Source organism: Ambystoma mexicanum, chromosome 9, assembly GCF_040938575.1.
Source record: "Ambystoma mexicanum isolate Mex_15411 chromosome 9, UKY_AmexF1_1, whole genome shotgun sequence".
NCBI classification, from domain to species: Eukaryota; Metazoa; Chordata; class Amphibia; order Caudata; family Ambystomatidae; genus Ambystoma; species Ambystoma mexicanum.
In genome coordinates this window covers 315679520-315751240 of record NC_090931.1, presented here as the reverse complement: position 1 = coordinate 315751240, position 71721 = coordinate 315679520, and positions in this window count along the sequence as shown.

Below are 71721 nucleotides of genomic sequence, written 5' to 3'. Positions count from 1 at the left end.
TTCTGAGCTTTCAGGGCTATAGGGTGCATTTTTCGTGCACAAAATATTTTTGGGAATTTCAGAGGTCTAGGATGCCTGTAAATCCCTTTTTTGGGCCTCCAAAGTTTTCAACATTTTTGAAGACCTAAAATGCTTTTTAAGGCCTTTTTTAGAGTTGCCACCATTTTCTGAACTTTCAGGGGTGTAGGATGCATTTTTCATGGCAAACATATTTTTGGGAATTTCAGTGGTCTAGAATGCGGGTTAATGCCCCTTTCAGGCTGCAAATGTTTTTGGGACATTCAGAGCTCTCTGACACAGATTTTGGTCCAACAACATTTTCTGGACTTTAGGGGGTCTAGGATGCCTGTAAACCCCTTTTTTGGGCCTCTAAAGTTTTTAACATTTTTGAAGGCCTAACATGCATTTTAAGGCCTTTTCTTGAGCTGCCAACATTTTCTGAACTTTCAGGGGTGTAGGATGCATTTTTTCGTGCCAAAAATATTTTTGGGTATTTCAGTGGTCTAGGATGTGGGTTAATGCCCCTTTCAGAGCTCTCTGACACCGATTTTGGTCCAACAACATTTTCTGGACTTTAGGGGGTCTAGGATGCCTGTAAACCCCTTTTTTGGGTCTCCAAAGTTTTCAACATTTTTGCAGGCCTAAGATGCATTTTAAGGCCTTTTTTGAGCTGCCAACATTTCTGTGGTGTTTTCTGAACTTTCAGGGGTGTAACATGCATTTTTCATTGCAAAACTATTTTGGGAAATTTCAGTGGTCTCGGATGCGGGTTAATGCCCCTTTCAGGCTGCAAATGTTTTTGGGACATTCAGAGCTCTCTGGCACCATTTTTGGTCCCACAAAATTTTCTGGACTTTAGGGGGTCTGGGATGCCTGTAAATCCCTTTTTTGGGCCTCCAAAGTTTTCTAAATTTTTGTAGGCCTAAAATGCATTTTAAGGCCTTCTTTGGGCTGCTAACATATTCTGAGTTTCGGGGGTATAGGATGCATTTTTCGTGCACAAAATATTTTTGGGAATTTCAGAGGTCTAGGATGTGGGTTAATGCCCCTTTCAGGCTGCAGATGTTTTGGGGACAGTCACAGCTCTCTGACACCGTTTTTGGTCCAACAACATTTTCTGGACCTTAAGGGGTCTAGGATGCCTGTAAACCCCTTTTTTGGGCCTCCAAAGTTTTCAACATTTTTGAAGGCCTAGCATGCATTTTAAGGCCTTTTCTTGGGCTGCCAACATTTTCTCAACTTTCAGGGGTGTAGGATGCATTTTTCGTGCCAAAAATTTTTTGGGGAATTTCAGTGGCTGCAAATGTTTTTGGGACATTCAGAGCTCTCTGACACCATTTTTGGTCCCACAACATTTTCTGGACTTTAGGGGGTCTCGGATGCCTGTAAACCCCTCTTTTGGGCCTCCAAAGTTTTCTAAATTTTTGCAGGCCTAAAATGCATTGTAATGCCTTTTTTGGGGCTGCTAACATATTCTGAGCTTTCAGGGGTATAGGATGTATTTTTCGTGCACAAAATATTTTTGGGAATTTCAGAGGTCTAGGATGCGGGTTAATGCCCCTTTCAGGCGGCAAATGTTTTTGGGACATTCAGAGCTCTCTGACACCATTTTTGGTCCAACAACATTTTCTGGACTTTAGGGGGTCTAGGATGCCTGTAAACCCCTTTTTTGGGCCTCCAAAGTTTTCAACATTTTTGAAGGCCTAACATGCATTTTAAGGCCTTTCTTGAGCTGCCAACATTTCTGGGGTGTTTTCTGAACTTTCAGGGGTATAGCATGCATTTTTCATGCCAAAAATATTTTGGGAAATTTCAGTGGTCTAGGATGCGGGTTAATGCCCCTTTCAGGCTGCAAATGTTTTTGGGACATTCGGAGCTCTCTGACACCGTTTTTGATCCACCAACATTTGCTGGACTTTAGGGGGTCTAGGATGCCTGTAAACCCCTTTTTTGGGCCTCCAAAGTTTTCTAAATTTTTGCAGGTATAAAATGCATTTTAATGCATTTTTTGGGCTGCTAACATATTCTGAACTTCAGGGGTGTAGTATGCATTTTTCGTGCACAAAATATTTTGAGAATTTCAGAGGTCTAGGATGCGGGTTAATGCCCCTTTCAGGCTGCAAATGTTTTTGGGACATTCAGAGCTCTCTGACACCGTTTTTGGTCCAACAACATTTTCTGGACTTCAGGTGGTCTAGGAAGCCTGTAAACCCCTTTCTGGGGCCTCCAAAGTTTTCAACATTTTTGAAGGCCTAACATGCATTTTAAGGCCTTTTTTAGAGTTGCCACCATTTTCTGAACTTGCAGGGGTGTAGGATGCATTTTTCATGGCAAAAATATTTTTGGGAATTTCAGTGGTCTAGGATGCGGGTTAATGCCCCTTTCAGGCTGCAAATGTTTTTGGGACATTCAGAGCTCTCTGACACCGATTTTGGTCCAACAACATTTTCTGGACTTTAGGGGGTCTAGGATTCCTCTAAACCCCTTTTTTGGGCCTCCAAAGTTTTCAACATTTTTGAAGGCCTAACATGCATTTTAAGGCCTTTTCTTGAGCTGCCAACATTTTCTTAACTTTCAGGGGTGTAGGATGCATTTTTCGTGCTAAAAATATTTTTGGGAATTTCAGTGGTCTAGGATGTGGGTTAATGCCCCTTTCAGAGCTCTCTGACACCGATTTTGGTCGAACAACATTTTCTGGACTTTAGGGGGTCTAGGATGCCTGTAAACCCCTTTTTTGGGTCTCCAAAGTTTTCAACATTATTGCAGGCCTAAGATGCATTTTAAGGCCTTTTTGAGCTGCCAACATTTCTGGGGTGTTTTCTGAACTTTCAGGGGTGTAGCATGCATTTTTCATGCCAAAAATATTTTGGGAAATTTCAGTGGTCTAGGATGCGGGTTAATGCCCCTTTCAGGCTGCAAATGTTTTTGGGACATTCAGAGCTCTCTGACACCGTTTTTGATCCAACAACATTTTCTGGACCTTAGGGGATCTAGGATGCCTGTAAACCCCTTTTTTGGGCCTCCAAAGTTTTCAACATTTTTGAAGGCCTAACATGCATTTTAAGGCCTTTTCTTGAGCTGCCAACATTTTCTGAACTTTCAGGGGTGTAGGATGCATTTTTTCGTGCCAAAAATATTTTTGGGTATTTCAGTGGTCTAGGATGTGGGTTAATGCCCCTTTCAGAGCTCTCTGACACCGATTTTGGTCCAACAACATTTTCTGGACTTTAGGGGGTCTAGGATGCCTGTAAACCCCTTTTTTGGGTCTCCAAAGTTTTCAACATTTTTGCAGGCCTAAGATGCATTTTAAGGCCTTTTTTGAGCTGCCAACATTTCTGTGGTGTTTTCTGAACTTTCAGGGGTGTAACATGCATTTTTCATTGCAAAACTATTTTGGGAAATTTCAGTGGTCTAGGATGCGGGTTAATGCCCCTTTCAGGCTGCAAATGTTTTTGGGACATTCAGAGCTCTCTGACACCATTTTTGGTCCCACAAAATTTTCTGGACTTTAGGGGGTCTAGGATGCCTGTAAATCCCTTTTTTGGGCCTCCAAAGTTTTCTAAATTTTTGTAGGCCTAAAATGCATTTTAAGGCCTTCTTTGGGCTGCTAACATATTCTGAGTTTCAGGGGTATAGGATGCATTTTTCGTGCACAAAATATTTTTGGGAATTTCAGAGGTCTAGGATGTGGGTTAATGCCCCTTTCAGGCTGCAGATGTTTTGGGGACATTCACAGCTCTCTGACACCGTTTTTGGTCCAACAACATTTTCTGGACCTTAAGGGGTCTAGGCTGCCTGTAAACCCCTTTTTTGGGCCTCCAAAGTTTTCAACATTTTTGAAGGCCTAACATGCATTTTAAGGCCTTTTCTTGGGCTGCCAACATTTTCTCAACTTTCAGGGGTGTAGGATGCATTTTTCGTGCCAAAAATTCTTTTGGGAATTTCAGTGGCTGCAAATGTTTTTGGGACATTCAGAGCTCTCTGACACCATTTTTGGTCCCACAACATTTTCTGGACTTTAGGGGGTCTCGGATGCCTGTAAACCCCTCTTTTGGGCCTCCAAAGTTTTCTAAATTTTTGCAGGCCTAAAATGCATTTTAATGCCTTTTTTGGGGCTGCTAACATATTCTGAGCTTTCAGGGGTATAGGATGTATTTTTCGTGCACAAAATATTTTTGGGAATTTCAGAGGTCTAGGATGCGGGTTAATGCCCCTTTCAGGCGGCAAATGTTTTTGGGACATTCAGAGCTCTCTGACACCATTTTTGGTCCAACAACATTTTCTGGACTTTAGGGGGTCTAGGATGCCTGTAAACCCCTTTTTTGGGCCTCCAAAGTTTTCAACATTTTTGAAGGCCTAACATGCATTTTAAGGCCTTTCTTGAGCTGCCAACATTTCTGGGGTGTTTTCTGAACTTTCAGGGGTATAGCATGCATTTTTCATGCCAAAAATATTTTGGGAAATTTCAGTGGTCTAGGATGCGGGTTAATGCCCCTTTCAGGCTGCAAATGTTTTTGGGACATTCAGAGCTCTCTGACACAGTTCTTGGTCCAACAACATTTTCTGGACTTTAGGGTGTCGAGGATGCCTGTAAACCCCTTTCTTGGGCCTCCAAAGTTTTCAACATTTCTGTATGCCTAAAATGCATTTTAAGGCCTTCTTTGGGCTGCTAACATATTCTGAGCTTTCAGGGGTATAGGATGCATTTTTGTGACAAAAATATTTTGGGAAATTTCAGTGGTCTAGGATGCGGGTTAATGCCCCTTTCAGGTTGCAAATGTTTTTGGGACATTCGGAGCTCTCTGACACCGTTTTTGATCCACCAACATTTGCTGGACTTTAGGGGGTCTAGGATGCCTGTAAACCCCTTTTTTGGGCCTCCAAAGTTTTCTAAATTTTTGCAGGTATAAAATGCATTTTAATGCATTTTTTGGGCTGCTAACATATTCTGAACTTCAGGGGTGTAGTATGCATTTTTCATGCCAAAAATATTTTGGGAAATTTCAGTGGTCTAGGATGCGGGTTAATGCCCCTTTCAGGCTGCAAATGTTTTTGGGACATTCAGAGCTCTCTGACACCGTTTTTGATCCAACAACATTTTCTGGACCTTAGGGGATCTAGGATGCCTGTAAACCCCTTTTTTGGGCCTCCAAAGTTTTCAACATTTTTGAAGGCCTAACATGCATTTTAAGGCCTTTTCTTGAGCTGCCAACATTTTCTCAACTTTCAGGGGTGTAGGATGCATTTTTCGTGCCAAAAATATTTTTGGGAATTTCAGTGGCTGCAAATGTTTTTGGGACATTCAGAACTCTCTGACACCATTTTTGGTCCCACAACATTTTCTGGACTTTAGGGGGTCTAGGATGCCTGTAAACCCCTTTTTTGGGCCTCCAAAGTTTTCTAAATTTTTGTAGGCCTAAAATGCATTTTAAGGCCTTCTTTGGGCTGCTAACATATTCTGAGTTTCAGGGGTATAGGATGCATTTTTCGTGCACAAAATATTTTTGGCAATTTCAGAGGTCTAGGATGCAGGTTAATGCCCCTTTCAGGCTGCATATGTTTTTGGGACATTCAGAGCTCTCTGACACCATTTTTGGTCCAACAACATTTTCTGGAATTTAGGGGGTCTAGGATGCCTGTAAACCCCTTTTTTGGGCCTCCAACGTTTTCTAAATTTTTGCAGGCCTAAAATGCATTTTAATGCCTTTTTTGGGCTGCTAACATATTCTGAGCTTTCAGGGGTATAGGGTGCATTTTTCGTGCACAAAATATTTTTGGGAATTTCAGAGGTCTAGGATGCCTGTAAATCCCTTTTTTGGACCTCCAAAGTTTTCAACATTTTGAAGGCCTAAAATGCTTTTTAAGGCCTTTTTTAGAGTTGCCACCATTTTCTGAACTTGCAGGGGTGTAGGATGTATTTTTCATGGCAAACATATTTTTGGGAATTTTAGTGGTGTAGGATGCGGGTTAATGCCCCTTTCAGGCTGCAAACGTTTTTGGGACATTCAGAGCTCTCTGACACCGATTTTGGTCCAACAACATTTTCTGGACTTTAGGGGGTCTAGGATGCCTGTAAACCCCTTTTTTGGGCCTCTAAAGTTTTCAACATTTTTGAAGGCCTAACATGCATTTTAAGGCCTTTTCTTGAGCTGCCAACATTTCTGTGGTGTTTTCTGAACTTTCAGGGGTGTAACATGCATTTTTCATGGCAAAACTATTTTGGGAAATTTCAGTGGTCTAGGATGCGGGTTAATGCCCCTTTCAGGCTGCAAATGTTTTTGGGACATTCAGAGCTCTCTGACACCATTTTTGGTCCCACAAAATGTTCTGGACCTTAGGGGGTCTAGGATGCCTGTAAACCCCTTTTTTGGGCCTCCAAAGTTTTCTAAATTTTTGTAGGCCTAAAATGCATTTTAAGGCCATTTTGGGCTGCTAACATATTCTGAGTTTCAGGGATATAGGATGCATTTTTCGTGCACAAAATATTTTTGGGAATTTCAGAGGTCTAGGATGTGGGTTAATGCCCCTTTCAGGCTGCAGATGTTTTTGGGACATTCACAGCTCTCTGACACCGTTTTTGGTCCAACAACATTTTCTGGACCTTAAGGGGTCTAGGATGCCTGTAAACCCCTTTTTTGGGCCTCCAAAGTTTTCAACATTTTTGAAGGCCTAACATGCATTTTAAGGCCTTTTCTTGGGCTGCCAACATTTTCTCAACTTTCAGGGGTGTAGGATGCATTTTTCGTGCCAAAAATATTTTTGGGAATTTCAGTGGCTGCAAATGTTTTTGGGACATTCAGAGCTCTCTGACACCATTTTTGGTCCCACAACATTTTCTGGACTTTAGGGGGTCTAGGATGCCTGTAAACCCCTCTTTTGGGCCTCCAAAGTTTTCTAAATTTTTGCAGGCCTAAAATGCATTTTAAGGCCTTCTTTGGGCTGCTAACTAACATATTCTGAGCTTTCAGGGGTGCAGGATGCATTTTTCGTGCCAAAAATATTTTGGGAAATTTCAGTGGTCTAGGATGCGGGTTAATGCCCCTTTCAGGCTGCAAATGTTTTTGGGACATTCAGAGCTCTCTGACACCGTTTTTGGTCCAACAACATTTTCTGGACTTTAGGGGGTCTAGGATGCCTGTAAACCCCTTTTTTGGGCCTCCAAAGTTTTCAACATTTTTGTATGCCTAAAATGCATTTTATGGCCTTTTTTGGGCTGCTAACATATTCTGAGCTTTCAGGGGTATAGGATGCATTTTTGTGCCAAAAATATTTTGGGAAATTTCAGTGGTCTAGGATGCGGGTTAATGCCCCTTTCAGGCTGCAAATGTTTTTGGGATATTCAGTGCTCTCTGACACAGTTTTCTGTCCACCAACATTGTCTGGACTTTAGGGGGTCTAGGTTGCCTGTAAAGCCCTTTTTGTGGGCCTCCAAACTATTTTTTACATTTTTGCAGGCCTATATTGCATTTTAAGGCCTTTTTTGGGCTGATAACCTATTCTGAACTTTCAGGGGTATAGGATGCATTTTTCGTGCACAAAATATTTTTGGGAATTTCAGAAGTGTAGGATGCAGGTCAATGCCCCCTTCAGACTGCAAATGTTGTTGGGACATTCAGAGCTCCCTGACACCATTTTTGGGCCACAACCATTTTACAACCATTTTCTGGACTTTAGGGGGTCTAGGATGCCTGTAAACCCCTTTTTTTGGCCTCCAAAGTTTTCAACATTTTTGAAGGCCTAACATGCATTTTAAGGCCTTTTCTTGGGCTGCCAACATTTTCTCAACTTTCAGGGGTGTAGGATGCATTTTTCGTGCCAAAAATATTTTTGGGAATTTCAGTGGTCTAGGATGCAGGTTAATGCCCCTTTCAGGATGCAAATGTTTTTGGGACATTCAGAGCTCTCTGACACAGTTTTCTGTCCACCAACATTGTCTGGACTTTAGGGGGTCTAGGATGCCTGTAAACCCGTATTTTTGGGCCTCCAAAGTATTTATTTACATTTTTGCAGGCCTATATTGCATTTTAAGGCCTTCTCTGAGCTGCTAACATATTCTGAGCTTTCAGGGGTATAGGATGCATTTTTGTGCCAAAAATATTTTGGGAAATTTCAGTGGTCTAGGGTGCGGGTTAATGCCCCTTTCTAGCTGCAAATTGTTTTGGGACATTCAGAGCTCTCTGACACCGTTTTTGGTCCAACAACATTTTCTGGACTTTAACGTGTCTAGGATGCCTGTAAACCCCTTTTTTGGGCCTCCAAAGTTTTCAACATTTTTGTATGCCTAAAATGCATTTTAAGGGCTTCTTTGGGCTGCTAACATATTCTGAGCTTTCAGGGGTATAGGATGCATTTTTCGTGCCAAAAATATTTTTGTGAATTCCAGTGGTCTAGGATGCGGGTTAATTCCCCTTTCAGGTTGCAAATGTTGTTAGGACATTCAGAGCTCTCTGACACAGTTTTTGGTCCAACAACATTTTCGGGACTTTAAGGGTTCTAGGATGTCTGTAAACCCCTTTGTTGGGCCTCCAAAGTTTTCAACATTTTTGTAGGCCTAAAATGCATTTTAAGGCCTTCTTTGGGCTGCTAACATATTCTGAGCTTTCATGGGTATAGGATGCATTTTTGTGCCAAAAATATTTTGGGAAATTTCAGTGGTCTAGGATGCGGGTTAATGCTCCTTTCTGGCTGCAAATTGTTTGGGTACATTCAGAGCTCTCTGACACCGTTTTTGGTCCAACAACATTTTCTGGACTTTAGGGTGTCTAGGATGCCTGTAAACCCCTTTTTTGGGCCTCCAAGGTTTTCAACATTTTTGTATGCCTAAAATGCATTTTAAGGCCTTCTTTGGGCTGCTAACTAACATATTCTGAGCTTTCAGGGGTGCAGGATGCATTTTTCGTGCCAAAAATATTTTGGGAAATTTCAGTGGTCTAGGATGCGGGTTAATGCCCCTTTCAGGCTGCAAATGTTTTTGGGACATTCAGAGCTCTCTGACACCGTTTTTGGTCCAACAACATTTTCTGGACTTTAGGGGCTCTAGGATGCCTGTAAACCCCTTTTTTGGGCCTCCAAAGTTTTCAGCATTTTTGTATGCCTAAAATGCATTTTAAGGCCTTTTTTGGGCTGCTAACATATTCTGAGCTTTCAGGGGTGCAGGATGCATTTTTTGTGCCAAACATATTTCTGGGAATTTCAGAGGTCTAGGATGCAGGTCAATGCACCCTTCAGACTGCAAATGTTGTTGGGACATTCAGAGCTCGCTGACACCATTTTTGGGCCACAACCATTTTCTGGACTTTAGGGGGCTAGGATGCCTGTAAACCCCTTTTTTTGGCCTCCAAAGTTTTCAAAATTTTTGCAAGCCTAAAATGCATTTTAACGCCTTTTCTGAGCTGCCAACATTTCAGAGGTGTTTTCTGAACTTTCAGGGGTGTAGGATGAATTTTTCGTGGCAAAAATATTTTGGGAATTTCAGTGGTCTAGGATGCGGGTTAATGCCACTTTCTGGCTGCAAATTGTTTTGGGACATTCAGAGCTCTCGGACACCGTTTTTGGTCCAACAACATTTTCTGGACTAGGGTGTCTAGGATGCCTGTAAACCCCTTTTTTGGGCCTCCAAAGTTTTCAACATTTTTGTATGCCTAAAATGCATTTTAAGGGCTTCTTTGGGCTGCTAACATATTCTGAGCTTTCAGGGGTACAGGATGCATTTTTCATGGCAAAAATATTTTTGGGAATTTCAGTGGTCTAGGATGCGGGTTAATGCCCCTTTCAGGTTGCAAATGTTTTTGGGACATTCAGAGCTCTCTGACACAGTTTTTGGTCCACCAACATTTTCTGGACTTTAGGGGTTCTAGGATGCCTGTAAACCCCTTTTTTGGGCATCCAAAGTTTTCAACATTTTTGTATGCCTAAAATGCATTTTAAAGCCTTCTTTGGGCTGCTAACATATTCTGAGCTTTCAGGGGTATAGGATGCATTTTTGTGCCAAAAATATTTTGGGAAATTTCAGTGGTCTAGGATGCGGGTTAATGCCCCTTTCAGGCTGCAAATGTTTTTGGGATATTCAGAGCTCTCTGACACAGTTTTCGGTCCATCAACATTGTCTGGACTTTAGGGGGTCTAGGTTGCGTGTAAACCCCCTTTTTGTGCTTCCAAACTATGTTTTACATTTTTGCAGGCCTATGTTGCATTTTAAGGCCATTTTTGGGCTGATAACCTATTCTGAACTTTCAGGGGTATAGGATGCATTTTTCGTGCACAAAATATTTTTGGGAATTTCAGAAGTCTAGGATGTAGGTCAATGCCCCCTTCAGACTGCAAATGTTGTTGGGACATTCAGAGCGCTCTGACACCATTTTTGGGCCACAACCATTTTCTGGACTTTAGGGGGTCTAGGATGCCTGTAAACCCCTTTTTTGGGCCTCCAAAGTTTTCAACATTTTTGTATGCCTAAAATGCATTTTAAGGGCTGCTTTGGGCTGCTAACATATTCTGAGCTTTCAGGGGTATAGGTTGCATTTTTCGTGCCAAAAATATTTTGGGAAATTTCAGTGGTCTAGGATGCGGGTTAATGCCCCTTTTCAGGGTGCAAATGTTTTGGGATATTCAGAGCTCTCTGACACAGTTTTCGGTCCACCAACATTTTCTGGACTTTAGGGGGTCTAGGATGCCTGTAAACCCCTTTTTTGGGCCTCCAAAGTTTTCAACATTTTTGTATGCCCAAAATGCATTTTAAGGCCTTTTTTGGGCTGCTAACATATTCTGAGCTTTCAGGGGTATAGGATGCATTTTTCGTGCCAAAAATATTTTGGGAAATTTCAGTGGTCTAGGATGCGAGTCAATGCCCCTTTCAGGCTGCAAATGTTTTTGGGACATTCAGAGCTCTCTGACACCGTTTTTGGTCCAACAACATTTTCTGGACTTTTGGGGGTCTAGGATGCCTGTAAACCCCTTTTTTTTGGCCTCCGAAGTTTTGAACATTTTTGCAAGCCTAAGATGCATTTTAAGGCCTTTTCTGAGTTGCCAACATTTCAGGGGTGTTTTCTGAACTTTCAGGGGTGTAGGATGAATTTTTCATGCCAAAAATATTTTTGGGAATTTCAGTGGTCTAGGATGCGGGTTAATGCCCCTTTCAGGCTGCAAATGTTGTTGGGACATTCAGAGCTCTCTGACACCGTTTCTGGTCCAAAAACATTTTCTGGACTTTAGGGTGTCTAGGATGCCTGTAACCCCCTTTTTTGGGCCTCCAACGTTTTCAACATTTTTGTATGCCTAAAATGCAGTTTAAGGGCTTCTTTGGGCTGCTAACATATTCTGAGCTTTCAGGGGTATAGGATGCATTTTTCGTGCACAAAATATTTTTGGGAATTTCAGAAGTCTAGGATGCAGGTCAATGCCCCCTTCAGACTGCAAATGTTGTTGGGACATTCAGAGCTCTCTGACAACATTTTTGGGCCACAACCATTTTCTGGACTTTAGGGGGTCTAGGATGCCTGTAAATCCCTTTTTTTGGCCTCCAAAGTTTTCAACATTTTTGCAAGCCTAAGATGCATTTTAAGGCCTTTTCTAAGTTGCCAACATTTCAGGGGTGTTTTCTGAACCTTCAGGGGTGTAGGATCAATTTTTCATGCTAAAAATATTTTTGGGAATTTCAGTGGTCTAGGATGCGGGTTAATGCCCCTTTCAGGCTGCAAATGTTGTTGGGACATTCAGAGCTCTCTGACACCGTTTTTGGTCCAACAACATTTTCTGGACTTTAGGGTGTCTAGGATGCCTGTAACCCCCTTTTTTGGGCCTCCAACGTTTTCAACATTTTTGTATGCCTAAAATGCAGTTTAAGGGCTTCTTTGGGCTGCTAACATATTCTGAGCTTTCAGGGGTATAGGATGCATTTTTCGTGCACAAAATATTTTTGGGAATTTCAGAAGTCTAGGATGCAGGTCAATGCCCCCTTCAGACTGCAAATGTTGTTGGGACATTCAGAGCTCTCTGACAACATTTTTGGGCCACAACCATTTTCTGGACTTTAGGGGGTCTAGGATGCCTGTAAATCCCTTTTTTTGGCCTCCAAAGTTTTCAACATTTTTGCAAGCCTAAGATGCATTTTAAGGCCTTTTCTAAGTTGCCAACATTTCAGGGGTGTTTTCTGAACCTTCAGGGGTGTAGGATCAATTTTTCATGCTAAAAATATTTTTGGGAATTTCAGTGGTCTAGGATGCGGGTTAATGCCCCTTTCAGGCTGCAAATGTTGTTGGGACATTCAGAGCTCTCTGACACCGTTTTTGGTCCAACAACATTTTCTGGACTTTAGGGGATCTAGGATGCCTGTAAACCTGTATTTTTGGGCCTCCAAAGTATTTATTTACATTTTTGCAGGCCTATATTGCATTTTAAGGCCTTCTCTGAGCTGCTAACATATTCTGAGCTTTCAGGGGTATAGGATGCATTTTTGTGCCAAAAATATTTTGGGAAATTTCAGTGGTCTAGGATGCGGGTTAATGCCCCTTTCTGGCTGCAAATTGTTTTGGGACATTCAGAGCTCTCTGACACCGTTTTTGGTCCAACAACATTTTCTGGACTTTAACGTGTCTAGGATGCCTGTAAACCCCTTTTTTGGGCCTCCAAAGTTTTCAACATTTTTGTAGGCCTAAAATGCATTTTAAGGCCTTCTTTGGGCTGCTAACATATTCTGAGCTTTCAGGGGTATAGGATGCATTTTTGTGCCAAAAATATTTTGGGAAATTTCAGTGGTCTAGGATGCGGGTTAATGCTCCTTTCTGGCTGCAAATTTTTTGGGTACATTCAGAGCTCTCTGACACCATTTTTGGTCCAACAACATTTTCTGGACTTTAGGGTGTCTAGGATGCCTGTAAACCCCTTTTTTGGGCCTCCAAGGTTTTCAACATTTTTGTATGCCTAAAATGCATTTTAAGGCCTTCTTTGGGCTGCTAACATATTCTGAGCTTTCAGGGGTATAGGATGCATTTTTGTGCCAACCTTTTTTTGGGAGATTTCAGTGGTCTAGGATGCGGGTTAATGCCCCTTTCTGGCTGCAAATGTTTTTGGGATATTCAGAGCTCTCTGACACAGTTTTCGGTCCACCAACATTTTCTGGACTTTAGCGGTTCTAGGATGTCTGTGAACCCCTTTTTTGGGCCTCGAAAGTTTTCAACATTTTTGTAGGCCCAAAAAGCATTTTAAGGCCTTCTTTGGGCTGTTAACATATTCTGAGCTTTCAGGGGTATAGGATGCATTTTTGTGCCAAAAATATTTTGGGAAATTTCAGTGGTCTAGGATGCGGGTTAATGCCCCTTTCTGGCTGCAAATTGTTTTGGGACATTCAGAGCTCTCTGACACCGTTTGTGGTCCAACATCATTTTCTGGACTTTAGGGTGTCTAGGATGTCTGTAAACCCCTTTTTTGGGCCTCCAAAGTTTTCAACATTTTTGTATGCCTAAAATGAATTTAAAGGGCTTCTTTGGGCTGCTAACATATTCTGAGCTTTCAGGGGTATAGGATGCATTTTTCGTGCCAAAAATATTTTTGGGAATTTCAGTGGTCTAGGATGCGGGTTAATGCCCCTTTCAGGTTGCAAATGTTTTTGGGACATTCAGAGCTCTCTGACACAGTTTTTGGTCCACCAATATTTTCTTGACTTTAGGTTGTCTAGGATGCCTGTAAACCCCTTTCTTGGGCCTCCAAAGTTTTCAACATTTTTGTATGCCTAAAATGCATTTTAAGGGCTTCTTTGGGCTGCTAACATATTCTGAGCTTTCAGGGTTATAGAATGCATTTTACGTGCCAAAAATATTTTTGGGAATTTCAGTGGTCTAGGATGTGGGTTAATGCCCCTTTCAGGTTGCAAATGTTTTTGGGACATTCAGCGCTCTCTGACACGGTTTTTGGTCCACCAACATTTTCTGGACTTTAGGGTGTCTGGGATGCCTGTAAACCCCTTTTTTGGGCATCCAAAGTTTTCAACATTTTTGAAGGCCTAAGATGCATTTTAAGGCCTTTTTTTGAGTTGCCAACATTTTCTGAGCTTTCAGGGGTATAGGATGCATTTTTGTGCCAAAAATATTTTGGGAAATTTCAGTGGTCTAGGATGCGGGTTAATGCCCCTTTGGGGCTGCAAATCTTTTTGGGACATTCAGAGCTCTCTGACAGCGTTTTTGGTCCAACAACATTTTCTGCACTTTAGGGTGTCTAGGATGCCTGTAAACCCCTTTTTTGGGCCTCCAAAGTTTTCAACATTTTTGTATGCCTAAAATGCATTTTAAGGGCTGCTTTGGGCTGCTAACATATTCTGAGCTTTCAGGGGTATAGGTTGCATTTTTCGTGCCAAAAATATTTTGGGAAATTTCAGTGGTCTAGGATGCGGGTTAATGCCCCTTTTCAGGGTGCAAATGTTTTGGGATATTCAGAGCTCTCTGACACAGTTTTCGGTCCACCAACATTTTCTGGACTTTTGGGGGTCTAGGATGCCTGTAAACCCCTTTTTTTGGCCTCCAAAGTTTTCAACATTTTTGCAAGCCTAAGATGCATTTTAAGTCCTTTTCTGAGTTGCCAACATTTCAGGGGTGTTTTCTGAACTTTCAGGGGTGTAGGATGAATTTTTCATGCCAAAAATATTTTTGGGAATTTCAGTGGTCTAGGATGCGGGTTAATGCCCCTTTCAGGCTGCAAATGTTGTTGGGACATTCAGAGCTCTCTGACACCGTTTCTGGTCCAAAAACATTTTCTGGAATTTAGGGGGTCTAGGATGCCTGTAAACCCCTATTTTTGGGCCTCCAAAGTATTTATTTACATTTTTGCAGGCATATATTGCATTTTAAGGACTTCTCTGAGCTGCTAACATATTCTGAGCTTTCAGGGGTATAGGATGCATTTTTGTGCCAAAAATATTTTGGGAAATTTCAGTGGTCTAAGATGCGGGTTAATGCCCCTTTCTGGCCGCAAATTGTTTTGGGACATTCAGAGCTCTTTGACACCGTTTTTGGTCCAACAACATTTTCTGGACTTTAGGGTGTCTAGGATGCCTGTAAACCCCTTTTTTGGGCCTCCAAAGTTTTCAACATTTTTGTATGCCTAAAATGCATTTTAAGGGCTTCTTTGGGCTGCTAACATATTCTGAGCTTTCAGGGGTATAGTATGCATTTTTCGTGCCAAAAATACTTTGGGAAATTTCAGTGGTCTAGGATGCAGGTCAATGCCCCTTTCAGACTGCAAATGTTGTTGGGACATTCAGAGCTCTCTGACAACAATTTTGGGCCACAACCATTTTCTGGACTTTAGGGGGTCTAGGATGCCTGTAAACCCCTTTTTTTGGCCTCCAAAGTTTTCAACATTTTTGCAAGCCTAAGATGCATTTTAAGGCCTTTTCTGAGTTGCCAACATTTCAGGGGTGTTTTCTGAACTTTCAGGGGTGTAGGATGAATTTTTCATGCCAAAAATATTTTTGGGAATTTCAGTGGTCTAGGATGCGGGTTAATGCCCCTTTCAGGCTGCAAATGTTGTTGGGACATTCAGAGCTCTCTGACACCGTTTCTGGTCCAAAAACATTTTCTGGACTTTAGGGGGTCTAGGATGCCTGTAAACCCCTATTTTTGGGCCTCCAAAGTATTTATTTACATTTTTGCAGGCCTATATTGCATTTTAAGGCCTTCTCTGAGCTGCTAACATATTCTGAGCTTTCAGGGGTATAGGATGCATTTTTGTGCCAAAAATATTTTGGGAAATTTCAGTGGTCTAGGATGCGGGTTAATGCTCCTTTCTGGCTGCAAATTTTTTGGGTACATTCAGAGCTCTCTGACACCGTTTTTGGTCCAACAACATTTTCTGGACTTTAGGGTGTCTAGGAGGCCTGTAAACCCCTTTTTTGGGCCTCCAAAGTTTTCAACATTTTTGTAGGCCTAAAATGGATTTTAAGGCCTTCTTTGGGCTGCTAACATATTCTGAGCTTTCAGGGGTATAGGATGCATTTTTGTGCCAAAAATATTTTGGGAAATTTCAGTGGTCTAGGATGCGGGTTAATGCTCCTTTCTGGCTGCAAATTTTTTGGGTACATTCAGAGCTCTCTGACACCGTTTTTGGTCCAACAACATTTTCTGGACTTTAGGGTGTCTAGGATGCCTGTAAACGCCTTTTTTGGGCCTCCAAGGTTTTCAACATTTTTGTATGCCTAAAATGCATTTTAAAGCCTTCTTTGGGCTGCTAACATATTCTGAGCTTTCAGGGGTATAGGATGCATTTTTGTGCCAACCTTTTTTTGGGAGATTTCAGTGGTCTAGGATGCGGGTTAATGCCCCTTTCTGGCTGCAAATGTTTTTGGGATATTCAGAGCTCTCTGACACAGTTTTCGGTCCACCAACATTTTCTGGACTTTAGGGGTTCTAGGATGTCTGTGAACCCCTTTTTTGGGCCTCGAAAGTTTTCAACATTTTTGTAGGCCTAAAATGCATTTTAAGGCCTTCTTTGGGCTGTTAACATATTCTGAGCTTTCAGGGGTATAGGATGCATTTTTGTGCCAAAAATATTTTGGGAAATTTCAGTGGTCTAGGATGCGCGTTAATGCCCCTTTCTGGCTGCAAATGTTTTTGGGACATTCAGAGCTCTCTGACACAGTTTTTGGTCCACCAATATTTTCTGGACTTTAGGGGGTCTAGGATGCCTGTAAACCCCTTTTTTGGGCCTCCAAAGTTTTCAACATTTTTGTATGCCTAAAATGCATTTTAAGGGCTTCTTTGGGCTGCTAACATATTCTGAGCTTTCAGGGGTATAGGTTGCATTTTTCGTGCCAAAAATATTTTGGGAAATTTCTGTGGTCTAGGATGCGGGTTAATGCCCCTTTTCAGGGTGCAAATGTTTTGGGATATTCAGAGCTCTCTGACACAGTTTTCTGTCCACCAACATTTTCTGGACTTTAGGGGGTCTAGGATGCCTGTAAACCCCTTTTTTGGGCCTCCAAAGTTTTCAACATTTTTGTATGCCCAAAATGCATTTTAAGGCCTTTTTTGGGCTGCTAACATATTCTGAGCTTTCAGGGGTATAGGATGCATTTTTGTGCCAAAAATATTTTTGGGAATTTCAGTGGTCTAGGATGCGGGTTAATGCCCCTTTCAGGCTGCAAATGTTGTTAGGACATTCAGAGCTCTCTGACACCGTTTCTGGTCCAAAAACATTTTCTTGACTTTAGGGGGTCTAGGATGCCTGTAAACCCCTATTTTTGGGCCTCCAAAGTATTTATTTACATTTTTGCAGGCCTATATTGCATTTTAAGGCCTTCTCTGAGCTGCTAACATATTCTGAGCTTTCAGGGGTATAGGATGCATTTTTGTGCCAAAAATATTTTGGGAAATTTCAGTGGTCTAAGATGCGGGTTAATGCCCCTTTCTGGCTGCAAATTGTTTTGGGACATTCAGAGCTCTCTGACACCGTTTTTGGTCCAACAACATTTTCTGGACTTTAGGGTGTCTAGGATGCCTGTAAACCCCTTTTTTGGGCCTCCAACGTTTTCAACATTTTTGTATGCCTAAAATGCAGTTTAAGGGCTTCTTTGGGCTGCTAACATATTCTGAGCTTTCAGGGGTACAGGATGCATTTTTCGTGCACAAAATATTTTTGGGAATTTCAGAAGTCTAGGATGCAGGTCAATGCCCCCTTCAGACTGCAAATGTTGTTGGGACATTCAGAGCTCTCTGACAACATTTTTGGGCCACAACCATTTTCTGGACTTTAGGGGGTCTAGGATGCCTGTAAACCCCTTTTTTTGGCCTCCAAAGTTTTCAACATTTTTGCAAGCCTAAGATGCATTTTAAGGCCTTTTCTGAGTTGCCAACATTTCAGGGGTGTTTTCTGAACTTTCAGGAGTGTAGGATGAATTTTTCATGCCAAAAATATTTTTGGGAATTTCAGTGGTCTAGGATTCGGGTTAATGCCCCTTTCAGGCTGCAAATGTTGTTGGGACATTCAGAGCTCTCTGACACCGTTTTTGGTCCAACAACATTTTCTGGACTTTAGGGGGTCTAGGATGCCTGTAAACCTGTATTTTTGGGCCTCCAACGTATTTATTTACATTTTTGCAGGCCTATATTGCATTTTAAGGCCTTCTCTGAGCTGCTAACATATTCTGAGCTTTCTGGGGTATAGGATGCATTTTTGTGCCAAAAATATTTTGGGAAATTTCAGTGGTCTAGGATGCGGGTTAATGCTCCTTTCTGGCTGCAAATTGTTTTGGGACATTCAGAGCTCTCTGACACCGTTTTTGGTCCAACAACATTTTCTGGACTTTAACGTGTCTAGGATGCCTGTAAACCCCTTTTTTGGGCCTCCAAAGTTTTCAACATTTTTGTAGGCCTAAAATGCATTTTAAGGCCTTCTTTGGGCTGCTAACATATTCTGAGCTTTCAGTGGTATAGGATGCATTTTTGTGCCAAAAATATTTTGGGAAATTTCAGTGGTCTAGGATGCGGGTTAATGCTCCTTTCTGGCTGCAAATTGTTTTGGGACATTCAGAGCTCTCTGACACCGTTTTTGGTCCAACAACATTTTCTGGACTTTAACGTGTCTAGGATGCCTGTAAACCCCTTTTTTGGGCCTCCAAAGTTTTCAACATTTTTGTAGGCCTAAAATGCATTTTAAGGCCTTCTTTGGGCTGCTAACATATTCTGAGCTTTCAGTGGTATAGGATGCATTTTTGTGCCAAAAATATTTTGGGAAATTTCAGTGGTCTAGGATGCGGGTTAATGCTCCTTTCTGGCTGCAAATTTTTTGGGTACATTCAGAGCTCTCTGACACCGTTTTTGGTCCAACAACATTTTCTGGACTTTAGGGTGTCTAGGATGCCTGTAAACCCCTTTTTTGGGCCTCCAAAGTTTTCAACATTTTTGTATGCCTAAAATGCATTTTAGGGCCTTCTTTGGGCTGCTAACATATTCTGAGCTTTCAGGGGTATATGATGCATTTTTGTGCCAACCTTTTTTTGGGAGATTTCAGTGGTCTAGGATGCGGGTTAATGCCCCTTTCTGGCTGCAAATGTTTTTGGGATATTCAGAGCTCTCTGACACAGTTTTCGGTCCACCAACATTTTCTGGACTTTAGGGGTTCTAGGATGTCTGTGAACCCCTTTTTTGGGCCTCGAAAGTTTTCAACATTTTTGTAGGCCTAAAATGCATTTTAAGGCCTTCTTTGGGCTGTTAACATATTCTGAGCTTTCAGGGGTATAGTATGCATTTTTCGTGCCAAAAATACTTTGGGAAATTTCAGTGGTCTAGGATGCGGGTTAATGCCCCTTTCAGGCTGCAAATGTTGTTGGGACATTCAGAGCTCTCTGACACCGTTTCTGGTCCAAAAACATTTTCTGGACTTTAGGGGGTCTAGGATGCCTGTAAACCCCTATTTTTGGGCCTCCAAAGTATTTATTTACATTTTTGCAGGCCTATATTGCATTTTAAGGCCTTCTCTGAGCTGCTAACATATTCTGAGCTTTCAGGGGTATAGGATGCATTTTTGTGCCAAAAATATTTTGGGAAATTTCAGTGGTCTAAGATGCGGGTTAATGCCCCTTTCTGGCTGCAAATTGTTTTGGGACATTCAGAGATCAATGACACCGTTTTTGGTCCAACAACATTTTCTGGACTTTAGGGTGTCTAGGATGCCTGTAAACCCCTTTTTTTGGCCTCCAACGTTTTCAACATTTTTGTATGCCTAAAATGCAGTTTAAGGGCTTCTTTGGGCTGCTAACATATTCTGAGCTTTCAGGGGTATAGGATGCATTTTTCGTGCACAAAATATTTTTGGGAATTTCAGAAGTCTAGGATGCAGGTCAATGCCCCCTTCAGACTGCAAATGTTGTTGGGACATTCAGAGCTCTCTGACAACATTTTTGGGCCACAACCATTTTCTGGACTTTAGGGGGTCTAGGATGCCTGTAAACCCCTTTTTTTGGCCTCCAAAGTTTTCAACATTTTTGCAAGCCTAAGATGCATTTTAAGGCCTTTTCTGAGTTGCCAACATTTCAGGGGTGTTTTCTGAACTTTCAGGGGTGTAGGATCAATTTTTCATGCCAAAAATATTTTTGGGAATTTCAGTGGTCTAGGATGCGGGTTAATGCCCCTTTCAGGCTGCAAATGTTGTTGGGACATTCAGAGCTCTCTGACACCGTTTTTGGTCCAACAACATTTTCTGGACTTTAGGGGGTCTAGGATGCCTGTAAACCTTTATTTTTGGGCCTCCAAAGTATTTATTTACATTTTTGCAGGCCTATATTGCATTTTAAGGCCTTCTCTGAGCTGCTAACATATTCTGAGCTTTCAGGGGTATAGGATGCATTTTTGTGCCAAAAATATTTTGGGAAATTTCAGTGGTCTAGGATGCGGGTTAATGCCCCTTTCTGGCTGCAAATCGTTTTGGGACATTCAGAGCTCTCTGACACCGTTTTTGGTCCAACAACATTTTCTGGACTTTAACGTGTCTAGGATGCCTGTAAACCCCTTTTTTGGGCCTCCAAAGTTTTCAACAATTTTGTAGGCCTAAAATGCATTTTAAGGCCTTCTTTGGGCTGCTAACATATTCTGAGCTTTCAGGGGTATAGGATGCATTTTTGTGCCAAAAATATTTTGGGAAATTTCAGTGGTCTAGGATGTGGGTTAATGCTCCTTTCTGGCTGCAAATTTTTTGGGTACATTCAGAGCTCTCTGACACCGTTTTTGGTCCAACAACATTATCTGGACTTTAGGGTGTCTAGGATGCCTGTAAACCCCTTTTTTGGGCCTCCAAGGTTTTCAACATTTTTGTATGCCTAAAATGCATTTTAAGGCCTTCTTTGGGCTGCTAACATATTCTGAGCTTTCAGGGGTATAGGATGCATTTTTGTGCCAACCTTTTTTTGGGAGATTTCAGTGGTCTAGGATGCGGGTTAATGCCCCTTTCTGGCTGCAAATGTTTTTGGGATATTCAGAGCTCTCTGACACCGTTTTTGGTCCAACAACATTTTCTGGACTTTAGGGTGTCTAGGATGCCTGTAAACCCCTTTTTTGGGCCTCGAAAGTTTTCAACATTTTTGTAGGCCTAAAATGCATTTTAAGGCCTTCTTTGGGCTGTTAACATATTCTGAGCTTTCAGGGGTATAGGATGCATTTTTGTGCCAAAAATATTTTGGGAAATTTCAGTGGTCTAGGATGCGGGTTAATGCCCCTTTCTGGCTGCAAATGTTTTTGGGACATTCAGAGCTCTCTGACACAGTTTTTGGTCCACCAATATTTTCTGGACTTTAGGGGGTCTAGGATGCCTGTAAACCCCTTTTTTGGGCCTCCAAAGTTTTCAACATTTTTGTATGCCTAAAATGCATTTTAAGGGCTTCTTTGGGCTGCTAACATATTCTGAGCTTTCAGGGTTATAGGATGCATTTTACGTGCCAAAAATATTTTTGGGAATTTCAGTGGTCTAGGATGTGGGTTAATGCCCCTTTCAGGTTGCAAATGTTTTTCGGACATTCAGAGCTCTCTGACACGGTTTTTGGTCCACCAACATTTTCTGGACTTTAGGGTGTCTGGGATGCCTGTAAACCCCTTTTTTGGGCCTCCAAAGTTTTCAACATTTTTGAAGGCCTAAGATGCATTTTAAGGCCTTTTTTGAGTTGCCAACATTTTCTGAGCTTTCAGGGGTATAGGATGCATTTTTGTGCCAAAAATATTTTGGGAAATTTCAGTGGTCTAGGATGCGGGTTAATGCCCCTTTCGGGCTGCAAATCTTTTTGGGACATTCAGAGCTCTCTGACAGCGTTTTTGGTCCAACAACATTTTCTGGACTTTAGGGTGTCTAGGATGCCTGTAAACCCCTTTTTTGGGCCTCCAAAGTTTTCAACATTTTTGTATGCCTAAAATGCATTTTAAGGGCTGCTTTGGGCTGCTAACATATTCTGAGCTTTCAGGGGTATAGGTTGCATTTTTCGTGCCAAAAATATTTTGGGAAATTTCAGTGGTCTAGGATGCGGGTTAATGCCCCTTTTCAGGGTGCAAATGTTTTGGGATATTCAGAGCTCTCTGACACAGTTTTCGGTCCACCAACATTTTCTGGACTTTAGGGGGTCTAGGATGCTTGTAAACCCCTTTTTTGGGCCTCCAAAGTTTTCAACATTTTTGTATGCCCAAAATGCATGTTAAGGCCTTTTTTGGGCTGCTAACATATTCTGAGCTTTCAGGGGTATAGGATGCATTTTTGTGCCAAAAATATTTTGGGAAATTTCAGTGGTCTAGGATGCGGGTTAATGCTCCTTTCTGGCTGCAAATTTGTTGGGTACATTCAGAGCTCTCTGACACCGTTTTTGGTCCAACAACATTTTCTGGACTTTAGGGTGTCTAGGATGCCTGTAAACCCCTTTTTTGGGCCTCCAAAGTTTTCAACATTTTTGTATGCCTAAAATGCATTTTAGGGCCTTCTTTGGGCTGCTAACATATTCTGAGCTTTCAGGGGTATATGATGCATTTTTGTGCCAACCTTTTTTTGGGAGATTTCAGTGGTCTAGGATGCGGGTTAATGCCCCTTTCTGGCTGCAAATGTTTTTGGGATATTCAGAGCTCTCTGACACAGTTTTCGGTCCACCAACATTTTCTGGACTTTAGGGGTTCTAGGATGTCTGTGAACCCCTTTTTTGGGCCTCGAAAGTTTTCAACATTTTTGTAGACCTAAAATGCATTTTAAGGCCTTCTTTGGGCTGTTAACATATTCTGAGCTTTCAGGGGTATAGGATGCATTTTTGTGCCAAAAATATTTTGGGAAATTTCAGTGGTCTAAGATGCGGGTTAATGCCCCTTTCTGGCTGCAAATTGTTTTGGGACATTCAGAGATCAATGACACCGTTTTTGGTCCAACAACATTTTCTGGACTTTAGGGTGTCTAGGATGCCTGTAAACCCCTTTTTTGGGCCTCGAACGTTTTCAACATTTTTGTATGCCTAAAATGCAGTTTAAGGGCTTCTTTGGGCTGCTAACATATTCTGAGCTTTCAGGGGTATAGGATGCATTTTTGTGCCAAAAATATTTTGGGAAATTTCAGTGGTCTAAGATGCGGGTTAATGCCCCTTTCTGGCTGCAAATTGTTTTGGGACATTCAGAGATCAATGACACCGTTTTTGGTCCAACAACATTTTCTGGACTTTAGGGTGTCTAGGATGCCTGTAAACCCCTTTTTTGGGCCTCGAACGTTTTCAACATTTTTGTATGCCTAAAATGCAGTTTAAGGGCTTCTTTGGGCTGCTAACATATTCTGAGCTTTCAGGGGTATAGGATGCATTTTTCGTGCACAAAATATTTTTGGGAATTTCAGAAGTCTAGGATGCAGGTCAATGCCCCCTTCAGACTGCAAATGTTGTTGGGACATTCAGAGCTCTCTGACAACATTTTTGGGCCACAACCATTTTCTGGACTTTAGGGGGTCTAGGATGCATTTTTCGTGCACAAAATATTTTTGGGAATTTCAGAGGTCTAGGATGTGGGTTAATGCCCCTTTCAGGCTGCAGATGTTTTGGGGACAGTCACAGCTCTCTGACACCCTTTTTGGTCCAACAACATTTTCTGGACCTTAAGGGGTCTAGGATGCCTGTAAACCCCTTTTTTGGGCCTCCAAAGTTTTCAACATTTTTGAAGGCCTAACATGCATTTTAAGGCCTTTTCTTGGGCTGCCAACATTTTCTCAACTTTCAGGGGTGTAGGATGCATTTTTCGTGCCAAAAATTTTTTGGGGAATTTCAGTGGCTGCAAATGTTTTTGGGACATTCAGAGCTCTCTGACACCATTTTTGGTCCCACAACATTTTCTGGACTTTAGGGGGTCTCGGATGCCTGTAAACCCCTCTTTTGGGCCTCCAAAGTTTTCTAAATTTTTGCAGGCCTAAAATGCATTTTAATGCCTTTTTTGGGGCTGCTAACATATTCTGAGCTTTCAGGGGTATAGGATGTATTTTTCGTGCACAAAATATTTTTGGGAATTTCAGAGGTCTAGGATGCGGGTTAATGCCCCTTTCAGGCGGCAAATGTTTTTGGGACATTCAGAGCTCTCTGACACCATTTTTGGTCCAACAACATTTTCTGGACTTTAGGGGGTCTAGGATGCCTGTAAACCCCTTTTTTGGGCCTCCAAAGTTTTCAACATTTTTGAAGGCCTAACATGCATTTTAAGGCCTTTCTTGAGCTGCCAACATTTCTGGGGTGTTTTCTGAACTTTCAGGGGTATAGCATGCATTTTTCATGCCAAAAATATTTTGGGAAATTTCAGTGGTCTAGGATGCGGGTTAATGCCCCTTTCAGGCTGCAAATGTTTTTGGGACATTCGGAGCTCTCTGACACCGTTTTTGATCCACCAACATTTGCTGGACTTTAGGGGGTCTAGGATGCCTGTAAACCCCTTTTTTGGGCCTCCAAAGTTTTCTAAATTTTTGCAGGTATAAAATGCATTTTAATGCATTTTTTGGGCTGCTAACATATTCTGAACTTCAGGGGTGTAGTATGCATTTTTCGTGCACAAAATATTTTGAGAATTTCAGAGGTCTAGGATGCGGGTTAATGCCCCTTTCAGGCTGCAAATGTTTTTGGGACATTCAGAGCTCTCTGACACCGTTTTTGGTCCAACAACATTTTCTGGACTTCAGGTGGTCTAGGAAGCCTGTAAACCCCTTTCTGGGGCCTCCAAAGTTTTCAACATTTTTGAAGGCCTAACATGCATTTTAAGGCCTTTTTTAGAGTTGCCACCATTTTCTGAACTTGCAGGGGTGTAGGATGCATTTTTCATGGCAAAAATATTTTTGGGAATTTCAGTGGTCTAGGATGCGGGTTAATGCCCCTTTCAGGCTGCAAATGTTTTTGGGACATTCAGAGCTCTCTGACACCGATTTTGGTCCAACAACATTTTCTGGACTTTAGGGGGTCTAGGATTCCTCTAAACCCCTTTTTTGGGCCTCCAAAGTTTTCAACATTTTTGAAGGCCTAACATGCATTTTAAGGCCTTTTCTTGAGCTGCCAACATTTTCTTAACTTTCAGGGGTGTAGGATGCATTTTTCGTGCTAAAAATATTTTTGGGAATTTCAGTGGTCTAGGATGTGGGTTAATGCCCCTTTCAGAGCTCTCTGACACCGATTTTGGTCGAACAACATTTTCTGGACTTTAGGGGGTCTAGGATGCCTGTAAACCCCTTTTTTGGGTCTCCAAAGTTTTCAACATTATTGCAGGCCTAAGATGCATTTTAAGGCCTTTTTGAGCTGCCAACATTTCTGGGGTGTTTTCTGAACTTTCAAGGGTGTAGCATGCATTTTCCATGCCAAAAATATTTTGGGAAATTTCAGTGGTCTAGGATGCGGGTTAATGCCCCTTTCAGGCTGCAAATGTTTTTGGGACATTCAGAGCTCTATGACACCGTTTTTGATCCAACAACATTTTCTGGACCTTAGGGGATCTAGGATGCCTGTAAACCCCTTTTTTGGGCCTCCAAAGTTTTCAACATTTTTGAAGGCCTAACATGCATTTTAAGGCCTTTTCTTGAGCTGCCAACATTTTCTGAACTTTCAGGGGTGTAGGATGCATTTTTTCGTGCCAAAAATATTTTTGGGTATTTCAGTGGTCTAGGATGTGGGTTAATGCCCCTTTCAGAGCTCTCTGACACCGATTTTGGTCCAACAACATTTTCTGGACTTTAGGGGGTCTAGGATGCCTGTAAACCCCTTTTTTGGGTCTCCAAAGTTTTCAACATTTTTGCAGGCCTAAGATGCATTTTAAGGCCTTTTTTGAGCTGCCAACATTTCTGTGGTGTTTTCTGAACTTTCAGGGGTGTAACATGCATTTTTCATTGCAAAACTATTTTGGGAAATTTCAGTGGTCTAGGATGCGGGTTAATGCCCCTTTCAGGCTGCAAATGTTTTTGGGACATTCAGAGCTCTCTGACACCATTTTTGGTCCCACAAAATTTTCTGGACTTTAGGGGGTCTAGGATGCCTGTAAATCCCTTTTTTGGGCCTCCAAAGTTTTCTAAATTTTTGTAGGCCTAAAATGCATTTTAAGGCCTTCTTTGGGCTGCTAACATATTCTGAGTTTCAGGGGTATAGGATGCATTTTTCGTGCACAAAATATTTTTGGGAATTTCAGAGGTCTAGGATGTGGGTTAATGCCCCTTTCAGGCTGCAGATGTTTTGGGGACATTCACAGCTCTCTGACACCGTTTTTGGTCCAACAACATTTTCTGGACCTTAAGGGGTCTAGGCTGCCTGTAAACCCCTTTTTTGGGCCTCCAAAGTTTTCAACATTTTTGAAGGCCTAACATGCATTTTAAGGCCTTTTCTTGGGCTGCCAACATTTTCTCAACTTTCAGGGGTGTAGGATGCATTTTTCGTGCCAAAAATTCTTTTGGGAATTTCAGTGGCTGCAAATGTTTTTGGGACATTCAGAGCTCTCTGACACCATTTTTGGTCCCACAACATTTTCTGGACTTTAGGGGGTCTCGGATGCCTGTAAACCCCTCTTTTGGGCCTCCAAAGTTTTCTAAATTTTTGCAGGCCTAAAATGCATTTTAATGCCTTTTTTGGGGCTGCTAACATATTCTGAGCTTTCAGGGGTATAGGATGTATTTTTCGTGCACAAAATATTTTTGGGAATTTCAGAGGTCTAGGATGCGGGTTAATGCCCCTTTCAGGCGGCAAATGTTTTTGGGACATTCAGAGCTCTCTGACACCATTTTTGGTCCAACAACATTTTCTGGACTTTAGGGGGTCTAGGATGCCTGTAAACCCCTTTTTTGGGCCTCCAAAGTTTTCAACATTTTTGAAGGCCTAACATGCATTTTAAGGCCTTTCTTGAGCTGCCAACATTTCTGGGGTGTTTTCTGAACTTTCAGGGGTATAGCATGCATTTTTCATGCCAAAAATATTTTGGGAAATTTCAGTGGTCTAGGATGCGGGTTAATGCCCCTTTCAGGCTGCAAATGTTTTTGGGACATTCAGAGCTCTCTGACACAGTTCTTGGTCCAACAACATTTTCTGGACTTTAGGGTGTCGAGGATGCCTGTAAACCCCTTTCTTGGGCCTCCAAAGTTTTCAACATTTCTGTATGCCTAAAATGCATTTTAAGGCCTTCTTTGGGCTGCTAACATATTCTGAGCTTTCAGGGGTATAGGATGCATTTTTGTGACAAAAATATTTTGGGAAATTTCAGTGGTCTAGGATGCGGGTTAATGCCCCTTTCAGGTTGCAAATGTTTTTGGGACATTCGGAGCTCTCTGACACCGTTTTTGATCCACCAACATTTGCTGGACTTTAGGGGGTCTAGGATGCCTGTAAACCCCTTTTTTGGGCCTCCAAAGTTTTCTAAATTTTTGCAGGTATAAAATGCATTTTAATGCATTTTTTGGGCTGCTAACATATTCTGAACTTCAGGGGTGTAGTATGCATTTTTCGTGCACAAAATATTTTGAGAATTTCAGAGGTTTAGGATGCGGGTTAATGCCCCTTTCAGGCTGCAAATGTTTTTGGGACATTCAGAGCTCTCTGACACCGTTTTTGGTCCAACAACATTTTCTGGACTTCAGGTGGTCTAGGAAGCCTGTAAACCCCTTTCTGGGGCCTCCAAAGTTTTCAACATTTTTGAAGGCCTAACATGCATTTTAAGGCCTTTTTTAGAGTTCCCACCATTTTCTGAACTTGCAGGGGTGTAGGATGCATTTTTCATGGCAAAAATATTTTTGGGAATTTCAGTGGTCTAGGATGCGGGTTAATGCCCCTTTCAGGCTGCAAATGTTTTTGGGACATTCAGAGCTCTCTGACACCGATTTTGGTCCAACAACATTTTCTGGACTTTAGGGGGTCTAGGATTCCTCTAAACCCCTTTTTTGGGCCTCCAAAGTTTTCAACATTTTTGAAGGCCTAACATGCATTTTAAGGCCTTTTCTTGAGCTGCCAACATTTTCTTAACTTTCAGGGGTGTAGGATGCATTTTTCGTGCTAAAAATATTTTTGGGAATTTCAGTGGTCTAGGATGTGGGTTAATGCCCCTTTCAGAGCTCTCTGACACCGATTTTGGTCGAACAACATTTTCTGGACTTTAGGGGGTCTAGGATGCCTGTAAACCCCTTTTTTGGGTCTCCAAAGTTTTCAACATTATTGCAGGCCTAAGATGCATTTTAAGGCCTTTTTTGAGCTGCCAACATTTCTGGGGTGTTTTCTGAACTTTCAGGGGTGTAGCATGCATTTTTCATGCCAAAAATATTTTGGGAAATTTCAGTGGTCTAGGATGCGGGTTAATGCCCCTTTCAGGCTGCAAATGTTTTTGGGACATTCAGAGCTCTCTGACACCGTTTTTGATCCAACAACATTTTCTGGACCTTAGGGGATCTAGGATGCCTGTAAACCCCTTTTTTGGGCCTCCAAAGTTTTCAACATTTTTGAAGGCCTAACATGCATTTTAAGGCCTTTTCTTGAGCTGCCAACATTTTCTCAACTTTCAGGGGTGTAGGATGCATTTTTCGTGCCAAAAATATTTTTGGGAATTTCAGTGGCTGCAAATGTTTTTGGGACATTCAGAACTCTCTGACACCATTTTTGGTCCCACAACATTTTCTGGACTTTAGGGGGTCTAGGATGCCTGTAAACCCCTTTTTTGGGCCTCCAAAGTTTTCTAAATTTTTGTAGGCCTAAAATGCATTTTAAGGCCTTCTTTGGGCTGCTAACATATTCTGAGTTTCAGGGGTATAGGATGCATTTTTCGTGCACAAAATATTTTTGGCAATTTCAGAGGTCTAGGATGCAGGTTAATGCCCCTTTCAGGCTGCATATGTTTTTGGGACATTCAGAGCTCTCTGACACCATTTTTGGTCCAACAACATTTTCTGGAATTTAGGGGGTCTAGGATGCCTGTAAACCCCTTTTTTGGGCCTCCAACGTTTTCTAAATTTTTGCAGGCCTAAAATGCATTTTAATGCCTTTTTTGGGCTGCTAACATATTCTGAGCTTTCAGGGGTATAGGGTGCATTTTTCGTGCACAAAATATTTTTGGGAATTTTAGTGGTGTAGGATGCGGGTTAATGCCCCTTTCAGGCTGCAAACGTTTTTGGGACATTCAGAGCTCTCTGACACCGATTTTGGTCCAACAACATTTTCTGGACTTTAGGGGGTCTAGGATGCCTGTAAACCCCTTTTTTGGGCCTCTAAAGTTTTCAACATTTTTGAAGGCCTAACATGCATTTTAAGGCCTTTTCTTGAGCTGCCAACATTTCTGTGGTGTTTTCTGAACTTTCAGGGGTGTAACATGCATTTTTCATGGCAAAACTATTTTGGGAAATTTCAGTGGTCTAGGATGCGGGTTAATGCCCCTTTCAGGCTGCAAATGTTTTTGGGACATTCAGAGCTCTCTGACACCATTTTTGGTCCCACAAAATGTTCTGGACCTTAGGGGGTCTAGGATGCCTGTAAACCCCTTTTTTGGGCCTCCAAAGTTTTCTAAATTTTTGTAGGCCTAAAATGCATTTTAAGGCCATTTTGGGCTGCTAACATATTCTGAGTTTCAGGGATATAGGATGCATTTTTCGTGCACAAAATATTTTTGGGAATTTCAGAGGTCTAGGATGTGGGTTAATGCCCCTTTCAGGCTGCAGATGTTTTTGGGACATTCACAGCTCTCTGACACCGTTTTTGGTCCAACAACATTTTCTGGACCTTAAGGGGTCTAGGATGCCTGTAAACCCCTTTTTTGGGCCTCCAAAGTTTTCAACATTTTTGAAGGCCTAACATGCATTTTAAGGCCTTTTCTTGGGCTGCCAACATTTTCTCAACTTTCAGGGGTGTAGGATGCATTTTTCGTGCCAAAAATATTTTTGGGAATTTCAGTGGCTGCAAATGTTTTTGGGACATTCAGAGCTCTCTGACACCATTTTTGGTCCCACAACATTTTCTGGACTTTAGGGGGTCTAGGATGCCTGTAAACCCCTCTTTTGGGCCTCCAAAGTTTTCTAAATTTTTGCAGGCCTAAAATGCATTTTAAGGCCTTCTTTGGGCTGCTAACTAACATATTCTGAGCTTTCAGGGGTGCAGGATGCATTTTTCGTGCCAAAAATATTTTGGGAAATTTCAGTGGTCTAGGATGCGGGTTAATGCCCCTTTCAGGCTGCAAATGTTTTTGGGACATTCAGAGCTCTCTGACACCGTTTTTGGTCCTACAACATTTTCTGGACTTTAGGGGGTCTAGGATGCCTGTAAACCCCTTTTTTGGGCCTCCAAAGTTTTCAACATTTTTGTATGCCTAAAATGCATTTTATGGCCTTTTTTGGGCTGCTAACATATTCTGAGCTTTCAGGGGTATAGGATGCATTTTTGTGCCAAAAATATTTTGGGAAATTTCAGTGGTCTAGGATGCGGGTTAATGCCCCTTTCAGGCTGCAAATGTTTTTGGGATATTCAGTGCTCTCTGACACAGTTTTCTGTCCACCAACATTGTCTGGACTTTAGGGGGTCTAGGTTGCCTGTAAAGCCCTTTTTGTGGGCCTCCAAACTATTTTTTACATTTTTGCAGGCCTATATTGCATTTTAAGGCCTTTTTTGGGCTGATAACATATTCTGAGCTTTCAGGGGTATAGGATGCATTTTTCGTGCACAAAATATTTTTGGGAATTTCAGAAGTGTAGGATGCAGGTCAATGCCCCCTTCAGACTGCAAATGTTGTTGGGACATTCAGAGCTCCCTGACACCATTTTTGGGCCACAACCATTTTACAACCATTTTCTGGACTTTAGGGGGTCTAGGAAGGATGCCTGTAAACCCCTTTTTTTGGCCTCCAAAGTTTTCAACATTTTTGAAGGCCTAACATGCATTTTAAGGCCTTTTCTTGGGCTGCCAACATTTTCTCAACTTTCAGGGGTGTAGGATGCATTTTTCGTGCCAAAAATATTTTTGGGAATTTCAGTGGTCTAGGATGCAGGTTAATGCCCCTTTCAGGATGCAAATGTTTTTGGGACATTCAGAGCTCTCTGACACAGTTTTCTGTCCACCAACATTGTCTGGACTTTAGGGGGTCTAGGATGCCTGTAAACCCGTATTTTTGGGCCTCCAAAGTATTTATTTACATTTTTGCAGGCCTATATTGCATTTTAAGGCCTTCTCTGAGCTGCTAACATATTCTGAGCTTTCAGGGGTATAGGATGCATTTTTGTGCCAAAAATATTTTGGGAAATTTCAGTGGTCTAGGGTGCGGGTTAATGCCCCTTTCTAGCTGCAAATTGTTTTGGGACATTCAGAGCTCTCTGACACCGTTTTTGGTCCAACAACATTTTCTGGACTTTAACGTGTCTAGGATGCCTGTAAACCCCTTTTTTGGGCCTCCAAAGTTTTCAACATTTTTGTATGCCTAAAATGCATTTTAAGGGCTTCTTTGGGCTGCTAACATATTCTGAGCTTTCAGGGGTATAGGATGCATTTTTCGTGCCAAAAATATTTTTGTGAATTCCAGTGGTCTAGGATGCGGGTTAATTCCCCTTTCAGGTTGCAAATGTTGTTAGGACATTCAGAGCTCTCTGACACAGTTTTTGGTCCAACAACATTTTCGGGACTTTAAGGGTTCTAGGATGTCTGTAAACCCCTTTGTTGGGCCTCCAAAGTTTTCAACATTTTTGTAGGCCTAAAATGCATTTTAAGGCCTTCTTTGGGCTGCTAACATATTCTGAGCTTTCATGGGTATAGGATGCATTTTTGTGCCAAAAATATTTTGGGAAATTTCAGTGGTCTAGGATGCGGGTTAATGCTCCTTTCTGGCTGCAAATTGTTTGGGTACATTCAGAGCTCTCTGACACCGTTTTTGGTCCAACAACATTTTCTGGACTTTAGGGTGTCTAGGATGCCTGTAAACCCCTTTTTTGGGCCTCCAAGGTTTTCAACATTTTTGTATGCCTAAAATGCATTTTAAGGCCTTCTTTGGGCTGCTAACTAACATATTCTGAGCTTTCAGGGGTGCAGGATGCATTTTTCGTGCCAAAAATATTTTGGGAAATTTCAGTGGTCTAGGATGCGGGTTAATGCCCCTTTCAGGCTGCAAATGTTTTTGGGACATTCAGAGCTCTCTGACACCGTTTTTGGTCCAACAACATTTTCTGGACTTTAGGGGGTCTAGGATGCCTGTAAACCCCTTTTTTGGGCCTCCAAAGTTTTCAGCATTTTTGTATGCCTAAATGCATTTTAAGGCCTTTTTTGGGCTGCTAACATATTCTGAGCTTTCAGGGGTGCAGGATGCATTTTTTGTGCCAAACATATTTCTGGGAATTTCAGAGGTCTAGGATGCAGGTCAATGCACCCTTCAGACTGCAAATGTTGTTGGGACATTCAGAGCTCGCTGACACCATTTTTGGGCCACAACCATTTTCTGGACTTTAGGGGGCTAGGATGCCTGTAAACCCCTTTTTTTGGCCTCCAAAGTTTTCAAAATTTTTGCAAGCCTAAAATGCATTTTAACGCCTTTTCTGAGCTGCCAACATTTCAGAGGTGTTTTCTGAACTTTCAGGGGTGTAGGATGAATTTTTCGTGGCAAAAATATTTTGGGAATTTCAGTGGTCTAGGATGCGGGTTAATGCCACTTTCTGGCTGCAAATTGTTTTGGGACATTCAGAGCTCTCGGACACCGTTTTTGGTCCAACAACATTTTCTGGACTAGGGTGTCTAGGATGCCTGTAAACCCCTTTTTTGGGCCTCCAAAGTTTTCAACATTTTTGTATGCCTAAAATGCATTTTAAGGGCTTCTTTGGGCTGCTAACCTATTCTGAGCTTTCAGGGGTACAGGATGCATTTTTCATGGCAAAAATATTTTTGGGAATTTCAGTGGTCTAGGATGCGGGTTAATGCCCCTTTCAGGTTGCAAATGTTTTTGGGACATTCAGAGCTCTCTGACACAGTTTTTGGTCCACCAACATTTTCTGGACTTTAGGGGTTCTAGGATGCCTGTAAACCCCTTTTTTGGGCATCCAAAGTTTTCAACATTTTTGTATGCCTAAAATGCATTTTAAAGCCTTCTTTGGGCTGCTAACATATTCTGAGCTTTCAGGGGTATAGGATGCATTTTTGTGCCAAAAATATTTTGGGAAATTTCAGTGGTCTAGGATGCGGGTTAATGCCCCTTTCAGGCTGCAAATGTTTTTGGGATATTCAGAGCTCTCTGACACAGTTTTCGGTCCATCAACATTGTCTGGACTTTAGGGGGTCTAGGTTGCGTGTAAACCCCCTTTTTGTGCTTCCAAACTATGTTTTACATTTTTGCAGGCCTATGTTGCATTTTAAGGCCATTTTTGGGCTGATAACCTATTCTGAACTTTCAGGGGTATAGGATGCATTTTTCGTGCACAAAATATTTTTGGGAATTTCAGAAGTCTAGGATGTAGGTCAATGCCCCCTTCAGACTGCAAATGTTGTTGGGACATTCAGAGCGCTCTGACACCATTTTTGGGCCACAACCATTTTCTGGACTTTAGGGGGTCTAGGATGCCTGTAAACCCCTTTTTTGGGCCTCCAAAGTTTTCAACATTTTTGTATGCCTAAAATGCATTTTAAGGGCTGCTTTGGGCTGCTAACATATTCTGAGCTTTCAGGGGTATAGGTTGCATTTTTCGTGCCAAAAATATTTTGGGAAATTTCAGTGGTCTAGGATGCGGGTTAATGCCCCTTTTCAGGGTGCAAATGTTTTGGGATATTCAGAGCTCTCTGACACAGTTTTCGGTCCACCAACATTTTCTGGACTTTAGGGGGTCTAGGATGCCTGTAAACCCCTTTTTTGGGCCTCCAAAGTTTTCAACATTTTTGTATGCCCAAAATGCATTTTAAGGCCTTTTTTGGGCTGCTAACATATTCTGAGCTTTCAGGGGTATAGGATGCATTTTTCGTGCCAAAAATATTTTGGGAAATTTCAGTGGTCTAGGATGCGAGTCAATGCCCCTTTCAGGCTGCAAATGTTTTTGGGACATTCAGAGCTCTCTGACACCGTTTTTGGTCCAACAACATTTTCTGGACTTTTGGGGGTCTAGGATGCCTGTAAACCCCTTTTTTTTGGCCTCCAAAGTTTTGAACATTTTTGCAAGCCTAAGATGCATTTTAAGGCCTTTTCTGAGTTGCCAACATTTCAGGGGTGTTTTCTGAACTTTCAGGGGTGTAGGATGAATTTTTCATGCCAAAAATATTTTTGGGAATTTCAGTGGTCTAGGATGCGGGTTAATGCCCCTTTCAGGCTGCAAATGTTGTTGGGACATTCAGAGCTCTCTGACACCGTTTCTGGTCCAAAAACATTTTCTGGACTTTAGGGTGTCTAGGATGCCTGTAAACCCCTTTTTTGGGCCTCCAACGTTTTCAACATTTTTGTATGCCTAAAATGCAGTTTAAGGGCTTCTTTGGGCTGCTAACATATTCTGAGCTTTCAGGGGTATAGGATGCATTTTTCGTGCACAAAATATTTTTGGGAATTTCAGAAGTCTAGGATGCAGGTCAATGCCCCCTTCAGACTGCAAATGTTGTTGGGACATTCAGAGCTCTCTGACAACATTTTTGGGCCACAACCATTTTCTGGACTTTAGGGGGTCTAGGATGCCTGTAAATCCCTGTTTTTGGCCTCCAAAGTTTTCAACATTTTTGCAAGCCTAAGATGCATTTTAAGGCCTTTTCTAAGTTGCCAACATTTCAGGGGTGTTTTCTGAACCTTCAGGGGTGTAGGATCAATTTTTCATGCTAAAAATATTTTTGGGAATTTCAGTGGTCTAGGATGCGGGTTAATGCCCCTTTCAGGCTGCAAATGTTGTTGGGACATTCAGAGCTCTCTGACACCGTTTTTGGTCCAACAACATTTTCTGGACTTTAGGGGATCTAGGATGCCTGTAAACCTGTATTTTTGGGCCTCCAAAGTATTTATTTACATTTTTGCAGGCCTATATTGCATTTTAAGGCCTTCTCTGAGCTGCTAACATATTCTGAGCTTTCAGGGGTATAGGATGCATTTTTGTGCCAAAAATATTTTGGGAAATTTCAGTGGTCTAGGATGCGGGTTAATGCCCCTTTCTGGCTGCAAATTGTTTTGGGACATTCAGAGCTCTCTGACACCGTTTTTGGTCCAACAACATTTTCTGGACTTTAACGTGTCTAGGATGCCTGTAAACCCCTTTTTTGGGCCTCCAAAGTTTTCAACATTTTTGTAGGCCTAAAATGCATTTTAAGGCCTTCTTTGGGCTGCTAACATATTCTGAGCTTTCAGGGGTATAGGATGCATTTTTGTGCCAAAAATATTTTGGGAAATTTCAGTGGTCTAGGATGCGGGTTAATGCTCCTTTCTGGCTGCAAATTTTTTGGGTACATTCAGAGCTCTCTGACACCATTTTTGGTCCAACAACATTTTCTGGACTTTAGGGTGTCTAGGATGCCTGTAAACCCCTTTTTTGGGCCTCCAAGGTTTTCAACATTTTTGTATGCCTAAAATGCATTTTAAGGCCTTCTTTGGGCTGCTAACATATTCTGAGCTTTCAGGGGTATAGGATGCATTTTTGTGCCAACCTTTTTTTGGGAGATTTCAGTGGTCTAGGATGCGGGTTAATGCCCCTTTCTGGCTGCAAATGTTTTTGGGATATTCAGAGCTCTCTGACACAGTTTTCGGTCCACCAACATTTTCTGGACTTTAGCGGTTCTAGGATGTCTGTGAACCCCTTTTTTGGGCCTCGAAAGTTTTCAACATTTTTGTAGGCCCAAAAAGCATTTTAAGGCCTTCTTTGGGCTGTTAACATATTCTGAGCTTTCAGGGGTATAGGATGCATTTTTGTGCCAAAAATATTTTGGGAAATTTCAGTGGTCTAGGATGCGGGTTAATGCCCCTTTCTGGCTGCAAATTGTTTTGGGACATTCAGAGCTCTCTGACACCGTTTGTGGTCCAACATCATTTTCTGGACTTTAGGGTGTCTAGGATGTCTGTAAACCCCTTTTTTGGGCCTCCAAAGTTTTCAACATTTTTGTATGCCTAAAATGAATTTAAAGGACTTCTTTGGGCTGCTAACATATTCTGAGCTTTCAGGGGTATAGGATGCATTTTTCGTGCCAAAAATATTTTTGGGAATTTCAGTGGTCTAGGATGCGGGTTAATGCCCCTTTCAGGTTGCAAATGTTTTTGGGACATTCAGAGCTCTCTGACACAGTTTTTGGTCCACCAATATTTTCTTGACTTTAGGTTGTCTAGGATGCCTGTAAACCCCTTTCTTGGGCCTCCAAAGTTTTCAACATTTTTGTATGCCTAAAATGCATTTTAAGGGCTTCTTTGGGCTGCTAACATATTCTGAGCTTTCAGGGTTATAGAAAGCATTTTACGTGCCAAAAATATTTTTGGGAATTTCAGTGGTCTAGGATGTGGGTTAATGCCCCTTTCAGGTTGCAAATGTTTTTGGGACATTCAGCGCTCTCTGACACGGTTTTTGGTCCACCAACATTTTCTGGACTTTAGGGTGTCTGGGATGCCTGTAAACCCCTTTTTTGGGCCTCCAAAGTTTTCAACATTTTTGAAGGCCTAAGATGCATTTTAAGGCCTTTTTTTGAGTTGCCAACATTTTCTGAGCTTTCAGGGGTATAGGATGCATTTTTGTGCCAAAAATATTTTGGGAAATTTCAGTGGTCTAGGATGCGGGTTAATGCCCCTTTGGGGCTGCAAATCTTTTTGGGACATTCAGAGCTCTCTGACAGCGTTTTTGGTCCAACAACATTTTCTGCACTTTAGGGTGTCTAGGATGCCTGTAAACCCCTTTTTTGGGCCTCCAAAGTTTTCAACATTTTTGTATGCCTAAAATGCATTTTAAGGGCTGCTTTGGGCTGCTAACATATTCTGAGCTTTCAGGGGTATAGGTTGCATTTTTCGTGCCAAAAATATTTTGGGAAATTTCAGTGGTCTAGGATGCGGGTTAATGCCCCTTTTCAGGGTGCAAATGTTTTGGGATATTCAGAGCTCTCTGACACAGTTTTCGGTCCACCAACATTTTCTGGACTTTTGGGGGTCTAGGATGCCTGTAAACCCCTTTTTTTGGCCTCCAAAGTTTTCAACATTTTTGCAAGCCTAAGATGCATTTTAAGTCCTTTTCTGAGTTGCCAACATTTCAGGGGTGTTTTCTGAACTTTCAGGGGTGTAGGATGAATTTTTCATGCCAAAAATATTTTTGGGAATTTCAGTGGTCTAGGATGCGGGTTAATGCCCCTTTCAGGCTGCAAATGTTGTTGGGACATTCAGAGCTCTCTGACACCGTTTCTGGTCCAAAAACATTTTCTGGAATTTAGGGGGTCTAGGATGCCTGTAAACCCCTATTTTTGGGCCTCCAAAGTATTTATTTACATTTTTGCAGGCATATATTGCATTTTAAGGACTTCTCTGAGCTGCTAACATATTCTGAGCTTTCAGGGGTATAGGATGCATTTTTGTGCCAAAAATATTTTGGGAAATTTCAGTGGTCTAAGATGCGGGTTAATGCCCCTTTCTGGCCGCAAATTGTTTTGGGACATTCAGAGCTCTTTGACACCGTTTTTGGTCCAACAACATTTTCTGGACTTTAGGGTGTCTAGGATGCCTGTAAACCCCTTTTTTGGGCCTCCAAAGTTTTCAACATTTTTGTATGCCTAAAATGCATTTTAAGGGCTTCTTTGGGCTGCTAACATATTCTGAGCTTTCAGGGGTATAGTATGCATTTTTCGTGCCAAAAATACTTTGGGAAATTTCAGTGGTCTAGGATGCAGGTCAATGCCCCTTTCAGACTGCAAATGTTGTTGGGACATTCAGAGCTCTCTGACAACAATTTTGGGCCACAACCATTTTCTGGACTTTAGGGGGTCTAGGATGCCTGTAAACCCCTTTTTTTGGCCTCCAAAGTTTTCAACATTTTTGCAAGCCTAAGATGCATTTTAAGGCCTTTTCTGAGTTGCCAACATTTCAGGGGTGTTTTCTGAACTTTCAGGGGTGTAGGATGAATTTTTCATGCCAAAAATATTTTTGGGAATTTCAGTGGTCTAGGATGCGGGTTAATGCCCCTTTCAGGCTGCAAATGTTGTTGGGACATTCAGAGCTCTCTGACACCGTTTCTGGTCCAAAAACATTTTCTGGACTTTAGGGGGTCTAGGATGCCTGTAAACCCCTATTTTTGGGCCTCCAAAGTATTTATTTACATTTTTGCAGGCCTATATTGCATTTTAAGGCCTTCTCTGAGCTGCTAACATATTCTGAGCTTTCAGGGGTATAGGATGCATTTTTGTGCCAAAAATATTTTGGGAAATTTCAGTGGTCTAGGATCCGGGTTAATGCTCCTTTCTGGCTGCAAATTTTTTGGGTACATTCAGAGCTCTCTGACACCGTTTTTGGTCCAACAACATTTTCTGGACTTTAGGGTGTCTAGGAGGCCTGTAAACCCCTTTTTTGGGCCTCCAAAGTTTTCAACATTTTTGTAGGCCTAAAATGCATTTTAAGGCCTTCTTTGGGCTGCTAACATATTCTGAGCTTTCAGGGGTATAGGATGCATTTTTGTGCCAAAAATATTTTGGGAAATTTCAGTGGTCTAGGATGCGGGTTAATGCTCCTTTCTGGCTGCAAATTTTTTGGGTACATTCAGAGCTCTCTGACACCGTTTTTGGTCCAACAACATTTTCTGGACTTTAGGGTGTCTAGGATGCCTGTAAACGCCTTTTTTGGGCCTCCAAGGTTTTCAACATTTTTGTATGCCTAAAATGCATTTTAAAGCCTTCTTTGGGCTGCTAACATATTCTGAGCTTTCAGGGGTATAGGATGCATTTTTGTGCCAACCTTTTTTTGGGAGATTTCAGTGGTCTAGGATGCGGGTTAATGCCCCTTTCTGGCTGCAAATGTTTTTGGGATATTCAGAGCTCTCTGACACAGTTTTCGGTCCACCAACATTTTCTGGACTTTAGGGGTTCTAGGATGTCTGTGAACCCCTTTTTTGGGCCTCGAAAGTTTTCAACATTTTTGTAGGCCTAAAATGCATTTTAAGGCCTTCTTTGGGCTGTTAACATATTCTGAGCTTTCAGGGGTATAGGATGCATTTTTGTGCCAAAAATATTTTGGGAAATTTCAGTGGTCTAGGATGCGCGTTAATGCCCCTTTCTGGCTGCAAATGTTTTTGGGACATTCAGAGCTCTCTGACACAGTTTTTGGTCCACCAATATTTTCTGGACTTTAGGGGGTCTAGGATGCCTGTAAACCCCTTTTTTGGGCCTCCAAAGTTTTCAACATTTTTGTATGCCTAAAATGCATTTTAAGGGCTTCTTTGGGCTGCTAACATATTCTGAGCTTTCAGGGGTATAGGTTGCATTTTTCGTGCCAAAAATATTTTGGGAAATTTCTGTGGTCTAGGATGCGGGTTAATGCCCCTTTTCAGGGTGCAAATGTTTTGGGATATTCAGAGCTCTCTGACACAGTTTTCTGTCCACCAACATTTTCTGGACTTTAGGGGGTCTAGGATGCCTGTAAACCCCTTTTTTGGGCCTCCAAAGTTTTCAACATTTTTGTATGCCCAAAATGCATTTTAAGGCCTTTTTTGGGCTGCTAACATATTCTGAGCTTTCAGGGGTATAGGATGCATTTTTGTGCCAAAAATATTTTTGGGAATTTCAGTGGTCTAGGATGCGGGTTAATGCCCCTTTCAGGCTGCAAATGTTGTTAGGACATTCAGAGCTCTCTGACACCGTTTCTGGTCCAAAAACATTTTCTTGACTTTAGGGGGTCTAGGATGCCTGTAAACCCCTATTTTTGGGCCTCCAAAGTATTTATTTACATTTTTGCAGGCCTATATTGCATTTTAAGGCCTTCTCTGAGCTGCTAACATATTCTGAGCTTTCAGGGGTATAGGATGCATTTTTGTGCCAAAAATATTTTGGGAAATTTCAGTGGTCTAAGATGCGGGTTAATGCCCCTTTCTGGCTGCAAATTGTTTTGGGACATTCAGAGCTCTCTGACACCGTTTTTGGTCCAACAACATTTTCTGGACTTTAGGGTGTCTAGGATGCCTGTAAACCCCTTTTTTGGGCCTCCAACGTTTTCAACATTTTTGTATGCCTAAAATGCAGTTTAAGGGCTTCTTTGGGCTGCTAACATATTCTGAGCTTTCAGGGGTACAGGATGCATTTTTCGTGCACAAAATATTTTTGGGAATTTCAGAAGTCTAGGATGCAGGTCAATGCCCCCTTCAGACTGCAAATGTTGTTGGGACATTCAGAGCTCTCTGACAACATTTTTGGGCCACAACCATTTTCTGGACTTTAGGGGGTCTAGGATGCCTGTAAACCCCTTTTTTTGGCCTCCAAAGTTTTCAACATTTTTGCAAGCCTAAGATGCATTTTAAGGCCTTTTCTGAGTTGCCAACATTTCAGGGGTGTTTTCTGAACTTTCAGGAGTGTAGGATGAATTTTTCATGCCAAAAATATTTTTGGGAATTTCAGTGGTCTAGGATTCGGGTTAATGCCCCTTTCAGGCTGCAAATGTTGTTGGGACATTCAGAGCTCTCTGACACCGTTTTTGGTCCAACAACATTTTCTGGACTTTAGGGGGTCTAGGATGCCTGTAAACCTGTATTTTTGGGCCTCCAACGTATTTATTTACATTTTTGCAGGCCTATATTGCATTTTAAGGCCTTCTCTGAGCTGCTAACATATTCTGAGCTTTCAGGGGTATAGGATGCATTTTTGTGCCAAAAATATTTTGGGAAATTTCAGTGGTCTAGGATGCGGGTTAATGCTCCTTTCTGGCTGCAAATTGTTTTGGGACATTCAGAGCTCTCTGACACCGTTTTTGGTCCAACAACATTTTCTGGACTTTAACGTGTCTAGGATGCCTGTAAACCCCTTTTTTGGGCCTCCAAAGTTTTCAACATTTTTGTAGGCCTAAAATGCATTTTAAGGCCTTCTTTGGGCTGCTAACATATTCTGAGCTTTCAGTGGTATAGGATGCATTTTTGTGCCAAAAATATTTTGGGAAATTTCAGTGGTCTAGGATGCGGGTTAATGCTCCTTTCTGGCTGCAAATTGTTTTGGGACATTCAGAGCTCTCTGACACCGTTTTTGGTCCAACAACATTTTCTGGACTTTAACGTGTCTAGGATGCCTGTAAACCCCTTTTTTGGGCCTCCAAAGTTTTCAACATTTTTGTAGGCCTAAAATGCATTTTAAGGCCTTCTTTGGGCTGCTAACATATTCTGAGCTTTCAGTGGTATAGGATGCATTTTTGTGCCAAAAATATTTTGGGAAATTTCAGTGGTCTAGGATGCGGGTTAATGCTCCTTTCTGGCTGCAAATTTTTTGGGTACATTCAGAGCTCTCTGACACCGTTTTTGGTCCAACAACATTTTCTGGACTTTAGGGTGTCTAGGATGCCTGTAAACCCCTTTTTTGGGCCTCCAAAGTTTTCAACATTTTTGTATGCCTAAAATGCATTTTAGGGCCTTCTTTGGGCTGCTAACATATTCTGAGCTTTCAGGGGTATATGATGCATTTTTGTGCCAACCTTTTTTTGGGAGATTTCAGTGGTCTAGGATGCGGGTTAATGCCCCTTTCTGGCTGCAAATGTTTTTGGGATATTCAGAGCTCTCTGACACAGTTTTCGGTCCACCAACATTTTCTGGACTTTAGGGGTTCTAGGATGTCTGTGAACCCCTTTTTTGGGCCTCGAAAGTTTTCAACATTTTTGTAGGCCTAAAATGCATTTTAAGGCCTTCTTTGGGCTGTTAACATATTCTGAGCTTTCAGGGGTATAGTATGCATTTTTCGTGCCAAAAATACTTTGGGAAATTTCAGTGGTCTAGGATGCGGGTTAATGCCCCTTTCAGGCTGCAAATGTTGTTGGGACATTCAGAGCTCTCTGACACCTTTTCTGGTCCAAAAACATTTTCTGGACTTTAGGGGGTCTAGGATGCCTGTAAACCCCTATTTTTGGGCCTCCAAAGTATTTATTTACATTTTTGCAGGCCTATATTGCATTTTAAGGCCTTCTCTGAGCTGCTAACATATTCTGAGCTTTCAGGGGTATAGGATGCATTTTTGTGCCAAAAATATTTTGGGAAATTTCAGTGGTCTAAGATGCGGGTTAATGCCCCTTTCTGGCTGCAAATTGTTTTGGGACATTCAGAGATCAATGACACCGTTTTTGGTCCAACAACATTTTCTGGACTTTAGGGTGTCTAGGATGCCTGTAAACCCCTTTTTTGGGCCTCCAGCGTTTTCAACATTTTTGTATGCCTAAAATGCAGTTTAAGGGCTTCTTTGGGCTGCTAACATATTCTGAGCTTTCAGGGGTATAGGATGCATTTTTCGTGCACAAAATATTTTTGGGAATTTCAGAAGTCTAGGATGCAGGTCAATGCCCCCTTCAGACTGCAAATGTTGTTGGGACATTCAGAGCTCTCTGACAACATTTTTGGGCCACAACCATTTTCTGGACTTTAGGGGGTCTAGGATGCCTGTAAACCCCTTTTTTTGGCCTCCAAAGTTTTCAACATTTTTGCAAGCCTAAGATGCATTTTAAGGCCTTTTCTGAGTTGCCAACATTTCAGGGGTGTTTTCTGAACTTTCAGGGGTGTAGGATCAATTTTTCATGCCAAAAATATTTTTGGGAATTTCAGTGGTCTAGGATGCGGGTTAATGCCCCTTTCAGGCTGCAAATGTTGTTGGGACATTCAGAGCTCTCTGACACCGTTTTTGGTCCAACAACATTTTCTGGACTTTAGGGGGTCTAGGATGCCTGTAAACCTTTATTTTTGGGCCTCCAAAGTATTTATTTACATTTTTGCAGGCCTATATTGCATTTTAAGGCCTTCTCTGAGCTGCTAACATATTCTGAGCTTTCAGTGGTATAGGATGCATTTTTGTGCCAAAAATATTTTGGGAAATTTCAGTGGTCTAGGATGCGGGTTAATGCCCCTTTCTGGCTGCAAATCGTTTTGGGACATTCAGAGCTCTCTGACACCGTTTTTGGTCCAACAACATTTTCTGGACTTTAACGTGTCTAGGATGCCTGTAAACCCCTTTTTTGGGCCTCCAAAGTTTTCAACAATTTTGTAGGCCTAAAATGCATTTTAAGGCCTTCTTTGGGCTGCTAACATATTCTGAGCTTTCAGGGGTATAGGATGCATTTTTGTGCCAAAAATATTTTGGGAAATTTCAGTGGTCTAGGATGCGGGTTAATGCTCCTTTCTGGCTGCAAATTTTTTGGGTACATTCAGAGCTCTCTGACACCGTTTTTGGTCCAACAACATTATCTGGACTTTAGGGTGTCTAGGATGCCTGTAAACCCCTTTTTTGGGCCTCCAAGGTTTTCAACATTTTTGTATGCCTAAAATGCATTTTAAGGCCTTCTTTGGGCTGCTAACATATTCTGAGCTTTCAGGGGTATAGGATGCATTTTTGTGCCAACCTTTTTTTGGGAGATTTCAGTGGTCTAGGATGCGGGTTAATGCCCCTTTCTGGCTGCAAATGTTTTTGGGATATTCAGAGCTCTCTGACACCGTTTTTGGTCCAACAACATTTTCTGGACTTTAGGGTGTCTAGGATGCCTGTAAACCCCTTTTTTGGGCCTCGAAAGTTTTCAACATTTTTGTAGGCCTAAAATGCATTTTAAGGCCTTCTTTGGGCTGTTAACATATTCTGAGCTTTCAGGGGTATAGGATGCATTTTTGTGCCAAAAATATTTTGGGAAATTTCAGTGGTCTAGGATGCGGGTTAATGCCCCTTTCTGGCTGCAAATGTTTTTGGGACATTCAGAGCTCTCTGACACAGTTTTTGGTCCACCAATATTTTCTGGACTTTAGGGGGTCTAGGATGCCTGTAAACCCCTTTTTTGGGCCTCCAAAGTTTTCAACATTTTTGTATGCCTAAAATGCATTTTAAGGGCTTCTTTGGGCTGCTAACATATTCTGAGCTTTCAGGGTTATAGGATGCATTTTACGTGCCAAAAATATTTTTGGGAATTTCAGTGGTCTAGGATGTGGGTTAATGCCCCTTTCAGGTTGCAAATGTTTTTCGGACATTCAGAGCTCTCTGACACGGTTTTTGGTCCACCAACATTTTCTGGACTTTAGGGTGTCTGGGATGCCTGTAAACCCCTTTTTTGGGCCTCCAAAGTTTTCAACATTTTTGAAGGCCTAAGATGCATTTTAAGGCCTTTTTTGAGTTGCCAACATTTTCTGAGCTTTCAGGGGTATAGGATGCATTTTTGTGCCAAAAATATTTTGGGAAATTTCAGTGGTCTAGGATGCGGGTTAATGCCCCTTTCGGGCTGCAAATCTTTTTGGGACATTCAGAGCTCTCTGACAGCGTTTTTGGTCCAACAACATTTTCTGGACTTTAGGGTGTCTAGGATGCCTGTAAACCCCTTTTTTGGGCCTCCAAAGTTTTCAACATTTTTGTATGCCTAAAATGCATTTTAAGGGCTGCTTTGGGCTGCTAACATATTCTGAGCTTTCAGGGGTATAGGTTGCATTTTTCGTGCCAAAAATATTTTGGGAAATTTCAGTGGTCTAGGATGCGGGTTAATGCCCCTTTTCAGGGTGCAAATGTTTTGGGATATTCAGAGCTCTCTGACACAGTTTTCGGTCCACCAACATTTTCTGGACTTTAGGGGGTCTAGGATGCCTGTAAACCCCTTTTTTGGGCCTCCAAAGTTTTCAACATTTTTGTATGCCCAAAATGCATGTTAAGGCCTTTTTTGGGCTGCTAACATATTCTGAGCTTTCAGGGGTATAGGATGCATTTTTGTGCCAAAAATATTTTGGGAAATTTCAGTGGTCTAGGATGCGGGTTAATGCTCCTTTCTGGCTGCAAATTTGTTGGGTACATTCAGAGCTCTCTGACACCGTTTTTGGTCCAACAACATTTTCTGGACTTTAGGGTGTCTAGGATGCCTGTAAACCCCTTTTTTGGGCCTCCAAAGTTTTCAACATTTTTGTATGCCTAAAATGCATTTTAGGGCCTTCTTTGGGCTGCTAACATATTCTGAGCTTTCAGGGGTATATGATGCATTTTTGTGCCAACCTTTTTTTGGGAGATTTCAGTGGTCTAGGATGCGGGTTAATGCCCCTTTCTGGCTGCAAATGTTTTTGGGATATTCAGAGCTCTCTGACACAGTTTTCGGTCCACCAACATTTTCTGGACTTTAGGGGTTCTAGGATGTCTGTGAACCCCTTTTTTGGGCCTCGAAAGTTTTCAACATTTTTGTAGGCCTAAAATGCATTTTAAGGCCTTCTTTGGGCTGTTAACATATTCTGAGCTTTCAGGGGTATAGTATGCATTTTTCGTGCCAAAAATACTTTGGGAAATTTCAGTGGTCTAGGATGCGGGTTAATGCCCCTTTCAGGCTGCAAATGTTGTTGGGACATTCAGAGCTCTCTGACACCGTTTCTGGTCCAAAAACATTTTCTGGACTTTAGGGGGTCTAGGATGCCTGTAAACCCCTATTTTTGGGCCTCCAAAGTATTTATTTACATTTTTGCAGGCCTATATTGCATTTTAAGGCCTTCTCTGAGCTGCTAACATATTCTGAGCTTTCAGGGGTATAGGATGCATTTTTGTGCCAAAAATATTTTGGGAAATTTCAGTGGTCTAAGATGCGGGTTAATGCCCCTTTCTGGCTGCAAATTGTTTTGGGACATTCAGAGATCAATGACACCGTTTTTGGTCCAACAACATTTTCTGGACTTTAGGGTGTCTAGGATGCCTGTAAACCCCTTTTTTGGGCCTCCAACGTTTTCAACATTTTTGTATGCCTAAAATGCAGTTTAAGGGCTTCTTTGGGCTGCTAACATATTCTGAGCTTTCAGGGGTATAGGATGCATTTTTCGTGCACAAAATATTTTTGGGAATTTCAGAAGTCTAGGATGCAGGTCAATGCCCCCTTCAGACTGCAAATGTTGTTGGGACATTCAGAGCTCTCTGACAACATTTTCGGGCCACAACCATTTTCTGGACTTTAGGGGGTCTAGGATGCCTGTAAACCCCTTTTTTTGGCCTCCAAAGTTTTCAACATTTTTGCAAGCCTAAGATGTATTTTAAGGCCTTTTCTGAGTTGCCAACATTTCAGGGGTGTTTTCTGAACTTTCAGGGGTGTAGGATCAATTTTTCATGCCAAAAATATTTTTGGGAATTTCAGTGGTCTAGGATGCGGGTTAATGCCCCTTTCAGGCTGCAAATGTTGTTGGGACATTCAGAGCTCTCTGACACCGTTTTTGGTCCAACAACATTTTCTGGACTTTAGGGGGTCTAGGATGCCTGTAAACCTTTATTTTTGGGCCTCCAAAGTATTTATTTACATTTTTGCAGGCCTATATTGCATTTTAAGGCCTTCTCTGAGCTGCTAACATATTCTGAGCTTTCAGGGGTATAGGATGCATTTTTGTGCCAAAAATATTTTGGGAAATTTCAGTGGTCTAGGATGCGGGTTAATGCCCCTTTCTGGCTGCAAATCGTTTTGGGACATTCAGAGCTCTCTGACACCGTTTTTGGTCCAACAACATTTTCTGGACTTTAACGTGTCTAGGATGCCTGTAAACCCCTTTTTTGGGCCTCCAAAGTTTTCAACAATTTTGTAGGCCTAAAATGCATTTTAAGGCCTTCTTTGGGCTGCTAACATATTCTGAGCTTTCAGGGGTATAGGATGCATTTTTGTGCCAAAAATATTTTGGGAAATTTCAGTGGTCTAGGATGCGGGTTAATGCTCCTTTCTGGCTGCAAATTTTTTGGGTACATTCAGAGCTCTCTGACACCGTTTTTGGTCCAACAACATTATCTGGACTTTAGGGTGTCTAGGATGCCTGTAAACCCCTTTTTTGGGCCTCCAAGGTTTTCAACATTTTTGTATGCCTAAAATGCATTTTAAGGCCTTCTTTGGGCTGCTAACATATTCTGAGCTTTCAGGGGTATAGGATGCATTTTTGTGCCAACCTTTTTTTGGGAGATTTCAGTGGTCTAGGATGCGGGTTAATGCCCCTTTCTGGCTGCAAATGTTTTTGGGATATTCAGAGCTCTCTGACACCGTTTTTGGTCCAACAACATTTTCTGGACTTTAGGGTGTCTAGGATGCCTGTAAACCCCTTTTTTGGGCCTCCAAAGTTTTCAACATTTTTGTATGCCTAAAATGCATTTTAAGGGCTTCTTTGGGCTGCTAACATATTCTGAGCTTTCAGGGTTATAGGATGCATTTTACGTGCCAAAAATATTTTTGGGAATTTCAGTGGTCTAGGATGTGGGTTAATGCCCCTTTCAGGTTGCAAATGTTTTTCGGACATTCAGAGCTCTCTGACACGGTTTTTGGTCCACCAACATTTTCTGGACTTTAGGGTGTCTGGGATGCCTGTAAACCCCTTTTTTGGGCCTCCAAAGTTTTCAACATTTTTGAAGGCCTAAGATGCATTTTAAGGCCTTTTTTGAGTTGCCAACATTTTCTGAGCTTTCAGGGGTATAGGATGCATTTTTGTGCCAAAAATATTTTGGGAAATTTCAGTGGTCTAGGATGCAGGTTAATGCCCCTTTCGGGCTGCAAATCTTTTTGGGACATTCAGAGCTCTCTGACAGCGTTTTTGGTCCAACAACATTTTCTGGACTTTAGGGTGTCTAGGATGCCTGTAAACCCCTTTTTTGGGCCTCCAAAGTTTTCAACATTTTTGTATGCCTAAAATGCATTTTAAGGGCTGCTTTGGGCTGCTAACATATTCTGAGCTTTCAGGGGTATAGGTTGCATTTTTCGTGCCAAAAATATTTTGGGAAATTTCAGTGGTCTAGGATGCGGGTTAATGCCCCTTTTCAGGGTGCAAATGTTTTGGGATATTCAGAGCTCTCTGACACAGTTTTCGGTCCACCAACATTTTCTGGACTTTAGGGGGTCTAGGATGCCTGTAAACCCCTTTTTTGGGCCTCCAAAGTTTTCAACATTTTTGTATGCCCAAAATGCATGTTAAGGCCTTTTTTGGGCTGCTAACATATTCTGAGCTTTCAGGGGTATAGGATGCATTTTTCGTGCCAAAAATATTTTGGGAAATTTCAGTGGTCTAGGATGCGAGTTAATGCCCCTTTCAGGCTGCAAATGTTTTTGGGACATTCAGAGCTCTCTGACACCGTTTTTGGTCCAACAACATTTTCTGGACTTTTGGGGGTCTAGGATGCCTGTAAACCCCTTTTTTGGGCCTCCAAAGTTTTCTAAATTTTTGTAGGCCTAAAATGCATTTTAAGGCCTTCTTTGGGCTGCTAACATATTCTGAGTTTCAGGGGTATAGGATGCATTTTTCGTGCACAAAATATTTTTGGCAATTTCAGAGGTCTAGGATGCAGGTTAATGCCACTTTCTGGCTGCATATGTTTTTGGGACATTCAGAGCTCTCTGACACCATTTTTGGTCCAACACCATTTTCTGGAATTTAGGGGGTCTAGGATGCCTGTAAACCCCTTTTTTGGGCCTCCAACGTTTTCTAAATTTTTGCAGGCCTAAAATGCATTTTAATACCTTTTTTGGGCTGCTAACATATTCTGAGCTTTCAGGGGTATAGGGTGCATTTTTCGTGCACAAAATATTTTTGGGAATTTCAGAGGTCTAGGATGCCTGTAAATCCCTTTTTTGGGCCTCCAAAGTTTTCAACATTTTTGAAGGCCTAACATGCATTTTAAGGCCTTTTTTAGAGTTGCCACCATTTTCTGAACTTGCAGGGGTGTAGGATGCATTTTTCATGGCAAAAATATTTTTGGGAATTTCAGTGGTCTAGGATGCGGGTTAATGCCCCTTTCAGGCTGCAAATGTTTTTGGGACATTCAGAGCTCTCTGACACCGATTTTGGTCCAACAACATTTTCTGGACTTTAGGGGGTCTAGGATGCCTGTAAATCCCTTTTTTGGGCCTCCAAAGTTTTCAAAATGTTTGTATGCCTAAAATGCATTTTAAGGGCTTCAATGGGCTGCTAACATATTCTGAGCTTTCAGGGGTATAGGATGCATTTTTCGTGCACAAAATATTTTTGGGAATTTCAGAAGTCTAGGATGCAGGTCAATGCCCCCTTCAGACTGCAAATGTTGTTGGGACATTCAGAGCTCTCTGACAACATTTTTGGGCCACAACCATTTTCTGGACTTTAGGGGGTCTAGGATGCATGTAAACCCCTTTTTTTGGCCTCCAAACTTTTCAACATTTTTGCAAGCCTAAAATGCATTTTAAGGCCTTTTCTGAGTTGCCAACATTTCAGGGGTGTTTTCTGAACTTTCAGGGGTGTAGGATGAATTTTTCATGCCAAAAATATTTTTGGGAATTTCAGTGGTCTAGGATGCGGGTTAATGCCCCTTTCAGGCTGCAAATGTTGTTGGGACATTCAGAGCTCTCTGACACCGTTTCTGGTCCAAAAACATTTTCTGGACTTTAGGGGGTCTAGGATGCCTGTAAACCCCTATTTTTGGGCCTCCAAAGTATTTATTTACATTTTTGCAGGCCTATATTGCATTTTAAGGCCTTCTCTGAGCTGCTAACATATTCTGAGCTTTCAGGGGTATAGGATGCATTTTTGTGCCAAAAATATTTTGGGAAATTTCAGTGGTCTAAGATGTGGGTTAATGCCCCTTTCTGGCTGCAAATTGTTTTGGGACATTCAGAGCTCCATGACACCGTTTTTGGTCCAACAACATTTTCTGGACTTTAGGGTGTCTAGGATGCCTGTAAACCCCTTTTTTGGGCCTCCAACGTTTTCAACATTTTTGTATGCCTAAAATGCAGTTTAAGGGCTTCTTTGGGCTGCTAACATATTCTGAGCTTTCAGGGGTATAGGATGCATTTTTCGTGCACAAAATATTTTTGGGAATTTCAGAAGTCTAGGATGCTGGTCAATGCCCCCTTCAGACTGCAAATGTTGTTGGGACATTCAGAGCTCTCTGACAACATTTTTGGGCCACAACCATTTTCTGGATTTTAGGGGGTCTAGGATGCCTGTAAACCCCTTTTTTTGGCCTCCAAAGTTTTCAACATTTTTGCAAGCCTAAGATGCATTTTAAGGCCTTTTCTGAGTTGCCAACATTTCAGGGGTGTTTTCTGAACTTTCAGGGGTGTAGTATGAATTTTTCATGCCAAAAATATTTTTGGGAATTTCAGTGGTCTAGGATGCGGGTTAATGCCCCTTTCAGGCTGCAAATGTTGTTGGGACATTCAGAGCTCTCTGACACCGTTTCTGGTCCAAAAACATTTTCTGGACTTTAGGGGGTCTAGGATGCCTGTAAACCCCTATTTTTGGGCCTCCAAAGTATTTATTTACATTTTTGCAGGCCTATATTGCATTTTAAGGCCTTCTCTGAGCTGCTAACATATTCTGAGCTTTCAGGGGTATAGGATGCATTTTTGTGCCAAAAATATTTTGGGAAATTTCAGTGGTCTAAGATGCGGGTTAATGCCCCTTTCTGGCTGCAAATTGTTTTGGGACATTCAGAGCTCCATGACACCGTTTTTGGTCCAACAACATTTTCTGGACTTTAGGGTGTCTAGGATGCCTGTAAACCCCTTTTTTGGGCCTCCAACGTTTTCAACATTTTTGTATGCCTAAAATGCAGTTTAAGGGCTTCTTTGGGCTGCTAACATATTCTGAGCTTTCAGGGGTATAGGATGCATTTTTCGTGCACAAAATATTTTTGGGAATTTCAGAAGTCTAGGATGCTGGTCAATGCCCCCTTCAGACTGCAAATGTTGTTGGGACATTCAGAGCTCTCTGACAACATTTTTGGGCCACAACCATTTTCTGGACTTTAGGGGGTCTAGGATGCCTGTAAACCCCTTTTTTGGCCTCCAAAGTTTTCAACATTTTTGCAAGCCTAAGATGCATTTTAAGGCCTTTTCTGAGTTGCCAACATTTCAGGGGTGTTTTCTGAACTTTCAGGGGTGTAGGATGAATTTTTCATGCCAAAAATATTTTTGGGAATTTCAGTGGTCTAGGATGCGGGTTAATGCCCCTTTCAGGCTGCAAATGTTGTTGGGACATTCAGAGCTCTCTGACACCGTTTCTGGTCCAAAAACATTTTCTGGACTTTAGGGGGTATAGGATGCCTGTAAACCCCTATTTTTGGGCCTCCAAAGTATTTATTTACATTTTTGCAGGCCTATATTGCATTTTAAGGCCTTCTCTGAGCTGCTAACATATTCTGAGCTTTCAGGGGTATAGGATGCATTTTTGTGCCAAAAATATTTTGGGAAATTTCAGTGGTCTAAGATGCGGGTTAATGCCCCTTTCTGGCTGCAAATCGTTTTGGGACATTCAGAGCTCTCTGACACCGTTTTTGGTCCAACAACATTTTCTGGAATTTAGGGTGTCTAGGATGCCTGTAAACCCCTTTTTTGGGCCTCCAACGTTTTCAACATTTTTGTATGCCTAAAATGCAGTTTAAGGGCTTCTTTGGGCTGCTAACATATTCTGAGCTTTCAGGGGTATAGGATGCATTTTTCGTGCACAAAATATTTTTGGGAGTTTCAGAAGTCTAGGATGCAGGTCAATGCCCCCTTCAGACTGCAAATGTTGTTGGGACATTCAGAGCTCTCTGACAACATTTTTGGGCCACAACCATTTTCTGGACTTTAGGGGGTCTAGGATGCCTGTAAACCCCTTTTTTTGGCCTCCAAAGTTTTCAACATTTTTGCAAGCCTAAGATGCATTTTAAGGCCTTTTCTGAGTTGCCAACATTTCAGGGGTGTTTTCTGAACTTTCAGGGGTGTAGGATGAATTTTTCATGCCAAAAATATTTTTGGGAATTTCAGTGGTCTAGGATGCGGGTTAATGCCCCTTTCAGGCTGCAAATGTTGTTGGGACATTCAGAGCTCTCTGACACCGTTTTTGGTCCAACAACATTTTCTGGACTTTAGGGGGTCTAGGATGCCTGTAAACCTGTATTTTTGGGCCTCCAAAGTATTTATTTACATTTTTGCAGGCCTATATTGCATTTTAAGGCCTTCTCTGAGCTGCTAACATATTCTGAGCTTTCAGGGGTATAGGATGCATTTTTGTGCCAAAAATATTTTGGGAAATTTCAGTGGTCTAGGATGCGGGTTAATGCCCTTTTCTGGCTGCAAATTGTTTTGGGACATTCAGAGCTCTCTGACACCGTTTTTGGTCCAACAACATTTTCTGGACTTTAACGTGTCTAGGATGCCTGTAAACCCCTTTTTTGGGCCTCCAAGGTTTTCAACATTTTTGTAGGCCTAAAATGCATTTTAAGGCCTTCTTTGGGCTGTTAACATATTCTGAGCTTTCAGGGGTATAGGATGCATTTTTGTGCCAAAATATTTTGGGAAATTTCAGTGGTCTAGGATGCGGGTTAATGCCCCTTTCTGGCTGCAAATGTTTTTGGGACATTCAGAGCTCTCTGACACAGTTTTTGGTCCACCAATATTTTCTGGACTTTAGGGGGTCTAGGATGCCTGTAAACCCCTTTTTTGGGTCTCCAAAGTTTTCAACATTATTGCAGGCCTAAGATGCATTTTAAGGCCTTTTTTTGAGCTGCCAACATTTCTGGGGTGTTTTCTGAACTTTCAGGGGTGTAGCATGCATTTTTCGTGCACAAAATGTTTTTGGGAATTTCAGAGGTCTAGGATGCGGGTTAATGCCCCTTTCAGGCTGCACATGTTTTTGGGACATTCACAGCTCTCTGACACCGTTTTTGGTCCAACAACATTTTCTGGACCTTAAGGCGTCTAGGATGCCTGTAAACCCCTTTTTTGGGCCTCCAAAGTTTTCAACATGTTTGAAGGCCTAACATGCATTTTAAGGCCTTTTCTTGAGCTGCCAACATTTTCTCAACTTTCAGGGGTGTAGGATGCATTTTTCGTGCCAAAAATATTTTTGGGAATTTCAGTGGCTGCAAATGTTTTTGGGACATTCAGAGCTCTCTGACACCATTTTTGGTCCCACAACATTTTCTGGACTTTAGGGGGTCTAGGATGCCTGTAAACCCCTCTTTTGGGCCTCTAAAGTTTTCTAAATTTTTGCAGGCCTAAAATGCTTTTTAATGCCTTTTTTTGGGCTGCTAACATATTCTGAGCTTTCAGGGGTATAGGATGTATTTTTCGTGCACAAAATATTTTTGGGAATTTCAGAGGTCTAGGATGCGGGTTAATGCCCCTTTCAGGCTGCAAATGTTTTTGGGACATTCAGAGCTCTCTGACACCATTTTTGGTCCAACAACATTTTCTGGACTTTAGGGGGTCTAGGATGCCTGTAAACCCCTTTTTTGGGCCTCCAAAGTTTTCAACATTTTTGAAGGCCTAACATGCATGTTAAGGCCTTTCTTGAGCTGCCAACATTTCTGGGGTGTTTTCTGAACTTTCAGGGGTATAGCATGCATTTTTCATCCCAAAAATATTTTGGGAAATTTCAGTGGTCTAGGATGCGGGTTAATGCCCCTTTCAGGCTGCAAATGTTTTTGGGACATTCAAAGCTCTCTGACACAGTTCTTGGTCCACCAACATTTTCTGGACTTTAGGGGTTCTAGGATGTCTGTAAACCCCTTTTTTGGGCCTCCAAAGTTTTCAACATTTTTGTAGGCCTAAAATGCATTTTAAGTCCTTCTTTGGGCTGCTAACATATTCTGAGCTTTCAGGGGTATAGAATGCATTTTTGTGCCAAAAATATTTTGGGAAATTTCAGTGGTCTAGGATGCGGGTTAATGCCCCTTTCTGGCTGCACATTTTTTGGGGACATTCAGAGCTCTCTGACACCGTTTTTGGTCCAACAACATTTTCTGGACTTTAGGGTGTCGAGGATGCCTGTAAACCCCTTTCTTGGGCCTCCAAAGTTTTCAACATTTCTGTATGCCTAAAATGCATTTTAAGGCCTTCTTTGGGCTGCTAACATATTCTGAGCGTTCAGGGGTATAGGATGCATTTTTGTGCCAAAAATATTTTGGGAAATTTCAGTGGTCTAGGATGCGGGTTAATGCCCCTTTCAGGCTGCAAATGTTTTTGGGATATTCAGTGCTCTCTGACACAGTTTTCTGTCCACCAACATTGTCTGGACTTTAGGGGGTCTAGGTTGCCTGTAAAGCCCTTTTTGTGGGCCTCCAAACTATTTTTTACATTTTTGCAGGCCTATATTGCATTTTAAGGCCTTTTTTGGGCTGATAACCTATTCTGAACTTTCAGGGGTATAGGATGCATTTTTTGTGCACAAAATATTTTTGGGAATTTCAGAAGTCTAGGATGCAGGTCAATGCCCCCTTCAGACTGCAAATGTTGTTGGGACATTCAGAGCTCCCTGACACCATTTTTGGGCCACAACCATTTTACAACCATTTTCTGGACTTTAGGGGGTCTAGGATGCCTGTAAACCCCTCTTTTGGGCCTCTAAAGTTTTCTAAATTTTTGCAGGCCTAAAATGCATTTTAATGCCTTTTTTTGGGCTGCTAACATATTCTGAGCTTTCAGGGGTATAGGATGTATTTTTCGTGCACAAAATATTTTTGGGAATTTCAGAGGTCTAGGATGCGGGTTAATGCCCCTTTCAGGCTGCAAATGTTTTTGGGACATTCAGAGCTCTCTGACACCATTTTTGGTCCAACAACATTTTCTGGACTTTAGGGGGTCTAGGATGCCTGTAAACCCCTTTTTTGGGCCTCCAAAGTTTTCAACATTTTTGAAGGCCTAACATGCATGTTAAGGCCTTTCTTGAGCTGCCAACATTTCTGGGGTGTTTTCTGAACTTTCAGGGGTATACCATGCATTTTTCATCCCAAAAATATTATGGGAAATTTCAGTGGTCTAGGATGCGGGTTAATGCCCCTTTCAGGCTGCAAATGTTTTTGGGACATTCAAAGCTCTCTGACACAGTTCTTGGTCCACCAACATTTTCTGGACTTTAGGGGTTCTAGGATGTCTGTAAACCCCTTTTTTGGGCCTCCAAAGTTTTCAACATTTTTGTAGGCCTAAAATGCATTTTAAGTCCTTCTTTGGGCTGCTAACATATTCTGAGCTTTCAGGGGTATAGAATGCATTTTTGTGCCAAAAATATTTTGGGAAATTTCAGTGGTCTAGGATGCGGGTTAATGCCCCTTTCTGGCTGCACATTTTTTGGGGACATTCAGAGCTCTCTGACACCGTTTTTGGTCCAACAACATTTTCTGGACTTTAGGGGGCTAGGATGCCTGTAAACCCCTTTTTTTGGCCTCCAAAGTTTTCAAAATTTTTGCAAGCCTAAAATGCATTTTAACGCCTTTTCTGAGCTGCCAACATTTCAGAGGTGTTTTCTGAACTTTCAGGGGTGTAGGATGAATTTTTCGTGGCAAAAATATTTTGGGAATTTCAGTGGTCTAGGATGCGGGTTAATGCCACTTTCTGGCTGCAAATTGTTTTGGGAAATTCAGAGCTCTCGGACACCGTTTTTGGTCCAACAACATTTTCTGGACTAGGGTGTCTAGGAGGCCTGTACACCCCTTTTTTGGTCCTCCAAAGTTTTCAACATTTTTGTATGCCTAAAATGCATTTTAAGGGCTTCTTTGGGCTGCTAACATATTCTGAGCTTTCAGGGGTATAGGATGCATTTTTCATGGCAAAAATATTTTTGGGAATTTCAGTGGTCTAGGATGCGGGTTAATGCCCCTTTCTGGTTGCAAATGTTTTTGGGACATTCAGAGCTCTCTGACACAGTTTTTGGTCCACCAACATTTTCTGGACTTTAGGGGTTCTAGGATGCCTGTAAACCCCTTTTTTGGGCATCCAAAGTTTTCAACATTTTTGTATGCCTAAAATGCATTTTAAGGCCTTCTTTGGGCTGCTAACATATTCTGAGCTTTCAGGGGTATAGGATGCATTTTTGTGCCAAAAATATTTTGGGAAATTTCAGTGGTCTAGGATGCGGGTTAATGCCCCTTTCTGGCTGCAAATTGTTTTGGGACATTCAGAGCTCTCTGACACCGTTTTTGGTCCAACAACATTTTCTGGACTTTAACGTGTCTAGGATGCCTGTAAACCCCTTTTTTGGGCCTCCAAGGTTTTCAACATTTTTGTATGCCTAAAATGCATTTTAAGGCCTTCTTTGGGCTGTTAACATATTCTGAGCTTTCAGGGGTATAGGATGCATTTTTGTGCCAAAATATTTTGGGAAATTTCAGTGGTCTAGGATTCGGGTTAATGCCCCTTTCTGGCTGCAAATGTTTTTGGGACATTCAGAGCTCTCTGACACAGTTTTTGGTCCACCAATATTTTCTGGACTTTAGGGGGTCTAGGATGCCTGTAAACCCCTTTTTTGGGCCTCCAGAGTTTTCAAGAATTTTGTATGCCTAAAATGCATTTTAAGGGCTTCTTTGGGCTGCTAACATATTCTGAGCTTTCAGGGTTATAGGATGCATTTTACGTGCCAAAAATATTTTTGGGAATTTCAGTGGTCTAGGATGTGGGTTAATGCCCCTTTCAGGTTGCAAATGTTTTTGGGACATTCAGAGCTCTCTGACACGGTTTTTGGTCCACCAACATTTTCTGGACTTTAGGGTGTCTGGGATGCCTGTAAACCCCTTTTTTGGGCCTCCAAAGTTTTCAACATTTTTGAAGGCCTAAGATGCATTTTAAGGCCTTTTTTTGAGTTGCCAACATTTTCTGAGCTTTCAGGGGTATAGGATGCATTTTTGTGCCAAAAATATTTTGGGAAATTTCAGTGGTCTAGGATGCGGGTTAATGCCCCTTTCGGGCTGCAAATCTTTTTGGGACATTCAGAGCTCTCTGACAGCGTTTTTGGTCCAACAACATTTTCTGGACTTTAGGGTGTCTAGGATGCCTGTAAACCCCTTTTTTGGGCCTCCAAAGTTTTCAACATTTTTGTATGCCTAAATTGCATTTTAAGGGCTGCTTTGGGCTGCTAACATGTTCTGAGCTTTCAGGGGTATAGGTTGCATTTTTCGTGCCAAAAATATTTTGGGAAATTTCAGTGGTCTAGGATGCGGGTTAATGCCCCTTTTCAGGGTGCAAATGTTTTGGGATATTCAGAGCTCTCTGACACAGTTTTCGGTCCACCAACATTTTCTGGACTTTAGGGGGTCTAGGATGCCTGTAAACCCCTTTTTTGGGCCTCCAAATTTTTCAACATTTTTGTTTGCCCAAAATGCATTTTAAGGCCTTTTTTGGGCTGCTAACATATTCTGAGCTTTCAGGGGTATAGGATGCATTTTTGTGCCAAAAATATTTTGGGAAATTTCAGTGGTCTAGGATGCGGGTTAATGCCCCTTTCTGGCTGCAAATCGTTTTGGGACATTCAGAGCTCTCTGACACCGTTTTTGGTCCAACAACATTTTCTGGACTTTAACGTGTCTAGGATGCCTGTAAACCCCTTTTTTGGGCCTCCAAAGTTTTCAACAATTTTGTAGGCCTAAAATGCATTTTAAGGCCTTCTTTGGGCTGCTAACATATTCTGAGCTTTCAGGGGTATAGGATGCATTTTTGTGCCAAAAATATTTTGGGAAATTTCAGTGGTCTAGGATGCGGGTTAATGCTCCTTTCTGGCTGCAAATTTTTTGGGTACATTCAGAGCTCTCTGACACCGTTTTTGGTCCAACAACATTATCTGGACTTTAGGGTGTCTAGGATGCCTGTAAACCCCTTTTTTGGGCCTCCAAGGTTTTCAACATTTTTGTATGCCTAAAATGCATTTTAAGGCCTTCTTTGGGCTGCTAACATATTCTGAGCTTTCAGGGGTATAGGATGCATTTTTGTGCCAACCTTTTTTTGGGAGATTTCAGTGGTCTAGGATGCGGGTTAATGCCCCTTTCTGGCTGCAAATGTTTTTGGGATATTCAGAGCTCTCTGACACCGTTTTTGGTCCAACAACATTTTCTGGACTTTAGGGTGTCTAGGATGCCTGTAAACCCCTTTTTTGGGCCTCCAAAGTTTTCAACATTTTTGTATGCCTAAAATGCATTTTAAGGGCTTCTTTGGGCTGCTAACATATTCTGAGCTTTCAGGGTTATAGGATGCATTTTACGTGCCAAAAATATTTTTGGGAATTTCAGTGGTCTAGGATGTGGGTTAATGCCCCTTTCAGGTTGCAAATGTTTTTCGGACATTCAGAGCTCTCTGACACGGTTTTTGGTCCACCAACATTTTCTGGACTTTAGGGTGTCTGGGATGCCTGTAAACCCCTTTTTTGGGCCTCCAAAGTTTTCAACATTTCTGAAGGCCTAAGATGCATTTTAAGGCCTTTTTTGAGTTGCCAACATTTTCTGAGCTTTCAGGGGTATAGGATGCATTTTTGTGCCAAAAATATTTTGGGAAATTTCAGTGGTCTAGGATGCAGGTTAATGCCCCTTTCGGGCTGCAAATCTTTTTGGGACATTCAGAGCTCTCTGACAGCGTTTTTGGTCCAACAACATTTTCTGGACTTTAGGGTGTCTAGGATGCCTGTAAACCCCTTTTTTGGGCCTCCAAAGTTTTCAACATTTTTGTATGCCTAAAATGCATTTTAAGGGCTGCTTTGGGCTGCTAACATATTCTGAGCTTTCAGGGGTATAGGTTGCATTTTTCGTGCCAAAAATATTTTGGGAAATTTCAGTGGTCTAGGATGCGGGTTAATGCCCCTTTTCAGGGTGCAAATGTTTTGGGATATTCAGAGCTCTCTGACACAGTTTTCGGTCCACCAACATTTTCTGGACTTTAGGGGGTCTAGGATGCCTGTAAACCCCTTTTTTGGGCCTCCAAAGTTTTCAACATTTTTGTATGCCCAAAATGCATGTTAAGGCCTTTTTTGGGCTGCTAACATATTCTGAGCTTTCAGGGGTATAGGATGCATTTTTCGTGCCAAAAATATTTTGGGAAATTTCAGTGGTCTAGGATGCGAGTCAATGCCCCTTTCAGGCTGCAAATGTTTTTGGGACATTCAGAGCTCTCTGACACCGTTTTTGGTCCAACAACATTTTCTGGACTTTTGGGGGTCTAGGATGCCTGTAAACCCCTTTTTTGGGCCTCCAAAGTTTTCTAAATTTTTGTAGGCCTAAAATGCATTTTAAGGCCTTCTTTGGGCTGCTAACATATTCTGAGTTTCAGGGGTATAGGATGCATTTTTCGTGCACAAAATATTTTTGGCAATTTCAGAGGTCTAGGATGCAGGTTAATGCCACTTTCTGGCTGCATATGTTTTTGGGACATTCAGAGCTCTCTGACACCATTTTTGGTCCAACACCATTTTCTGGAATTTAGGGGGTCTAGGATGCCTGTAAACCCCTTTTTTGGGCCTCCAACGTTTTCTAAATTTTTGCAGGCCTAAAATGCATTTTAATACCTTTTTTGGGCTGCTAACATATTCTGAGCTTTCAGGGGTATAGGGTGCATTTTTCGTGCACAAAATATTTTTGGGAATTTCAGAGGTCTAGGATGCCTGTAAATCCCTTTTTTGGGCCTCCAAAGTTTTCAACATTTTTGAAGGCCTAACATGCATTTTAAGGCCTTTTTTAGAGTTGCCACCATTTTCTGAACTTGCAGGGGTGTAGGATGCATTTTTCATGGCAAAAATATTTTTGGGAATTTCAGTGGTCTAGGATGCGGGTTAATGCCCCTTTCAGGCTGCAAATGTTTTTGGGACATTCAGAGCTCTCTGACACCGATTTTGGTCCAACAACATTTTCTGGACTTTAGGGGGTCTAGGATGCCTGTAAATCCCTTTTTTGGGCCTCCAAAGTTTTCAAAATGTTTGTATGCCTAAAATGCATTTTAAGGGCTTCAATGGGCTGCTAACATATTCTGAGCTTTCAGGGGTATAGGATGCATTTTTCGTGCACAAAATATTTTTGGGAATTTCAGAAGTCTAGGATGCAGGTCAATGCCCCCTTCAGACTGCAAATGTTGTTGGGACATTCAGAGCTCTCTGACAACATTTTTGGGCCACAACCATTTTCTGGACTTTAGGGGGTCTAGGATGCATGTAAACCCCTTTTTTTGGCCTCCAAACTTTTCAACATTTTTGCAAGCCTAAAATGCATTTTAAGGCCTTTTCTGAGTTGCCAACATTTCAGGGGTGTTTTCTGAACTTTCAGGGGTGTAGGATGAATTTTTCATGCCAAAAATATTTTTGGGAATTTCAGTGGTCTAGGATGCGGGTTAATGCCCCTTTCAGGCTGCAAATGTTGTTGGGACATTCAGAGCTCTCTGACACCGTTTCTGGTCCAAAAACATTTTCTGGACTTTAGGGGGTCTAGGATGCCTGTAAACCCCTATTTTTGGGCCTCCAAAGTATTTATTTACATTTTTGCAGGCCTATATTGCATTTTAAGGCCTTCTCTGAGCTGCTAACATATTCTGAGCTTTCAGGGGTATAGGATGCATTTTTGTGCCAAAAATATTTTGGGAAATTTCAGTGGTCTAAGATGTGGGTTAATGCCCCTTTCTGGCTGCAAATTGTTTTGGGACATTCAGAGCTCCATGACACCGTTTTTGGTCCAACAACATTTTCTGGACTTTAGGGTGTCTAGGATGCCTGTAAACCCCTTTTTTGGGCCTCCAACGTTTTCAACATTTTTGTATGCCTAAAATGCAGTTTAAGGGCTTCTTTGGGCTGCTAACATATTCTGAGCTTTCAGGGGTATAGGATGCATTTTTCGTGCACAAAATATTTTTGGGAATTTCAGAAGTCTAGGATGCTGGTCAATGCCCCCTTCAGACTGCAAATGTTGTTGGGACATTCAGAGCTCTCTGACAACATTTTTGGGCCACAACCATTTTCTGGACTTTAGGGGGTCTAGGATGCCTGTAAACCCCTTTTTTTGGCCTCCAAAATTTTCAACATTTTTGCAAGCCTAAGATGCATTTTAAGGCCTTTTCTGAGTTGCCAACATTTCAGGGGTGTTTTCTGAACTTTCAGGGGTGTAGTATGAATTTTTCATGCCAAAAATATTTTTGGGAATTTCAGTGGTCTAGGATGCGGGTTAATGCCCCTTTCAGGCTGCAAATGTTGTTGGGACATTCAGAGCTCTCTGACACCGTTTCTGGTCCAAAAACATTTTCTGGACTTTAGGGGGTCTAGGATGCCTGTAAACCCCTATTTTTGGGCCTCCAAAGTATTTATTTACATTTTTGCAGGCCTATATTGCATTTTAAGGCCTTCTCTGAGCTGCTAACATATTCTGAGCTTTCAGGGGTATAGGATGCATTTTTGTGCCAAAAATATTTTGGGAAATTTCAGTGGTCTAAGATGCGGGTTAATGCCCCTTTCTGGCTGCAAATTGTTTTGGGACATTCAGAGCTCCATGACACCGTTTTTGGTCCAACAACATTTTCTGGACTTTAGGGTGTCTAGGATGCCTGTAAACCCCTTTTTTGGGCCTCCAACGTTTTCAACATTTTTGTATGCCTAAAATGCAGTTTAAGGGCTTCTTTGGGCTGCTAACATATTCTGAGCTTTCAGGGGTATAGGATGCATTTTTCGTGCACAAAATATTTTTGGGAATTTCAGAAGTCTAGGATGCTGGTCAATGCCCCCTTCAGACTGCAAATGTTGTTGGGACATTCAGAGCTCTCTGACAACATTTTTGGGCCACAACCATTTTCTGGACTTTAGGGGGTCTAGGATGCCTGTAAACCCCTTTTTTGGCCTCCAAAGTTTTCAACATTTTTGCAAGCCTAAGATGCATTTTAAGGCCTTTTCTGAGTTGCCAACATTTCAGGGGTGTTTTCTGAACTTTCAGGGGTGTAGGATGAATTTTTCATGCCAAAAATATTTTTGGGAATTTCAGTGGTCTAGGATGCGGGTTAATGCCCCTTTCAGGCTGCAAATGTTGTTGGGACATTCAGAGCTCTCTGACACCGTTTCTGGTCCAAAAACATTTTCTGGACTTTAGGGGGTATAGGATGCCTGTAAACCCCTATTTTTGGGCCTCCAAAGTATTTATTTACATTTTTGCAGGCCTATATTGCATTTTAAGGCCTTCTCTGAGCTGCTAACATATTCTGAGCTTTCAGGGGTATAGGATGCATTTTTGTGCCAAAAATATTTTGGGAAATTTCAGTGGTCTAAGATGCGGGTTAATGCCCCTTTCTGGCTGCAAATCGTTTTGGGACATTCAGAGCTCTCTGACACCGTTTTTGGTCCAACAACATTTTCTGGAATTTAGGGTGTCTAGGATGCCTGTAAACCCCTTTTTTGGGCCTCCAACGTTTTCAACATTTTTGTATGCCTAAAATGCAGTTTAAGGGCTTCTTTGGGCTGCTAACATATTCTGAGCTTTCAGGGGTATAGGATGCATTTTTCGTGCACAAAATATTTTTGGGAGTTTCAGAAGTCTAGGATGCAGGTCAATGCCCCCTTCAGACTGCAAATGTTGTTGGGACATTCAGAGCTCTCTGACAACATTTTTGGGCCACAACCATTTTCTGGACTTTAGGGGGTCTAGGATGCCTGTAAACCCCTTTTTTTGGCCTCCAAAGTTTTCAACATTTTTGCAAGCCTAAGATGCATTTTAAGGCCTTTTCTGAGTTGCCAACATTTCAGGGGTGTTTTCTGAACTTTCAGGGGTGTAGGATGAATTTTTCATGCCAAAAATATTTTTGGGAATTTCAGTGGTCTAGGATGCGGGTTAATGCCCCTTTCAGGCTGCAAATGTTGTTGGGACATTCAGAGCTCTCTGACACCGTTTTTGGTCCAACAACATTTTCTGGACTTTAGGGGGTCTAGGATGCCTGTAAACCTGTATTTTTGGGCCTCCAAAGTATTTATTTACATTTTTGCAGGCCTATATTGCATTTTAAGGCCTTCTCTGAGCTGCTAACATATTCTGAGCTTTCAGGGGTATAGGATGCATTTTTGTGCCAAAAATATTTTGGGAAATTTCAGTGGTCTAGGATGCGGGTTAATGCCCCTTTCTGGCTGCAAATTGTTTTGGGACATTCAGAGCTCTCTGACACCGTTTTTGGTCCAACAACATTTTCTGGACTTTAACGTGTCTAGGATGCCTGTAAACCCCTTTTTTGGGCCTCCAAGGTTTTCAACATTTTTGTAGGCCTAAAATGCATTTTAAGGCCTTCTTTGGGCTGTTAACATATTCTGAGCTTTCAGGGGTATAGGATGCATTTTTGTGCCAAAATATTTTGGGAAATTTCAGTGGTCTAGGATGCGGGTTAATGCCCCTTTCTGGCTGCAAATGTTTTTGGGACATTCAGAGCTCTCTGACACAGTTTTTGGTCCACCAATATTTTCTGGACTTTAGGGGGTCTAGGATGCCTGTAAACCCCTTTTTTGGGTCTCCAAAGTTTTCAACATTATTGCAGGCCTAAGATGCATTTTAAGGCCTTTTTTTGAGCTGCCAACATTTCTGGGGTGTTTTCTGAACTTTCAGGGGTGTAGCATGCATTTTTCGTGCACAAAATGTTTTTGGGAATTTCAGAGGTCTAGGATGCGGGTTAATGCCCCTTTCAGGCTGCACATGTTTTTGGGACATTCACAGCTCTCTGACACCGTTTTTGGTCCAACAACATTTTCTGGACCTTAAGGCGTCTAGGATGCCTGTAAACCCCTTTTTTGGGCCTCCAAAGTTTTCAACATGTTTGAAGGCCTAACATGCATTTTAAGGCCTTTTCTTGAGCTGCCAACATTTTCTCAACTTTCAGGGGTGTAGGATGCATTTTTCGTGCCAAAAATATTTTTGGGAATTTCAGTGGCTGCAAATGTTTTTGGGACATTCAGAGCTCTCTGACACCATTTTTGGTCCCACAACATTTTCTGGACTTTAGGGGGTCTAGGATGCCTGTAAACCCCTCTTTTGGGCCTCTAAAGTTTTCTAAATTTTTGCAGGCCTAAAATGCTTTTTAATGCCTTTTTTTGGGCTGCTAACATATTCTGAGCTTTCAGGGGTATAGGATGTATTTTTCGTGCACAAAATATTTTTGGGAATTTCAGAGGTCTAGGATGCGGGTTAATGCCCCTTTCAGGCTGCAAATGTTTTTGGGACATTCAGAGCTCTCTGACACCATTTTTGGTCCAACAACATTTTCTGGACTTTAGGGGGTCTAGGATGCCTGTAAACCCCTTTTTTGGGCCTCCAAAGTTTTCAACATTTTTGAAGGCCTAACATGCATGTTAAGGCCTTTCTTGAGCTGCCAACATTTCTGGGGTGTTTTCTGAACTTTCAGGGGTATAGCATGCATTTTTCATCCCAAAAATATTTTGGGAAATTTCAGTGGTCTAGGATGCGGGTTAATGCCCCTTTCAGGCTGCAAATGTTTTTGGGACATTCAAAGCTCTCTGACACAGTTCTTGGTCCACCAACATTTTCTGGACTTTAGGGGTTCTAGGATGTCTGTAAACCCCTTTTTTGGGCCTCCAAAGTTTTCAACATTTTTGTAGGCCTAAAATGCATTTTAAGTCCTTCTTTGGGCTGCTAACATATTCTGAGCTTTCAGGGGTATAGAATGCATTTTTGTGCCAAAAATATTTTGGGAAATTTCAGTGGTCTAGGATGCGGGTTAATGCCCCTTTCTGGCTGCACATTTTTTGGGGACATTCAGAGCTCTCTGACACCGTTTTTGGTCCAACAACATTTTCTGGACTTTAGGGTGTCGAGGATGCCTGTAAACCCCTTTCTTGGGCCTCCAAAGTTTTCAACATTTCTGTATGCCTAAAATGCATTTTAAGGCCTTCTTTGGGCTGCTAACATATTCTGAGCGTTCAGGGGTATAGGATGCATTTTTGTGCCAAAAATATTTTGGGAAATTTCAGTGGTCTAGGATGCGGGTTAATGCCCCTTTCAGGCTGCAAATGTTTTTGGGATATTCAGTGCTCTCTGACACAGTTTTCTGTCCACCAACATTGTCTGGACTTTAGGGGGTCTAGGTTGCCTGTAAAGCCCTTTTTGTGGGCCTCCAAACTATTTTTTACATTTTTGCAGGCCTATATTGCATTTTAAGGCCTTTTTTGGGCTGATAACCTATTCTGAACTTTCAGGGGTATAGGATGCATTTTTTGTGCACAAAATATTTTTGGGAATTTCAGAAGTCTAGGATGCAGGTCAATGCCCCCTTCAGACTGCAAATGTTGTTGGGACATTCAGAGCTCCCTGACACCATTTTTGGGCCACAACCATTTTACAACCATTTTCTGGACTTTAGGGGGTCTAGGATGCCTGTAAACCCCTTTTTTGGGCCTCTAAAGTTTTCTAAATTTTTGCAGGCCTAAAATGCATTTTAATGCCTTTTTTTGGGCTGCTAACATATTCTGAGCTTTCAGGGGTATAGGATGTATTTTTCGTGCACAAAATATTTTTGGGAATTTCAGAGGTCTAGGATGCGGGTTAATGCCCCTTTCAGGCTGCAAATGTTTTTGGGACATTCAGAGCTCTCTGACACCATTTTTGGTCCAACAACATTTTCTGGACTTTAGGGGGTCTAGGATGCCTGTAAACCCCTTTTTTGGGCCTCCAAAGTTTTCAACATTTTTGAAGGCCTAACATGCATGTTAAGGCCTTTCTTGAGCTGCCAACATTTCTGGGGTGTTTTCTGAACTTTCAGGGGTATAGCATGCATTTTTCATCCCAAAAATATTATGGGAAATTTCAGTGGTCTAGGATGCGGGTTAATGCCCCTTTCAGGCTGCAAATGTTTTTGGGACATTCAAAGCTCTCTGACACAGTTCTTGGTCCACCAACATTTTCTGGACTTTAGGGGTTCTAGGATGTCTGTAAACCCCTTTTTTGGGCCTCCAAAGTTTTCAACATTTTTGTAGGCCTAAAATGCATTTTAAGTCCTTCTTTGGGCTGCTAACATATTCTGAGCTTTCAGGGGTATAGAATGCATTTTTGTGCCAAAAATATTTTGGGAAATTTCAGTGGTCTAGGATGCGGGTTAATGCCCCTTTCTGGCTGCACATTTTTTGGGGACATTCAGAGCTCTCTGACACCGTTTTTGGTCCAACAACATTTTCTGGACTTTAGGGGGCTAGGATGCCTGTAAACCCCTTTTTTTGGCCTCCAAAGTTTTCAAAATTTTTGCAAGCCTAAAATGCATTTTAACGCCTTTTCTGAGCTGCCAACATTTCAGAGGTGTTTTCTGAACTTTCAGGGGTGTAGGATGAATTTTTCGTGGCAAAAATATTTTGGGAATTTCAGTGGTCTAGGATGCGGGTTAATGCCACTTTCTGGCTGCAAATTGTTTTGGGAAATTCAGAGCTCTCGGACACCGTTTTTGGTCCAACAACATTTTCTGGACTAGGGTGTCTAGGAGGCCTGTACACCCCTTTTTTGGTCCTCCAAAGTTTTCAACATTTTTGTATGCCTAAAATGCATTTTAAGGGCTTCTTTGGGCTGCTAACATATTCTGAGCTTTCAGGGGTATAGGATGCATTTTTCATGGCAAAAATATTTTTGGGAATTTCAGTGGTCTAGGATGCGGGTTAATGCCCCTTTCTGGTTGCAAATGTTTTTGGGACATTCAGAGCTCTCTGACACAGTTTTTGGTCCACCAACATTTTCTGGACTTTAGGGGTTCTAGGATGCCTGTAAACCCCTTTTTTGGGCATCCAAAGTTTTCAACATTTTTGTATGCCTAAAATGCATTTTAAGGCCTTCTTTGGGCTGCTAACATATTCTGAGCTTTCAGGGGTATAGGATGCATTTTTGTGCCAAAAATATTTTGGGAAATTTCAGTGGTCTAGGATGCGGGTTAATGCCCCTTTCTGGCTGCAAATTGTTTTGGGACATTCAGAGCTCTCTGACACCGTTTTTGGTCCAACAACATTTTCTGGACTTTAACGTGTCTAGGATGCCTGTAAACCCCTTTTTTGGGCCTCCAAGGTTTTCAACATTTTTGTAGGCCTAAAATGCATTTTAAGGCCTTCTTTGGGCTGCTAACATATTCTGAGCTTTCAGGGGTATAGGATGCATTTTTGTGCCAAAAATATTTTGGGAAATTTCAGTGGTCTAGGATGCGGGTTAATGCTCCTTTCTGGCTGCAAATTTTTTGGGTACATTCAGAGCTCTCTGACACTGTTTTTGGTCCAACAACATTTTCTGGAATTTAGGGTGTCTAGGATGCCTGTAAACCCCTTTTTTGGGCCTCCAAGGTTTTCAACATTTTTGTATGCCTAAAATGCATTTTAAGGCCTTCTTTGGGCTGTTAACATATTCTGAGCTTTCAGGGGTATAGGATGCATTTTTGTGCCAAAATATTTTGGGAAATTTCAGTGGTCTAGGATTCGGGTTAATGCCCCTTTCTGGCTGCAAATGTTTTTGGGACATTCAGAGCTCTCTGACACAGTTTTTGGTCCACCAATATTTTCTGGACTTTAGGGGGTCTAGGATGCCTGTAAACCCCTTTTTTGGGCCTCCAGAGTTTTCAAGAATTTTGTATGCCTAAAATGCATTTTAAGGGCTTCTTTGGGCTGCTAACATATTCTGAGCTTTCAGGGTTATAGGATGCATTTTACGTGCCAAAAATATTTTTGGGAATTTCAGTGGTCTAGGATGTGGGTTAATGCCCCTTTCAGGTTGCAAATGTTTTTGGGACATTCAGAGCTCTCTGACACGGTTTTTGGTCCACCAACATTTTCTGGACTTTAGGGTGTCTGGGATGCCTGTAAACCCCTTTTTTGGGCCTCCAAAGTTTTCAACATTTTTGAAGGCCTAAGATGCATTTTAAGGCCTTTTTTTGAGTTGCCAACATTTTCTGAGCTTTCAGGGGTATAGGATGCATTTTTGTGCCAAAAATATTTTGGGAAATTTCAGTGGTCTAGGATGCGGGTTAATGCCCCTTTCGGGCTGCAAATCTTTTTGGGACATTCAGAGCTCTCTGACAGCGTTTTTGGTCCAACAACATTTTCTGGACTTTAGGGTGTCTAGGATGCCTGTAAACCCCTTTTTTGGGCCTCCAAAGTTTTCAACATTTTTGTATGCCTAAATTGCATTTTAAGGGCTGCTTTGGGCTGCTAACATGTTCTGAGCTTTCAGGGGTATAGGTTGCATTTTTCGTGCCAAAAATATTTTGGGAAATTTCAGTGGTCTAGGATGCGGGTTAATGCCCCTTTTCAGGGTGCAAATGTTTTGGGATATTCAGAGCTCTCTGACACAGTTTTCGGTCCACCAACATTTTCTGGACTTTAGGGGGTCTAGGATGCCTGTAAACCCCTTTTTTGGGCCTCCAAATTTTTCAACATTTTTGTTTGCCCAAAATGCATTTTAAGGCCTTTTTTGGGCTGCTAACATATTCTGAGCTTTCAGGGGTATAGGATGCATTTTTCGTGCCAAAAATATTTTGGGAAATTTCAGTGGTCTAGGATGCGAGTTAATGCCCCTTTCAGGCTGCAAATGTTTTTGGGACATTCAGAGCTCTCTGACACCGTTTTTGGTCCAACAACATTTTCTGGACTTTTGGGGGTCTAGGATGCCTGTAAACCCCTTTTTTTGGCCTCCAAAGTTTTCAACATTTTTGCAAGCCTAAGATGCATTTTAAGGCCTTTTCTGAGTTGCCAACATTTCAGGGGTGTTTTCTGAACTTTCAGGGGTGTAGGATGAATTTTTCATGCCAAAAATATTTTTGGGAATTTCAGTGGTCTAGGATGCGGGTTAATGCCCCTTTCTGGCTGCAAATTGTTTTGGGACATTCAAAGCTCTCTGACACCGTTTTTGGTCCAACAACATTTTCTGGACTTTAACGTGTCTAGGATGCCTGTAAACCCCTTTTTTGGGCCTCCAAAGTTTTCAACATTTTTGTAGGCCTAAAATTCATTTTAAGGCCTTCTTTGGGCTGCTAACATATTCTGAGCTTTCAGGGGTATAGGATGCATTTTTGTGCCAAAAATATTTTGGGAAATTTCAGTGGTCTAGGATGCGGGTTAATGCTCCTTTCAGGCTGCAAATTTTTTGGGTACATTCAGAGCTCTCTGACACCGTTTTTGGTCCAACAACATTTTCTGGACTTTAGGGTGTCTAGGATGCCTGTAAACCCCTTTTTTGGGCCTCCAAAGTTTTCAACATTTTTGTATGCCTAAAATGCATTTTAAGGGCTGCTTTGGGCTGCTAACATATTCTGAGCTTTCAGGGGTATAGGTTGCTTTTTTCGTGCCAAAAATATTTTGGGAAATTTCAGTGGTCTAGGATGCGGGTTAATGCCCCTTTTCAGGGTGCAAATGTTTTGGGATATTCAGAGCTCTCTGACACAGTTTTCGGTCCACCAACATTTTCTGGACTTTAGGGGGTCTAGGATGCCTGTAAACCCCTTTTTTGGGCCTCCAAAGTTTTCAACATTTTTGTTTGCCCAAAATGCATTTTAAGGCCTTTTTTGGGCTGCTAACATATTCTGAGCTTTCAGGGGTATAGGATGCATTTTTCGTGCCAAAAATATTTTGGGAAATTTCAGTGGTCTAGGATGCGAGTTAATGCCCCTTTCAGGCTGCAAATGTTTTTGGGACATTCAGAGCTCTCTGACACCGTTTTTAGTCCAACAACATTTTCTGGACTTTTGGGGGTCTAGGATGCCTGTAAACCCCTTTTTTTGGCCTCCAAAGTTTTCAACATTTTTGCAAGCCTAAGATGCATTTTAAGGCCTTTTCTGAGTTGCCAACATTTCAGGGGTGTTTTCTGAACTTTCAGGGGTGTAGGATGAATTTTTCATGCCAAAAATATTTTTGGGAATTTCAGTGGTCTAGGATGCGGGTTAATGCCCCTTTCTGGCTGCAAATTGTTTTGGGACATTCAAAGCTCTCTGACACCGTTTTTGGTCCAACAACATTTTCTGGACTTTAACGTGTCTAGGATGCCTGTAAACCCCTTTTTTGGGCCTCCAAAGTTTTCAACATTTTTGTAGGCCTAAAATGCATTTTAAGGCCTTCTTTGGGCTGCTAACATATTCTGAGCTTTCAGGGGTATAGGATGCATTTTTGTGCCAAAAATATTTTGGGAAATTTCAGTGGTCTAGGATGCGGGTTAATGCTCCTTTCAGGCTGCAAATTTTTTGGGTACATTCAGAGCTCTCTGACACCGTTTTTGGTCCAACAACATTTTCTGGACTTTAGGGTGTCTAGGATGCCTGTAAACCCCTTTTTTGGGCCTCCAAGGTTTTCAACATTTTTGTATGCCTAAAATGCATTTTAAGGCCTTCTTTGGGCTGCTAACATATTCTGAGCTTTCAGGGGTATAGGATGCATTTTTGTGCCAACCTTTTTTTGGGACATTTCAGTGGTCTAGGATGCGGGTTAATGCCCCTTTCTGGCTGCAAATGTTTTTGGGACATTCAGAGCTCTCTGACACAGTTTTTGGTCCACCAATATTTTCTGGACTTTAGGGGGTCTAGGATGCCTGGAAACCCCTTTTTTGGGCCTCCAAAGTTTTCAACATTTTTGTATGCCTAAAATGCATTTTAAGGGCTTCTTTGGGCTGCTAACATATTCTGAGCTTTCAGGGGTATAGGTTGCATTTTTCGTGCCAAAAATATTTTGGGAAATTTCAGTGGTCTAGGATGCGGGTTAATGCCCCTTTTCAGGGTGCAAATGTTTTGGGATATTCAGAGCTCTCTGACACAGTTTTCGGTCCACCAACATTTTCTGGACTTTAGGGGGTCTAGGATGCCTGTAAACCCCTTTTTTTGGGCCTCCAAAGCTTTCAACATTTTTGTATGCCCAAAATGCATTTTAAGGCCTTTTTTGGGCTGCTAACATATTCTGAGCTTTCAGGGGTATAGGATGCATTTTTCGTGCCAAAAATATTTTGCGAAATTTCAGTGGTCTAGGATGAGAGTTAATGCCCCTTTCAGGCTGCAAATGTTTTTGGGACATTCAGAGCTCTCTGACACCGTTTTTGGTCCAACAACATTTTTTGGACTTTTGGGGGTCTAGGATGCCTGTAAACCCCTTTTTTTGGCCACCAAAGTTTTCAACATTTTTGTATGCCTAAAATGCATTTTAAGGGCTTCTTTGGGCTGCTAACATATTCTGAGCTTTCAGGGGTATAGGATGCATTTTTCATGCACAAAATATTTTTGGGAATTTCAGTGGTCTAAGATGCGGGTTAATGCCCCTTTCAGGCTGCAAATGTTGTTGGGACATTCAGAGCTCTCTGACACCATTTCTGGTCCAAAAACATTTTCTGGACTTTAGGGGGTCTAGGATGCCTGTAAACCCCTATTTTTGGGCCTCCAAAGTATTTATTTACATTTTTGCAGGCCTATATTGCATTTTAAGGCCTTCTCTGAGCTGCTAACATATTCTGAGCTTTCAGGGGTATAGGATGCATTTTTGTGCCAAAAATATTTTGGGAAATTTCAGTGGTCTAAGATGCGGGTTAATGCCCCTTTCTGGCTGCAAATCGTTTTGGGACATTCAGAGCTCTCTGACACCGTTTTTGGTCCAACAACATTTTCTGGACTTTAGGGTGTCTAGGATGCCTGTAAACCCCTTTTTTGGGCCTCCAACGTTTTCAACATTTTTGTATGCCTAAAATGCAGTTTAAGGGCTTCTTTGGGCTGCTAACATATTCTGAGCTTTCAGGGGTATAGGATGCATTTTTCGTGCACAAAATATTTTTGGGAATTTCAGAAGTCTAGGATGCAGGTCAATGCCCCCTTCAGACTGCAAATGTTGTTGGGACATTAAGAGCTCTCTGACAACATTTTTGGGCCACAACCATTTTCTGGACTTTAGGGGGTCTAGGATGCCTGTAAACCCCTTTTTTTGGCCTCCAAAGTTTTCAACATTTTTGCAAGCCTAAGATGCATTTTAAGGCCTTTTCTGAGTTGCCAACATTTCAGGGGTGTTTTCTGAACTTTCAGG